The 70411-nt window shown below is 46.5% G+C and overlaps 4 protein-coding genes across 6 annotated transcripts; 2 read left to right on the top strand and 2 right to left on the bottom strand.

Moving 5' to 3' along the window:
* Positions 1 to 1566: 1566 nt before the first annotated feature.
* On the bottom strand, positions 1567 to 7938 carry rnf6 (ring finger protein (C3H2C3 type) 6). Of its 2 annotated transcripts, none has more exons than XM_084151909.1 (4): positions 7891 to 7938; positions 6745 to 6900; positions 5922 to 6074; positions 1567 to 5677 (listed from the first exon to the last, which is right to left on the bottom strand). In XM_084151909.1, the coding sequence occupies exons 2-4, from the start codon at positions 6890 to 6892 to the stop codon at positions 3777 to 3779; spliced, it is 2202 nt and encodes a 733-aa protein (XP_084008035.1). In that variant the 5' UTR covers positions 6893 to 6900; positions 7891 to 7938; the 3' UTR covers positions 1567 to 3776. The 2 variants fall into 2 exon arrangements, with proteins under 2 accessions (XP_084008035.1, XP_084008036.1); XM_084151910.1 differs by having other exon boundaries at positions 5952 to 6074; positions 7891 to 7932.
* Positions 7939 to 8580: 642 nt separating this feature from the next.
* Positions 8581 to 20156, top strand: cdk8 (cyclin dependent kinase 8). 2 transcript variants are annotated; one of them, XM_084151908.1, is made up of 13 exons: positions 8581 to 9012; positions 12182 to 12257; positions 12328 to 12438; positions 14151 to 14291; positions 15355 to 15412; positions 15563 to 15694; positions 16104 to 16247; positions 17056 to 17125; positions 17275 to 17347; positions 17486 to 17583; positions 18503 to 18590; positions 18760 to 18852; positions 19077 to 20156. In XM_084151908.1, the coding sequence occupies exons 1-13, from the start codon at positions 8885 to 8887 to the stop codon at positions 19200 to 19202; spliced, it is 1338 nt and encodes a 445-aa protein (XP_084008034.1). In that variant the 5' UTR covers positions 8581 to 8884; the 3' UTR covers positions 19203 to 20156. The 2 variants fall into 2 exon arrangements, with proteins under 2 accessions (XP_084008034.1, XP_084008033.1); XM_084151907.1 differs by having other exon boundaries at positions 18760 to 18912.
* Positions 20157 to 32572: 12416 nt separating this feature from the next.
* Positions 32573 to 58722, top strand: wasf3b (WASP family member 3b; the record flags this gene model as incomplete). The annotated part of the gene is made up of 8 exons (XM_084151805.1): positions 32573 to 32705; positions 39401 to 39535; positions 41299 to 41452; positions 41776 to 41893; positions 42001 to 42182; positions 42454 to 42711; positions 43265 to 43563; positions 58565 to 58722. The coding sequence occupies 8 exons, from the start codon at positions 32573 to 32575 to the stop codon at positions 58720 to 58722; spliced, it is 1437 nt and encodes a 478-aa protein (XP_084007931.1).
* Positions 58723 to 67214: 8492 nt separating this feature from the next.
* Positions 67215 to 69195, bottom strand: gpr12 (G protein-coupled receptor 12; the record flags this gene model as incomplete). Its single annotated transcript, XM_084151712.1, has 2 exons — positions 69086 to 69195; positions 67215 to 68244 (listed from the first exon to the last, which is right to left on the bottom strand). Exon 2 carries the CDS (start codon positions 68232 to 68234, stop codon positions 67215 to 67217), a length of 1020 nt encoding a protein of 339 aa, XP_084007838.1. The 5' UTR covers positions 68235 to 68244; positions 69086 to 69195.
* Between the last annotated feature and the right edge of the window lie 1216 nt (positions 69196 to 70411).

Below are 70411 nucleotides of genomic sequence, written 5' to 3'. Positions count from 1 at the left end.
CCATAGTGCCGCCGAACTAACCTACGTGCTCTGAAAAAAAAGATTCCTATCCTGACAGTATGCACCCTGTACCATTTACCCTTGTCCCAGAGAAAATAAATTAATACGTGGAAAAATACATAGCCATTTATGTATAAGCTAACCTACATAGACTATTACGCGCAAAGGATGGATGCGAGCACTGTTTATAGTGAGGCCATGACAACTCGGTCCCGCTCACCTGCAATAACCTACTCTCCATTACCTGCCTTTACTGTTATATCTGCAGCATCATTACGCACATCATACAAAGCATTGGAAATTGGTTCAGTTGAAGCGCAGCGCCCCCATCCCGAGTCGAACTGTCTGTGCCAATAGAAGAATAGCCCTGTTGTTTGCACTGACTGTCTATGGCAGGCGTAATACGCAGCGCCAGGCTGCAACGCCCCCCGTGCCGCAGTCCTGGGCTCAACAAGGCTTTTCCAACCCCATAGCCCCACTAATATAAGACGCATAGTAGGACAGATTGTGCATATTGTCAATAGAACCAATCCGTCCTCGCTGCAATGTTTATGTCGCTGCCAGTTCGATCCCTATAGCTACCCATGGAGCTGTACTAGCCTGTACTGTAGGCTACATACCTCCGCCCCTCTTGTTGTGCTTACCTCCCTCGCTGTGGATCTTCTTCGATCGCCGGTTGAAGTACATCCTGATCTTGTGCGGGTCTGTATTGGCCTGGAAGAGGGCGGCCGGGGCGCTGGCATGCCCGTGGCTCACGTACAAAGCGGAGGAATGCGGGCCTGGGACAAGGCTATGGTCGTTGGGAGATGAATCATGTTCGATCGATGGACTTGGGACGGTGATGGGTCGGCTCAGCAGCGACGAGGGCGCGCATAGGGGTGAGACGTGTTAGTGCGTGCGCGCGCCCTCGTCCTCAGCCAAGATCACAAAAAGCCTGATCCGTTGCATAAGTAGGATACTCGCGTGAATCTCGTTCCTTCATCCTCACTCACGTTGCTTCAATTGGACATTCATGTAGCTGAGCGTGTGCCTTAGGTTAGTAGTCTAATATCACGTCATGCGTAAAAATAGCCTAACACAGTCGTAGGCCTAGTCGGGCCATAGCCGCAGAAAGGCCAACACTGCAGAGGTAGGCTAAATAGCTAAGTACTAGGGAATATGACTATTAGCACTTTTGTGCTATGACCATTTTACATTTGCATCTTTGATCATAACCTCACTGTCCTAATTAGTGTTACATTCATCTAATTCCATAGGCCTAGGCCTGAGTGACTTCTAGCCTAGGGAGAGAGAGGCGTGTAAATCAAATTCAAGTAAAAACAAAGACTTGTCATGATATGATAGGAGGTACAGTTGTTCACACCACAGGGAGAGAACATAATTGGAGGTGTGGATCCTGTGGGAGGAACACAAAGTCCCCAGTGGGAAGCAAATAAACAGCGCACAAAATAACTCCAGACATAACAAAGCTGTATTTAATTCCCTTGTTAAGGAGCAGAAGAAACCCCTTGTGTTTATTTATATTACATAGTAACAGAATACATATTCATCTTAACTATTTTTTAAATCTCATCACATAACACATATCAATATCTCAAAGTTTGTTTATCTCATTAAATAGGAACAGAATAAATATTAATTTCTGAATTTCGGTGGCCACGGACCCTCCCACTCTGTCTTAGATAGATGGACATTCAGGCGACTGACTGATGCTTCTCCAGAACCATATTAACATTGTTTTATCACTTCCTTCAGCACTACCGGACACACGCACACACACTTCAGTATAGAAAGAGCATCGTTTCCTGTATCACATCCCTGTCTCATGAGTCTGCTTGGAACAAAGTCAGGATGAAAATGACAGAAAACCCCTGCCCTACATGACACCAATACCACTGGTCTCCAGTTCTCACCATGTGGTACTGTAGTTGTGAACACTGCCCCTGGTGGTAACAGAGTGATACTGCATGCAGGGAAAGCCAATTGAGATCTAGGCCAGGCTAATGGAGGAAGAACGCTTTAGTGTTCACTGATCTGAAAGGATTGGATAGATGCTACCATTTTGCTTTCACCTAGTCATTCCTTTCAGGTTTGTGAACATGGAACTATTACTTAAGTGATAGAAATCCAGGCTCTGTCGTAGCCGGCCGCGGCGACCGGGAGACCCATGGAGCGGCGCACAATTGGCCCAGCGTCATCCAGGGTAGGGGAGGGAATGGCCGGCAGGGATGTAGCTCAGTTGGTAGAGCATGGCGTTTGCAACGCCAGGGTTGTGGGTTCGATTCCCACGGGGGGCCAGTATGAAAAATAAAAATAAATAATGTATGCACTCACTAAACTGTAAGTCGCTCTGGATAAGAGCGTCTGCTAAATGACTAAATAAAAAAATTAAAATAAAAAATCAGGCCATGACAGCCAGGTTCTACCAGAGCAGGGGCTTTAAACACAGACATTAGAGCAGGGGTGTCAAACTCATTCCACAGAGGGCCGAGTGTCTGCAGGTTTTTGGTTTTTCCTTTCAATTAGACAGACCTAGACAACCAGTTGAGGGGAGTTCCTTACCAATTAATGACCTTAATTAATCAATGAAATACAAGGGTGGAGCGAAAACCCGCAGACACTCGGCTCTCCGTGGAATAAGTTTGACACGTGCATTAGAGGAGTGGGGGATGATGATCACATTTTTCATTGAGGAGTTCTCTAGGAGACTGGGGATAGGGGGAGAGCATACTTCGGAGCAGATACTCTCCATTTCCCAACAGACTAATTATTCATCAATGCCCAGGAGTAAACAAGTGAGGACAGCACTATAAAGTTTCCTTCCGTTCCTCCTTCATGTTATTGCATTATTGGCCTGTCTCCATAACAGACGAGTCCTACTACAAGTGCTTGCTGCTAAATTACCTCATACACTTTCCCAATTATTATTTGCTTTAGATGTTTCTTTCTGACTTGTGTTACTAATATTTTAGTGTCAAAGGCTGCAATTCATTTGAGGATGAACTATTGGACATCCACTGTGGATCTATGGGGTTAGATGGCTAGGTTTAAAGAGCTGGAACTGGTAGGCAGACAACAACATCCTAGGGACCACTGGCCAAGTCAAATTTAATTAAAAAGTCAAATAGAATCCACAATAGCCTTTGTCTAAACAAATACAAATGATAGAGTACACTTTAAAGGGGATGTTGGAGCTTTAAAATGGAGATTTCCAATATTAGCTCTTACTTAATAAATGTTTTCTGCTTAAAATGCAAGGAGGATGACTTTCTGTTCTCAACCCCAAAACACAGACGGCGGTGACATATTTACACATTGTCAACCAAATCAAATCTACAGAAGCGACTGACTGATTGCTGTAGTCCGTTTGTGCCATGGTGACACAGCGTATCAGGTGAAAGAGTTGATCAGCAGCGGCTAGCTATAGTAGCTCTTTAAGCGTAAGTGCTATCTGTAAATGTGGACCTCAGAAGCATCGTAACAGAAGCCGAAGAGAAACAAGACAAGAAAAAACAAATTAAAAAAATAAAACAAGGTGCTGAAAATAAGTCTACAAAAATAACGCTTTGTTAATTCTCTGCATTAGTCCCCCCCCCCTTTGGGTTCTACAATTTCTCAGCTTGAACACAATGAATATTTCAATGGTAAATGAAAACATTAAAGCGCTATGTACATGTACTGTCCGCTCCGCTCGGGCATGCTCAGTTCAGCCAGCAGGGGGCGAGGTGGAGCCGGTGGTGGTCTGGGGTCAGGGGGTTCAAGGGGTCAGGGCAGGGTCAGTCCTGGTGCACGGGGAGGATGGGCTGCCTGCAGATGGGGCAGGTGTTGTTTTCAGAGAGCCAGCGGTCGATGCAGTGAATGTGGAACTCGTGGGCGCAGGGCAGGCGGCGCAGCTTGTTCCCTTGGGCGTACTCGTTGATACAGACGCTGCAGGCGCGCCCCGCCTCCCCCTCCAGGCTGGCCTGGCCGTAGGTGCGCGTGGCCAGTATGTCGATCTGCTCTTTGGTCAGGCCGCGAGAGTGTTCCTCGTCCTCCTCGTCGTTGAGCAGGAAGAAGTGGGCCAGCCGCAGGATGGGCAGCGTGCCGTTCTCTACCAGGTTGTTTGTGTCCCTGCTCATCGGCCGACCATCGTCGGGGGTTGGGACTACACCGTCGCCACTCCCGCCTAACCTCCCCTGCCCTCCTTCTACCTCCTCGGCCCCTGCCGCCCCCTCTCTCTCCGTCTCTGCCCCTCCTGCCTGGCCTCCCGCCACAGTTCCACTCTCGTTACCGTGGCTACGGTAGGTCTGTGTGGTGTTGGTGTTAGCATTGGGTCCTGCAGGGTCCTGGTGACCGGGCGTGCCCTCGGTGGTCTCAGAGTCAGCCTCTGTCTCCATGAGGGAGCTGAGCTCTCCGAAGCCAGTCATGATTTGTCTGAGGATGGAGCGCAGGGCAGTGGAGCTGGGTTCCCCCAGGCCCGTCTCACTGATCCTCCTCAGAGGGATCCGGATGGTGCTGACGTAGGTCCGGATCCCGGCCCGCTCCGAGCGGGAGATGGTGCGCCGGAAGCCCCCACTGTCGCTCTCAAAGGTGACAGTGTTCTCGGCGGCGCGGGCGCGGGAACGGGTACGGCTGGCGATGCTGTCCCGGTCCCGGTTCTCTCCCGGTCGGATGCGCCGCACCTGCAGATCCAGCATGATGGTGGGGTGGCGCCGCACCCCTCCTGCACCCCCCGACCCGGCCATATGCGCCTCTCCCTCCTGCTCACCTGCCTCTGGGCCAGGCTCTGTTAGTACAGCCGGCTCTGACACGGCCTCACCGGTCTCCATGGAGACAGAAGCAGTTCCATGGCCGGGCTCGGCAGAGTGGCCATTATTAGAGACACCATTTTCACTCCCACCACTAGGGGACAAGGTAGCCGAGTTAGGGGTGGGGTTTCTCTGAAGAGGGGAGCGGCTACGTCTCCTAGACGACCGGGAGGAAGTCCCACCTCCTGCTGCAGGCCTGCGGATCCGGCCGCGGGATCGAGTCCTGCTGCTGCGCGGCTCACGCCCCACAGACGCCACCTGGGGGCCAGACTGGGGCGGTACACGGGGGCAGTCCTCCTCCTGCCCCTCCCCTGGGGAGGAAGACCCGCTTGGGGGTTGGAGCTGTGGAGGGCTTATTTGATCCTGAAGGGTAGGGGGGGTGATGGGGACTAGGGGTGGTGGAAGGTGGAGGGCTGCTGTACCCCTTAGAGCAGTAGGGGGGAACAGGGGTGTGGTGAGGGGTGCGGGAGTCAGAGGAGGTATGGTGGTACTACTGCGTGTACGGCGGATCTGAGCCCTCCTGCCCAGGGTAGCTCGAGGTGAGGGATAGGGGGAGGGCCGGGCAGGGGTGTAGGGTGAGGGGCGAGTGGAGGGGGTGTAGGGGGCAGTGCGTATGGAGGCTGAGGAGGCTGTGGATGGAGGGGGGACAGGGGACAGCTCTGAGGGGTCGGGGGCATCACTGTGCTCCCCTGGCTCTGGCTGCTCATGGTTGATGTTGATCTCCAAGCTGAAGCGGAACTCTCCGCTGTTGGGGTTGGTGCGGCTGACCGCGCGCCACGTCTGGTTGCCGCTCTGGCCGCTGCGCGTGGCGTTCCCGGTGCGTCGGAAGGTGTTCAGCCACTCCAGCAGTGAGTCGCCGTTAGACGCCTCTGCTCCCGGCTCAGCAGTAGCTATAGAGACAGCGGCTCGTTACTGAACTGAGTCAGTTGTAATTATCTAGTAATACTTCAGTACTTTGATCAATAATAAATAAACTGAACTGAGTGAGTATACAGCAGCAATTAGGCCAGGAACCTTTTGAGACCCATAACAATCTGTGAAGTTTAGGTTATACATAGCTTTAGCATTAATTTCCCACCGTAACCCCTATAAGCCCATAAAACCACTACCACCGCTATAGCTCTTTATCCCTACCTGCCCCTCCCTCGCTCTCCTCCCCCTCACCGCTGCTCCCCTCCTCCTCTCCGGCCTCAGTGTTCTGTGGGTGTGGTTCAGGGCGGGGCTGAGATGACACGCGCTCCTTTGCCCCGTCCAGGCGCTGCCGCAGCTCCTCCGCTGTCACTTCACCTGGGGAACAACATGTCCTTTGTTAGGTCAATATGGAGGGTGTATGATGGAGGGTTATATGCTTGATTGTCGAGGGTTCAGGTTCATTTCAGCCCTTAGTGGCCAACATGAAGCCATATATAAAATGTGATATTGTGTTATTACACATTAATGTGCGTGTGTGTGTGAGGGTAGGCCTTTATTAGGGTGCATTAGCGGGGCTCAGTCTATTGGGTTGGGTTGGGGAAGGGGTGCATGACAACTCGAGGGCTGCAGTCCTGCTGGTTTTTGTTTCTCCATGGCATTAATTAGTGCCACTGATTGGCTAAGGCAGGGATGGGCAACTCCAGTCCTCGGGGGCCGGAGTGGTCACACCTTTCCTCCATCTCCAGAAAACACAGCTGATTAAACTAATTGCATTATAAACTGAAGATCATGATTAGTTGATTATTGGAGTCAGGTAGGCTAGCTGGGGTTGGGGCAAAAGTATGAGACCAATCAGGACCCCCAAGGACTGGAGTTGCCCATCCCTGGGCTAGGGGGACCAGGCACGTGGTTGTCCTAGTACGAATTAGCCTGTGATTTAAAAACAATGAGGAAAACCAGCACACATCGCTGCCCTGGGGGATTGGCGCTATGCAACCCTGCGTTAGGGGTTCTAGTGAGGTCAGGTGTTCTAGGTTCCTCTCACCAGGTGTGCCCAGCAGGTTGCTGTCTCTCATGAGGCGGTACTCTTCCTCGCTCAGCTCGTTGATGAAGTGATAGTACGCCTCCTCCCGTCGAAGACGCTCTGCCTGACGCCGCAGCTCGTCTCGCCCGCCAGCAGGGTCCATCACCATGGAAACCGCTGGTGCACAGAGGGGGTTAGCTGGGGTGTCAGAACATGGAACACCTGGCTGGATCTTACCTGGGCACTGCTATAGTAATACATCCATCATTCAATCATAGGCAGCAGCTGAGTTGAGATCATGGATATTTTGATTCTATACAACTGTGACAAACATGGATTAGGACGAGACGACTTATTAAACCCGTTTGTGGCCCCACCTTTAGCCATGAATCATTTCAAAACAATGCCATCCATTTTGCTGTGGGATGAGACATTGCCAGTAATATTGTGACGTCGGAGCTCCAGTCTGCCCACACTAGTCGTGAATCAACTACATAGTAAATCGCCTACAAAAATCGAACCTTCTGAGTTCCGACAGCTAGCAGGCTAACCTTCTTAGATTCATCAGAAAACCTCCATACAACAGCATCAATGTCACAGCGATAGACATAAATGAATATTGAGTTTGCCGTAAAGGCAGCAACAATCATGCCATTTAGAGCAATATTGCAGACTCTACAAAACATACCATACAGCAGGCCATGTTGAAGAACGCAGGAGAAAGGACCAACAAAACTGACGCCGGTGTCATCCTACTAGCTACCAATCACCGACCCAGGAATGATCATAGCCACGTCGGAGGAGGGACATGACAAAGAATAGTCGGGCTCCATGCAAGTTGACTTTTGTAGAGAAGAGGACAAAGAATCGTCACCTAACGACTGCAACATAATTATATAAACGTCTACAACTAATAAAAATCTCCTTCACAACTATACGCCGGTTTCACATTGCCTTTCAAAGCGGCGAGCTGTCATTTTGAATGCGCAACGCATTTGTTAGTTGTGTCGACAGCTAGCTATCTGCTGGTGAAAGGTTTCGCCAATAAATAAGACATTTATTTTGACAAGCAACACACGAACAGAGTGCATACAATACTCAACCTAAACATAGTTTTTTAGCTCGAGTAAATGGAGATGACAACGAAATGTAGAGGTAGTTTTGTACCTGACACAGCAGCTGTAATATCGACGCGTTTGCTTCCCTCTCCGCTCTGATTACAATGTAGCCAAGATGGGACCAACTGTGCTACACTTCTCACCGTCCGATCAAACACCAGCAGCGTCAGATAAGTTCCTACCCAACGAAACCGCACGACAATAAAAGGTGCCGATTATAACAGCTAATTATTGTGTTTCACTCAATGTATTCATGTTTGTTTAACTGTGAAGAGGACTGTTTTCAATTTGCAACAGGTTATTTTTCACAAATGTATTTTACATAAAACCACGCAGTTGATCATTTTCTCCCAGCAGTCTAAAGGTAAATAGATATACCCCCCAAATAATTATTGGAAAATGGAATAGCAATTAAATGTTTCTTCCCGTTTTTCAATGTCTGTGCGCATATCTTGACTCATCTTTGTGCCTTTATTAGACGCCAGAATTATCTAATTTCGGACATCCAACATCAGATTATGATTAAGGAGTGGAGTAATTGTCATGAAATGTGGAGGGGAAACATTTGAACTGGCTTCAGAAATGCCAGCACCAAAATGTTGATCATAAAACGAGATGTTTGTGTGAATTGTACAATTTGTAGCCCCTTCACATTACAAAGAGTTAAAATACACGTGGTGTGCTATACACATAGCTCCCGTCCATTTCTGTGCATTCTGCAATAACGACATTTTACGACAGTGCCGTGCGTGGTTTTTCTGTTATCTCGAGTGTGATACCGGCTGGAGAAACGCAGTAGCAAGATAATACGAGAGAAAGGGGTAGCTAGTAATAGTGCCCATACCTGGCCCTTCGTCGCCGATAAGAAACCTGCATCTTCTCTGGTACATATAAACCTAGCCGTTAAATGTGGAAACAGGGCTAAGGAGAGAGCGACGCGAGGGAAGGCAACAACAAATTCTAACTGGGGGTGTGAAGTAAGTTGCCTCCCAAGCGGCGCTTTAAAAGGAAGCAGAAGATAATTGACCTAAACAACAGAGAGAATGGACTACGATTTCAAAGTGATGCTGACCGGTGAGCGAGAACGTGTCGAGGATCTGTTTGAATACGAGGGATGCAAAGTGGGAAGAGGCACCTACGGTCATGTATACAAAGCAAAGAGAAAAGATGGGTGAGTTGATAATCAGAGCCAGTATGAAGGCCCTCAGGTCCGCGAGTCTCCCAATAAAACAACTCGGTTTGTCTTGGTTGCTCCTGTTTAAGGCCCCCCCTCAGACAAACACCTATTTGTAACTCGTAGTGCGGTGAAATTTTTAAAGAACCAACTGAATAAACTCAGTACGTCATAACACCTGGAGAACAGGGTCTTGAGCTCCATGACAAAGCTGATTTGAGCACTGACATCAGTGGCCCAGCACTAACAGTCGTGCAATGTGTTCGCTAAAGCCATCAGCTAAGCTTGCCATTGTAGGATGTATTTCAAATCATAGTTTTAAAAGGGCGCCTGTGCTCGCGGATGAAACGGAACATAACGGGGGATGTTGTAACAACATCTTACGTTGGGTATTGCAGCCATTAAGCAAGTTTTGCTCTAAACAGAATAATGAGGATATTTTGGTATCAAATTATGCCGTGTAATTTTTTGCATTTCGAGATATTCTATTTTCGCAGTAATATGAACAAACTGCGTGAAGTAGGCCAGCCTCTGTGTGATAGCATATTACAGACGCAGCCAAGCAAGCCAGAGGCAGGTGCAGTCGCGCGCAGGGGATGTTTGGTTTGGCGGGTTGGAGGTGTCTGGATCTGGAACGGTCTGGCTACACACAACATGATAATAATGGATTTATATAAAGCAGTTTTTCCACTGGGTGCTTAAAGCACTTTACATTGTATTGAGGAAACTCACCTCCTCTACTAATAGAAGGAAAGTGTTTAAAATCTCAATTGGAGGGACATGAAATGTACACAGGTATTCTGCATGGATGAATGAAGAGGCCCCCTTCATATAGATGAGATGGACACAATAATAAAAGTGATCCTTCTATTGACCTCTTCACTCATGTCTTTTCTCCCTCGCGTGCAGTGTGGAATAGAACATGATGCTGTTATCTCATGACCAAGTAAAAGGGTTATTTCTGTTTTTATAGAGGTGATTTACTATGGTCTAATTATTTGAGGCTACAGAATGTTATGATTATGAAGGTCTCTCTCTGCCAATAAGAAGTGAGACAGTGGGTGTTATTTTCCCTACTGTAAAACAACTAGGCTACAGCCTTTTAACCATGGAGCTTATGCAATCACACCAATTCTCAGGCCACTATTTCAAAATGGAGTAAAAGCGCTGTAAAACTTTCAAATAATGTTATTCTATACATAGGCTATTAGACTAATGTATGTAGACCATGCCAATAACCAGTGTCATGCATTTCATAGGCTAAGTAGTCATGTCCAATAAATTATTCAAGATACTGGAATATACCGGTTTTGAGCAATCCCCAAATTAGTTTGTTTTGCTATTATGGTTTAATTACCTTGTGTTTTTAACTTTATTGCATAGGCCTAGTTTTATAAAAATAAGATTTTATTACAATGAACATTTTAGCCCAAACATGTTATAGTGTCAGGGGCTGAGACAAAATCCACTGCAGATGTATCCAAGCATTTAGACCATATCATAGCCATTTCAGCCAGGCAATGTTGTTTATTCCAGTTCTCCCATTGTTTTATAAGTGTATTAACCTCTTCTTGCTCCCTTCCTTAATAAATGATTACCAGTAAAAGTACTGGTTAGGTTTACACTGTACCATAATGGTATTTTATACAGTGGTCATGAAGGAAAAGAGCCCATTTCAGACTGCAGACACCCTGTCCTTCCCCATCTGTCCCAGTCCAGCCCCATCCTAGTCTGGTCTAGTCCAATCCATTCCTCCTGGCCCCATCCTAGTCTGGTCTAGTCCAATCCATTCCTCCTGGCCCCATCCTAGTCTGGTCTAGTCCAATCCATTCCTCCTGGCCCCATCCTAGTCTGGTCTAGTCCAATCCATTCCTCCTGGCCCCACCCTAGTCTGGTCTAGTCCAATCCATTCCTCCTGGCCCCATCCTAGTCTGGTCTAGTCCAATCCATTCCTCCTGGCCCCATCCTAGTCTGGTCTAGTCCAATCCATTCCTCCTGGCCCCATCCTAGTCTGGTCTAGTCCAATCCATTCCTCCTGGCCCCATCCTAGTCTGGTCTAGTCCAATCCATTCCTCCTGGCCCCATCCTAGTCTGGTCTAGTCCAATCCATTCCTCCTGGCCCCATCCTAGTCTGGTCTAGTCCAATCCATTCCTCCTGGCCCCATCCTAGTCTGGTCTAGTCCAATCCATTCCTCCTGGCCCCATCCTAGTCTGGTCTAGTCCAATCCATTCCTCCTGGCCCCATCCTAGTCTGGTCTAGTCCAATCCATTCCTCCTGGCCCCATCCTAGTCTGGTCTAGTCCAATCCATTCCTCCTGGCCCCATCCTAGTTTGGTGGTCTACTACATTCCTGGCCCCATCATAGTCTGGTGGTCTAGTCCATTCATCCTGGCCCCATCCTAGTCTGGTGGTCTACTCCATTCCTCCTGGCCCCATCCTAGTCTTGTGGTCTAGTCCATTCAACCTGGTCCCATCCTAGTCTGGTGGTCTAGTCCATTCCTGATCCCATCCTATTCTGGTGGTCTAGTCCGTTCCTGACCCCATGCTAGTCCAACCCCATCCAATCCAGTCCAACCTCATGAGGTGGAGTCCAGATCATCCATGTCTGGTTTAATCTAGTCCAGCCCAGATCCTTGACTGTGACTGGACTTTGTTATTGAACCTCAACCCTCAGGACACAAATCAGACCCACCAAGCAGCGGGTCCAAAACATGGCCAGACTCACTGGCGGCTGTAACCGTGTTTTAACCAGCCCTAAGTGTTCAAAGATGTTTGTGTTTATTGTAGGAGGCTGCTGTTTACGAGCCTCTCATATCCTAATTTGTTCTCCTTGAGTTGAACATGGCCCGAGGAGGCACAAAGAGCGGTTTATGAGATTATTTGGGCCGGGTGGAGGGGGGGAGTTTGTACTAGTGAGGGACTAACCCAGCGTTTGTGTGTCCCTCGCCAGCTGCCGTAGTCTGTTTCCCCTCTACTGTATTGGGTATGGGGGTGAGCTTGATTATATTACATCAATCTGGAGGTAATTTAAGCATCTTGCCCTCCTCTCACAGCCACTCCTGTACCACCAGCTGCCAGCTGGCCTCCTTCATGTCTCAGTGTAGCAAGGCCCCATGGTAACTGTAGTGAACTTGGGTTGATGCTGTATCTTTTTCTTTGTCTTCAGGAAGGATGATAAGGACTACGCCCTCAAGCAGATTGAAGGCACTGGCATCTCCATGTCCGCCTGCAGAGAGATTGCAGTAAGTGTGTTGTTTAGTTCAAGAGCAGACATCCCATAATGTGTGTGTGAATGAATGTTTCTTCTTCTAGCTACTGCGGGAGCTGAAGCATCCTAATGTGATCTCACTGCAGAAGGTGTTCCTGTCACACGCAGACCGCAAAGTCTGGCTGCTCTTTGACTACGCCGAGCATGACCTCTGGGTAATACACACACACAGGGTTGGGGAGTAACGGATTAAAAAGAAACAAAGTGTAATCAGTTACGTTACCAGCAAAACTATAGTAATCAGATTACAGATACTTTTGAAAAACTAGATGATTACTTCTAGGATAACTTTTAAAATGTTTGCCAAAAAAAACATTATGTTTCTGTTTTATCAATGACATTTAAATCAGCATTAAAAAAAGGCGCAAATTTAAGGTTGTTCTGCCTGAGCGAGTCTGACCACTATGATGATACACCAAATGCACTTGATGGATTGTGTTAAAAGAGCAGGAATAGGCTTTTGTAGGCTACAGTCCAAGCTGCGACTGCTGTCGACATCCAAAGATTATTCAACTTGAATATACGTTTGGAGGTAAGGACAACAGCGGTGTAGCCTACGGGTGATACAGATATCACTAGGGTTGATATCTACATAGCGCATTGATGTGAATCATACAGCTGCTCTCTCATTTAGCTATTTGCCCTTATAGATTGTGGATGGCTATTCACAAATGTATATGTGTATTTTAACCCAAGAATGGTTGAACTGAAGTAGTTTAAGCTGTCTATCAATCTGTTTTTGCGACCAGTGAACAGCCAGTGAAAATGTGCTCTTGCAACAGTTGCATAGTGCGGATCCAACCTATGGAATATAAGTTTGATGGAGTTCCTCCACTCTAAACTCCTCCTTGGTCTTGTGCTCCATACTGTCACAAACTAGTTTAATTTAAGAAGAATACAAGTGGGGCTTTTATTGCTCAATCTAATTTGTGTTGATAAAAAAAAAAAAAAAATCCATAGGCGTAACGGACACATGCTCAAACTCGCGCATTTTTGATAGACTTAAATCGCTGCAAATTATTGAAATATCAAAGTGTCACCAACAAAAAGCGTAAACAATAGGCCTATAGCAGATGCAGCATATGGCATACATCAGTAGTGTTCAAAGCATGCCATTCCATGAGAGCAGCATTTTTTTTACAACTGGAAGCAATGAGCCCAATCAGTCCTCCATGACAACAAAATCATAAACAACAGAGTAGGCTAATAAGTCATTCGTTTTTGGGTTATGCTCAGGTAAAACAATTTGGCTAATCTATACTTCCATAATTCTAAATCCTATTCTTGAAGATTGAGGGTTATTACATTATTTGGAATGACTGGAAATCTGACAGACTTAGTTTTTTAATGTAAAGATGAATCCTAATCATATTATCTGTAGTAGAAAGCAATGGGTTAGAAGAAGCCTACATAACAAACCCATAAAGTAAAATGCAACATCCATTTATGGCCAGCTATGTAAACTGTAACATTGATTTATCCTGCAATAGATGTCATTCAATTGGTAATATTCATTTTTGTCTTCTTCTAAAAGTAACTGAAAGTAATCAGATTACGTTGCTGAGTTCGGGTAATCCAAAAGTTAAGTTACTGATTACAATTTTGGACAGGTAACTAGTAACTGGAATGGATTACATTTAGAAAGTAACCTACCCTACACACACACCACGCAGACCCAATCATTTTCATGAACACTCACAGATTTATATCTGATGCATCCATCCACCCTCTAAACACACACACATACAAGTACACATTTCTTTTTACATTTACACACTTTTATAAACATTCAAATATTTTACCTCCACACTTCTTTAAATCCAGGGACGCAGACAGCACACACTAATGATGCCCCCTCTCTCCACAGCACATCATAAAGTTCCACAGGGCGTCCAAGGCTAACAAGAAGCCCCTGCAGCTGCCCAGGGGTATGGTCAAGTCCCTGCTCTACCAGATCCTGGACGGCATCCATTACCTACACGCTAACTGGGTCCTACACAGAGACCTGGTGAGGGAGGGGGGGAGAGGGTAGGGAGGGAAGGAGAGAGTGCATCCATTTCCTGCACGCCAACTTGGTCCTACACAGAGACCTGGCCCTTTTCTCAATTGGATTTGCTCAACTCCTCCGCCTTCTCTCGCCTCCTTTTGAAAAGGTAAAAGGTAATCGAGGAGAGGCGCTGAGGGGAGGGAACGTGAACGAAAATGTGCTTATATGAAATTAGATTCTCCTCTCTATTCGTGCGTCATCAGGCAAATTACGTTTACAGGGGTGGAATCCCAAAATATATGTAACGTGATAAAACAAATGTAGCTAGTTCTGCAAGACATTTTCTAGATAAAAGGATAAGTAGCATATCATTTTAAAATGTTTGCATGCTTTTCTCCTCAGAGTAAGCAACAAGGGGGTGTGGCAGATATCAAAAGTATTCTGTGAAGGACTCAGGTAGGATACACATGACCATCCTCGATGAAAGGAGGCTATCGAGGAGGGGAGGACACTCTTCCGTTTGCCTACTAACAAATTGACACTCCTCGACCATTTATCGGTTTCCGGGTCACGGAGGAGAGCGGACGGAGGACAGACTTTTGCCCAAATGAGAAAAGGCCTTTGTATGAGAAGGAGAGGAGGGGGGGAGAGAGAAAGAAGAGGGGGCAATGGGGGGAGAGTGGGCATCCATTACCTGCACGCCAACTGGGTCCTACACATAGACCTGGTGAGAGAGAGGGGGGGGGGGGGGTGAGGAAGGAAGAAGAGGGGAGGAGAGAGCAGTGGGGAGGACGGGGAGAGGAAAAGAGGGATGCAGGAAATGGTACAGTGGCTTAGCACTGTGTGGTTGGGTACCCTGGTGGAGGAAATGGAGGTGCCTGGCCTGCTTCTCTCCTGGAAGTAATGTTCATTGTTACGCCACCAGAGGGCAGCATTGACACTACCTGGACCATTCAAATGTGATTCAGCATTAAGGGGCCAAACTAATCTTAATTCCTCTCGGTTAATATGTATCAGTGTGGGTATTAGGATAATGGACGAAAATATTTGGGTGATATTAACTGTTAATATGTTTTTCCCCCAGAAACCTGCCAACATCCTAGTGATGGGGGAGGGGCCAGAGAGGGGTCGAGTAAAGATCGGTACGACAGAGTGTTTTTTCTCAGCATAAGGTTTTGTCAGTACATAGAATGGCTATAGTTAATTCACTGGTCATTACACATTATTTGAACATTATACTACATTATCATATTATTATGTTGCTTATTTATTTATTGTGTCTTGCTCTACAGCGGACATGGGCTTTGCCCGCCTCTTTAACTCACCACTGAAGCCTTTAGCAGATCTGGACCCTGTGGTGGTCACCTTCTGGTACAGGGCACCAGAGCTGCTGCTGGGGGCCAGGCACTACACCAAAGCCATCGGTGAGAACAGCCACAGGGTGTGTGTGTGTACTGTGTACCAAGAGCTGAAGTTCTGAGCTATCCTTCCACCATCCTAGGATAAATACTGTTGTGTGTGTGTGTGCATGTTTGTGCGAGCATGTTCAAGTGGGTGGCTGTGCATGGGCGTGGTTTAGAACACAGTGTGATATCCAGGGCTCTATGCTGACATTTTTTACAAGGAGCACATGCTCCTAAGTTGATAAATGTAGGAGCACATTAAGAAATGTAGGTGCACAATGACAAATATTAGAGGTATTGATAATTTGCCAGCAATTACTAAATATAAAAATTAGTGGCACTGGTGGCCCAAATATTTAGGAGCATATGCGACCAAAATGGTAGCACTGTTGAGCCCTGATATCTCTAATCCTCCCTGTGCATCTGTCAGACATCTGGGCGATTGGCTGCATCTTTGCCGAGCTGTTGACGTCTGAGCCCATCTTCCACTGTCGCCAAGAGGACATCAAGACCAGTAACCCCTACCACCACGACCAGCTGGACCGCATCTTCAACGTCATGGGCTTCCCCGCTGGTGAGAGAGCTGGGCTGGGGCTGGGGCTGGGGCTGTGGCTGGGACTGGCCTCCTATAGAACCACCACACATAGGCCACGAAACCACCATGTAGAGGCCAAGAATACTTCAAAACTGGCTCTGGATATAGAGGGTTGCCCGTGAGTGCTGGGTACTCTCATAACTTATCAGGACACGCCTATGTGCATTGAAATGGTTGCTCGTATGTGTTAAATTATTCACCTTGTTCCAACCGAATACCCATACGTGCGTTCTAAATAGTTGGCTTTTTGGGTATGCAAAAATATAACGTTTTATAGTATAGTAATGCTTTAAATGGCAGGATTTCATATTAATTTAGGCTTTTCATCAAGTAGAATTCGCTGCACACTATTGAGGAAGAGCATCGTCTTTTCATACTCGCATCTTTTTCACACTCTGATAATCAGAATAGGGGATGCGCTCTACCAAAATGAACGAATGGCTGGGAACAAGCACGATTGCGCATTAGATGACGACTTCTCAGCATGGATCAACCTAGTATGTTGATATTTGTTACTTGCTGCATACGTTTTTACTAAACAGTATGTTCTAAATAGTATGTAGACTTATTAGTACACAATATGTACTTTTAGTAAGTAGGAGGCAAGACAGATTTCGGACATGTGTAATTGAACCTGCCTGGCAAATAGTGATATATAATACTGAATGACGAGTGTACTTAAACCATGACTAGGCACAGTTCTATTCTGGCCTGGCTTGTATGAGCCCAAAGCAATCTATCTGTCCTGTACAAGCACTAACTGACAGTCTGATGATGTAATCCTCAGAGAAGGACTGGGAAGACATAAAGAAGATGCCAGAGCACTCCACTCTGATGAAAGACTTCAGAAGGAACACGTGAGTGGCTTTTTGTCTGCCTGCATGCTTCCTGCCAGCTCTGAACAAGATCATTTTTAGGATTTTAATATTGGATTCGTCTTCCCATCCACTAGAAATAACATGTTGTATCACAGGTATACAAACTGAAATAACATGTTGTATCACAGGTATACAAACTGCAGCCTTATAAAATACATGGAGAAGCACAAAGTCAAACCAGACAGCAAAGCATTCCATTTGGTGAGTTGAAATTAGTTTTCTCAGTCTAATGTTGCCTGAACGTTGTTGTTGTTACATAGCATTGTTCAGTCTGACGTTGTATGAAAGTTCAGTGTTTTACTCGTGGTGTGTCTAACGTTGTGTGAACGTTGTGTGTAGCTCCAGAAGCTGCTGACCATGGACCCGATCCGCAGGATCACATCTGAGCAGGCCATGCAGGACCCTTACTTCCTGGAGGAACCACTGCCTACCTCAGAGTGAGTCAGGACCCTAATACAACTTTAGAACACATTTATTACTACATGTATTACAACATTATAACACTTACTACATGTAGTACAACATTTATAACACATGTATAACTATGCTGGAAAAAAAATATAAACGCAACATGTAAAGTGTTGGTCCCATGTTTCATGAGCTGATCCCAGAACATTTTCATATGCACAAAAAGCTTAATTCTCTCAAATTTGGTGCACAAATGTGTTTAAATCTTTGTTAGTGAGCATTTCGCCTTTGCCAAGATAATCCATCCACCTGACAGGTGTGGCATATCAGGAAGCGGATTAAACAGCATGATCATTACACAGGTGCACCTTGTGCTGGGGACAATAAACGGCCACTCTAAAATGTGCAGTTTTGTCACACAGCACAATGCCACAGATGTCTCAAGTTTTGAGGGAGCGTGCAATTGGCGTTCTGACTGCAGGTATGTCCACCAGAGCTGTTGCCAGAGAATTGAATGTTCATTTCTCTACCATAAGCCGCCTCTAAAGTCCAACCGGCCTCATAACCGCAGACCATGTGTAACCACGCCAGCCCAGGACCTCCACATCCGGCTTCTTCACCTGCGGGGTCGTCTTGAGACCAGCCGCCCTGACAGTTGATGAAACTGAGGAGTATTTCTGTCAGCAATAAAGCCCTTTTGTGTGGAAAAACTATTTCTGGCAACGCCCCTGCCCAGTCATGTATATTTTTGTTCAGTATATATTAAAACGACTAACACATGTATTACTACATTACAACATAATACATGTATTACTATATTAAAACAACTAATGCATTATTACTGCATGTATTACAACAAAGCACATGACTACATATATCACATTATTACTACATGTCTAGAGTGATGTGGGGGTATAGCCTGTAAGATAAGTGGTGTGCTTGTGTCAGTGTGTTTGCAGGCTGCCAGATACCATACCCCAAGAGGGAGTTCCTGACAGAGGAGGAGCCAGAGGACAAGGCAGAGAAAGTCAGAAATGTGTGTGCCTCATATCTTTACATTTGGGTCAAAATATATAGGATTACATTTAAGTGTGTTTTTGCGTGCGTTTGTTTGTGTGTGTTTAGTCAACTATAGAGTAAAGGTTTAAAGGGGACATTTTGAGTGTATTTGATGAAGGCTTGGGTGTTGTTGTTTAATATTCCAGAAGAACCAGCAGCAGGGGAACAACCACACCAATGGGGCGGGGCACACCGGTAACCCTGACAACAGCCACGCCCAGGGCCCGCCCCTAAAGAAGGTGCGAGTGGTTCCGCCCGTCACTACCTCAAGTGGCCTCATTATGACCTCAGACTACCAGGTAGGGTAGTCTCACACACACACATGCACAATTGCACACATACATACCTACATACATACATACAAAGCAGTTACTATATAGCATAGCAATACCATATTGATAGCATGATTTTGCTGTAAATAAAGAGTCTGATTAGTTACCTCATCTCTGTATCTCTCGCTCAGCGCTCCAATCCGCATGCTGCCTACCAGAACCCCGGACCAAGCACATCACTGCCCCAAAGCAGCATCGGATACTCCTCTACCTCCCAGCAGCCCCCACAGTACTCACACCAGACCCACCGTTACTGACCCCGACCCAGCCCTCGCCAGGCCCACTAGGGGGAATGTACTGAGGGAGGTGGGTGTGTCCATGGCAATAGCCTCCCCTTCCCCACCGGTCCACCCTCACTGCAGCAGTCCGTTAGCCCAGTATGAAATACAATGAGCCCATCCTGAAAATAACACGGCAGAACATGACTTCAACCATGAGCAACACATAGACTAAACCGCAAAACTAGAGGAAGATAAAGATGGAGGAGAACATATGCTGTTAGTTTCCTTTGTTCCTCTCATGGTCGCTGTGTCTGACCATTCAAAAGTTAACCTTCAGAACTGGTACTGAACAAAAGCCACAACAAGACAAGCAAACAGAAGATGGCTTCATTTTAAGTAAAGGCCACCCAGGGTCTTACCCTCCTCTCCTCACCTCACCACCTCCAACAAAGCTCTCCCCCTTTCCAGCCGGATCCCCTCTTCCCGTTGAAGCTTCGATGAGACTAAAGCTGCTATGTGACTGCCAGCATCGACAGAGTACATTTCCCTCTGTCCTCATGTCTGTCTACGTCTGTCTGTCCGCCCTTCCGAGGGCGTCTTCGCTGGGGACTGAACTGAGCTGCTGACAGGAGCATGCTGGGAGATTGTGGGCCCCATCCACAGCTCTTGTTGAGGGCGTTATTGAGACAAAAACAAACAAAAAACAACAAAATAATAAGAAAAAAAACTTGATATTAGTAGTTTATAATTGAATGAGTTTTCCTTGGTTTTGTTTTCACTGACTGTATAAAAAACAAAGTGGCGAAGCAGCTTCCATTGGGCTGAGAGAGAGCAGCCGTTTTTATCGCTGTGGGCAAAACCTTAGAACTTCATAATGACAAAACCAACCAATCGTGTGGAGGACAGCATATGGAACATGCATTGTACTGTATTGTATTTAAATATTTTACATGAAGCAAGTATCCTGACAATAAAAAGTGAAAACGTTAACATTGGAGTTGGGGGTTTCTGTCTGTCTGTGTTAAGTGCTTTTTCCCTTTTCCAGGTTATGTTCTCTTCCAGGAATAGAACAGTGTCTTCAATAATGGAACAATCCCAGTCCATCCTCCTTTTTCTGTCCAAGTTCTTTTCTCGTTTACTGCCCTCTCTCCATCTGTCTTTCTCTCTTTTTCTCTGTCTCACACACACAGACACAGAAGATGAGGTTGCCCTCTCCCAAAATAGTCTGCTCCCTTTGCCCAGTGTAAAGCTTGTGTGCGTCCCTAAAATATGCAGTCATCCCAGTCAGTTACTAAAACTGCTAGAATGGAACCAGTCCAGCTCTATCATTAAACCAGCCACCTCCAAGTTGCATTTGCTCCCAAAAACACCTTTAGAAACACCCTAACCCCTTGTTATTAGGCCATTTCAAACTGTAGGCTAGGCCAAATCCTCCATCCCCAAAATACACTGCTCAAAAAAATAAAGGGAACACTAAAATAACACATCCTAGTTCTGAATGAATGAAATAATCTTATTAAATACTTTTTTCTTTACATAGTTGAATGTGCTGACAACAAAATCACACAAAAATTATAAGTCAAAATGAGGCTCAGTAGTGTGTGTGGCCTCCACGTGCCTGTATGACCTCCCTACAATGCCTGGACATGCTCCTGATGAGGTGGCGGATGGTCTCCTGAGGGATCTCCTCCCAGACCTGGACTAAAGCATCCGCCAACTCCTGGACAGTCTGTGGTGCAACGTGGCGTTGGTGGATGGAGCGAGACATGATGTCCCAGATGTGCTCAATTGGATTCAGGTCTGGGGAACGGGCGGGCCAGTCCATAGCATCAATGCCTTCCTCTTGCAGGAACTGCTGACACACTCCAGCCACATGAGGTCTAGTATTGTCTTGCATTAGGAGGAACCCAGGGCCAACCACATCAGCATATGGTCTCACAAGGGGTCTGAGGATCTCATCTCGGTACCTAATGGCAGTCAGGCTACCTCTGGCGAGCACATGGCGGCCCCCCAAAGAAATGCCACCCCACACCTTGACTGACCCACCGCCAAACCGGTCATGCTGGAGGATGTTGCAGGCAGCAGAATGTTCTCCACGGCGTCTCCAGACTCTGTCACGTCTGTCACATGTGCTCAGTGTGAACCTGCTTTCATCTGTGAAGAGCATAGGACGCCAGTGGCGAATTTGCCAATCTTGGTGTTCTCTGGCAAATGCCAAACGTCCTGCACGGTGTTGGGCTGTAAGCACAACCCCCACCTGTGGACGTCAGGCCCTCATACCACCCTCATGGAGTCTGTTTCTGACCGTTTGAGCAGACACATGCACATTTGTGGCATGCTGGAGGTCATTTTGCAGGGCTCTGGCAGTGCTCCTCCTGCTCCTCCTTGCACAAAAGCGGAGGTAGCAGTCCTGCTGCTGGGTTGTTGCCCTCCTACGGCCTCCTCCACTACTCCTGATGTACTGGCATGTCTCCTGGTAGCGCCTCCATGCTCTGGACACTACGCTGACAGACACAGCAAACCTTCTTGCCACAGCTCGCATTGATGTGCCATCCTGGATGAGCTGCACTACCTGAGCCACTTGTGTGGGTTGTAGACTCCGTCTCATGCTACCACTAGAGTGAAAGCACCGCCAGCATTCAAAAGTGACCAAAACATCAGCCAGGAAGCATAGGAACTGAGAAGTGGTCTGTGGTCACCACCTGCAAAACCAGTCCTTTATTGGGGGTGTCTTGCTAATTGCCTATAATTTCCACCTATTGTCTATTCCATTTGCACAACAGCATGTGAAATTTGTCAATCAGTGTTGCTTCCTAAGTGGACAGTTTGATTTCACAGAAGTGTGATTGACTTGGAGTTACATTGTGTTGTTTAAGTGTTCCCTTTATTTTTTTGACAGTGTATGTTTATTTCAAGCGTTTAATGTTAACCCTGTATGGGGACTGGATTGCATAAAATGTTAAGCCCTGGGTAGCCTCTCCTATCCACCCTGAGCAGAGACCCTGTCCTATCCATGCCCGACGAGGTATCAAACGGGGAACCTCGATGTCACTCATGCGTTTCAAGGGCTACGATTTGACAATGGGAACACCCACCACTCATTAAATCCCAGTTGCTGAATGCTGATAGGCTGGGGCTGCGGGTGGGTCCCGCCCCCGCGGTGGATCGTTTGGAGTGGCCAGACCGCCAGCGACACAGGATGGCAGCGCGATCAGCAGGAGTATCTAACTGGACATGCGGACGGACTTAAATCTATTACATTTCTGACTGCTGGTGAGGGTTTTTACTATGCTTTTATATCTCATGATGAGAATCGGAATGTTACTCAACAAACTGTCTATATTTGGCCCTAATTGAATATTTTTATATATGTAGAATTGCGTTAATGCAAATGGCCAAACTACAAAGTCGACCACTGACTGGACGTAGCCGCCGGCCATCACTAGTGGACCCCAATAGAAGATAATGATAAAGCACAAGGGGGTTACGTGTTCTCTGTGTCCAAGGCCCGATTCTTTCAATTAAACTCTAGCGTACTGCACACTCCATTTGGCAACCGCTTTGCTCGGAACCGGTTGATTATTGTTAACTGAAACGTACAAACTGCATTTGATTTAGAAAGAGTCCGGCTATAAAATATTGTCGCAATCTGTGGCGGCTGGAAAATAGAATCGGTAAACGGATAACGGTCAGCCCATCAGTAACGGGAAGCGACGGTGCGGAACTTGGATTGATCGCGCTTGCAATTAGTTATGCATGCATGTCATGTGTAGGCTATGTTGTGTGTGTGTGTGTGTGCACTGACTGCACCCAGCACACAGACGGCTGCTTTTGTTGCTCTCCCACACACTACTGAGAGCAAGATAGATGAACTAGCCTACAATGTGAATTAGACTACATTATTCTGTGAATTTAGGGCAGTGACACGTCAGTTAAAAGGGTCACTTGCTATAATTAACAACAGACAGTTCTATTCATAAAGATATAGGCTGTTAGGGAGAATAGCCATATTGCATATTGTAGAGAAAATGAAGATCCAGTAATGTCAGAGTAGGAGATTTTACTTCATTTTTTCTTGCAATATTTATGACCTCACCACAAGCTCTCCAGCCTCCTTCAAAGCAAGAGGCTGTACCTGACTCATAAATTGATCATGTTTCCCTGCTCCAACCCTAATGGAATTTCGGCATCCATAGTAAAATGTGTGTGTGTGTGTGTGGAGGGTCTTAAGGGAGACAGGAAGCACAACCTCCTGGTGGCAGCAGTCAGCATGTCTCTCTAGTGAAGTTCAAAGGCCCTCAGCTCTCTGAGCTCTGGAGTTGGCTAATGTACTGCTAATGGTACATCTGAGAGGCTACCTGTGGTTTTAAATCTGCCGTTCTGCCCTTCAGCAAGGCAGTTAACCCTCAACAACAAATGCTCTCTGGGCGCCGTGGACGTTGATTAAGGCAGCCCCCCACACCTCTCTGATTCAGAGGGGTTGGGTTAAATGCAGAAGACACATTTCAGTTGAACGCATTGTTGTACAACTGACTAGGAATCCCCTTTCCTCCTTTCCTTCCTTCGCTCTCTCCCCCCTTCTCTATTTACAATTTTTCCATGTCTCTCTCTTCCACCTCTCTTACCTTTTCTTCCCCCTCTCTCACTCTTTCTCTCCTCTCTTCCTTTCTGAGTGGAGTGCCCTCTTTTCAGGGGACGTTAAAGGAGGTCTGGGGGAGGGGAGAGGGGAGGCATGCATGGGAGCACTCTGCTGTTGCCGTGTGAACGGAGCTCCATTGTTCCAGGAACCTTTCAGAGTGGCTTCCCCGAGGTCCCTACTCGCCCCTCCCCCACCCCTCACTCACTCTCTAGACACACACACACAGACACACATTTCCCTTTTCTTGTACACACACACATAGCATATACACACTTTCTTTACCCCCTCACACACACGTTCCTTCCCTCTCTCCCCCTTCCCTTTATTTGCCCGCTCCCCAACCTCTAATGATCTCGCCTTGTTGTTGTGACCATTCTCACACCAGACAAAAACAAACTCATGGCTCTGTAGAACTTCTTCATTTGAGGGTTACAAAGCAGATCAGACAAACCCGTTTCACAGACTAGTGTTTTTATATGATAATGTAGGCCTGGTTCATCATCTGGTTGAATACGCAAACCATGGTGCTAATTGGCTGTTTTCAGTGTGCTTTGTGGCAGCATGATGTAATTTATTCTTTGTTGTCCCATATTGGTATGTGGCTAGAGGCAGGGCTTGGAGGGGGGTATTGGACCGATGCCAGCTGAGGGACTCTGCCCATAGCCTTGTGGGAAGGTTGTTTTTTGGTTGTCAGAAATGTCTGTTTTGTCTGTCAACACCATCAACACCCCTGAGCTATTACTATGCTGTCTATTCATCAGTGACATACATAGCATAGCCTACTAGATCTGAATCAAAGAGAATGGCTGAGGGGTCAGCTTTGCTTTTGGGTGTGTGGCATTATGCATTTTGTTTGCGTGCGCACAAATCAAATCAAATTGTATTTATCACATACAACTAATGTAGACTTTACAGTTAAATGCTTGCTTATTAACCTTTTCCAACAAAGCAGAGTTTAGAAATAATAATAAAAAATAATATAGTAACTAACACAAGGAATACAATAAAATACACAGGGATGGAGTGATATACAGGGAGTACCAGTACCTGATCAATGTGCAGCGGCACGAGGTATTTAAGGTAGATATGTACACGAAGGCAGGGAAAGTGACTAGGCATCCGGATAGATAATAATAAGAGTAAAATAAAGAACAGAGTAGCAGCAGCATTTGATGAGTGTAAAAGTCTGTGTTTGTGTGTGTGTGTGTGAGTATGTAGTGAATGTGCAAGGGTTTTGTGTGGGAGTGACAGTGTAGTGTGTGGGAGTGAGTGTGTATATGGTGTGTATATAAAGTCTAGTGGTGGTCCTCTGTAGCTCAGCTGGTAGAGCACGGCGCTTGTAACGCCAAGGTAGTGGGTTCGATCCCCGGGACCGCCCATACACAAAAATGTATGCACGCATGACTGTAAGTCGCTTTGGATAAAAGCGTCTGCTAAATGGCATATTATTATTATTATTAGTGAGTGTGCATAATGGGGTCAGTGCAAGATACAGTCAGTTCAGATAGTTTGGGTACCATTAATTGATTATTTAGCCTTGAGGGTAGAATCTGTCTCGGAGCCTGTTGTTCCGAGAGCGATGCTCCGGTACCGTTTGCCGGACGGTAGCAGAGTGAACAGTCTATGACTTGGGTGGCTGGAATCTTTGGCAATTTTTCGGGCCTTACTCTGACACCGCCTGAAATTTCGGTCCTGGATGGCAGGGAGCTCGGCCCCAGGGATGTACTGGGCTGTCAGCACCACCGTCTGTAGCGATTTCTTGTATGCATCCGTGTCCCGTTCATTGTAAGCGGTATCGCGAGCCTTTAGCTAGATACGTTCTTATAATCACTATGGGGACGACATCGTCTATGCACTTATTGATGAAGCCTGTGACTGTTGTGGTAAACTCCTCAATGTTATCTGATGAATTCCAGAAGATATCCCAGTCTGTACTAGCAAAACAGTCTTGTAGTCTCGTGTCTCCTTCGTCCCACCACATCCATATTGGGTGCATCACTAGTACTTCCTGTTTGAGTTTTTGTTTGTAAACAGGAAGCAGGTGTCACGATCGTCATAATGATTGGACCAAGGCGCAGCGTGATATGCGTACATCTCTTTAATAGTGTACTAGCAACACGATACAAAATACAAAACAACAAAACGAAACGTGAAGTCCTCGGTCATGAACACAAACCAACACGGAACAAGATCCCACAAAACACAAGTGCACAACAGGCTGCCTAAGTATGGTTCCCAATCAGAGACAACAAGCAACAGCTGATTCTCGTTGCCTCTGATTGAGAACTACCCCGGCCAACATAGAACCACATAACCTAGAACAGAACATAGAAAACGAAACATAGACACTACACAAAGAAACTAACACCCTGGCTCAACATACAAGAGTCCCCAGAGCCAGGGCGTGACAGCAGGAGAATGGAGTCATGGTCAGATTTGCCGAAGGGAGGATGAGGGAGGGCCTCGTATGCGTTTCTGTGGGTAGAATAAAAGTGGTCTTTCGGCGGGTTTAAAAAAAGATTGTTTCTTAATTATTAAAAATATTAATAACATTCCACCGATGTGGCCACTAGGTAATTTGACTGGAGGAAAGGGCTACAGTCTCCGCCCACCAGAAACAATTCCTCTGGGTGAGCGGTTTCTTGTTTGTTTATGGCCCCATACAGTTCGTTGAGTGCCAGAGTGGTGTTGGCTTGGGGAGTAATGTAGACAGCCATGATAATTATGGATTATAACTCTCTTGGTAGATAAAAGGGTCTGCAGCTTACCATCAGGTATTCTATATTAGGTGAGCAAAAGCTTGAGATTTCCTTCACACTTGAAGCAGCACACCAGTTGTTATTTATGAAAATACCCACTCCGTCTCCTATCGATTTCCCCGAAGCCGCTGTCCGATCCCGCCGCTGCATGGAGAATTCACTGAGTACAACCTGCATAGATTCATCATCCAGCCACGTTTCAGTAACGTCTCAATCACACAGACAGCGTCATTGCATTTTGGTACACCAGAAGTACATTCATTTCCAATGGAACGCTACGTTTGACTTGCAGCATTATGTTGCAGAGGCAGTTGCAGTGCGTTCTGTGGGGTGGATTTATCGAACGTATGCGTCAAACTGTATGCGTTGACGGATTGACAGAAATGGTAGCTGAAGGTGAATGTTGAACTTTTGTTGCACACATATCCAGATGATTGCTGCGTACCATTTTGCGCAATGACGCTGTTGGTGTGATCGAGGTGTAAGACATATAATATTGCATCTTTTCAAGTCTATGATATGAGACTCTCGAATGAAGCTCATCCATCTTATTCTCAAGTGACTGGATATTTGCCATGTTTTTGTGTGTGTGCGTCTGCTTCAGGCCTCTCAGCAGTTATTTAAACTATAGCTGTATTGTTCTTCTGGTCCTCTGGGAGGACAGGAAGTAGAGATGTGACACTGGGAGGACAGGAAGTACATATGTGACACTGGGAGGAACCGGAAGTAGAGATGTGACACTGGGAGGAACAGGAAGTAGAGATGTGACACCGAGAGGAACAGGAAGTAGAGATGTGACACTGGGTGGAACCGGAAGTAAAGATGCGGAGACCGCTAAAACAGGAAGCAGGAAGAGGCCCAGATAAGATGACCACTCAGATGCTTTCTGTGTTCCCTCTTTCATCTGCTGTAAAATCTGCCCATAGAACCAGATCTAGGATCAGCTTAGCCCCCTCAGATCCTGACTAGGGAAGATGTAGACCTGACGTTAGATCAGTGTCAGGGAATGGTCAAATTAATCCTTTGTGTCTAGCGAATGTGTCCAATTGCATTGGAGAGTGTGTGTGGGTGTTGGTCTGAAGCGTGACTGTGCACAGCACAGGAGAGTGAGTGAGTGTGTGTGTGTGTGTGTATACAAAACATTAAGAACACCTGCTCTTTCCATGACACAGACTGACCAGGTGAATTCAGGTGTCACTTGTTTAATCCACTTCGATCAGTGTAGATGAAGGGGAGGAGACAGGTTAAAGAAGGATTTTTTATCATTGAGACATGGATTGTGTATGTGTGCCATTCAGAGGGTGAATGGGCAAGACAAAAGCTTTAAGTGCCCTTGAACGGGGTATGGTTGTATGTGCCAGGCGCACTGGTTTGTGTCAAGAACTGCAACGCTGCTGGGTTTTTCACGCTCAACAGTTTCCCGTGTGTATCACGAATGGTTCACCACTCAAAGGACATCCAGCCAACTTGACACAACTGTGGGAAGCATTGGAGTCAATATGGGCCAGCATCCCTGTGGAAGGCTTTTGACACCTTGTAGAGTGCTTCATTTGTAAATTGGGAGGTGCCGGAACAAAATAAGAGCCGAGAGGGGGCTGACCTGGGGGGCTCTGAAGTACCGGAACGCATGAGGGGTAAAAAAAACACCTTTATAATAAAGCATTGCATGCATGTCAACGCTTTTGCGTGTACCGGAACGCATTAAAAAACCCAACCTTTATAATAAAGCATTAGCATGCATATCAACGCTTTTGCGTGTACCGGAACGCATGAAAAAAACAAAACCTTTATAATAAAGCATTGCATGCATGTCAACGCTTTTGCGTGTACCGGGACAAATGTTGCCTTTTTTAAACGCATTTCATGCAATTCTACATAATTTTTGATTACTGGAGACTTTAGCAAAATCTTTTTAAATACCTCACAAATTGAGAATGTGAGATCAATAAAAATGACCTTGTCTTGAATCCCATCTATAGCCTAGGCCTAGGTGTGTGGAGACACATATTGTACAATATGAGGAGGAAAAATAAAAGCTTTCCACTTTCACTGACTCACCCAATGATGCGCAGCTCAATCACCAGCAATGGCCGATGCGCTCGTGCCAAAAGCCTCTCTCTCTCTTGTTTTACTTAGTAAAACAATGCTGTTCGCGCAGTAGGCCTATTTGAAAGTTGATCACATATTTGGTAGCCTACTGTCACGATCGTCAGGGAGAGACCAATGCGCAGCGTGATGAATGAACATGTTTACTTTATTAAATTAAAGCACGAACAAAACAACAAACGACTCGTAACGTCCACGGTGACAATGACCGAACACGGAACAAAAACCCACAAACACAAAGTGAAAAACAGACAGTTAAATATGGCTCCCAATCAGAGACAACCAGCCAACAGCTGACACTCGTTGCCTCTGATTGGGAGTCACTAAGGCAAACATAGAAAACAACAAACCAGAACCCCCAACATAGAAATAAACCACATAGAATGAACACACCCTGGCTCAACATATAGAGTCCCAGAGCCAGGGTGTGACAGTACCCCCCCCTAAAGGCACGGACTGCGACCGCGCCTCAACCAGAGAAAAATAGGGGAGGGCTGGGTGGGCACTCCTCCTCGGCGGCGGTTCTGGCTCCGGGCTTGCCCACCACCCTCCAATAAACCCCCCATAGCGCCCCTGGTCCGGTCTGGCCCCGCTGGCTGGAGCTGACCTGGACGTAGCAGGAGCGGCTAGCTTCAGCTCCGTTGGGGAGCAATAAAGCGGTACCTGATTTGGCACCGATGACCCAGGCACGGGTTGTGCCGGACTGACGACGCGCACCCCAGGCTTGGTGCGTGAGGCAGGAAAGGACCGGACCTGGCTGTCGATGCGCACCCCTGGCTTGGTGCGTGGAGCAGCAACGGGCCGGACCGGGCTGACGATACGCACCCCTGGCTTGGTGCGTGGAGCCGGAACGGGCCTCACCGGACTGATGACTCGCACCCCTGGCTTGGTGCGTGGAGCAGCAACGGGCCGGACCGGGCTGACGATACGCACCCCTGGCTTGGTGCGTGGAGCCGGAACGGGCCTCACCGGACTGATGACTCGCACCCCTGGCTTGGTGCGTGGAGCCGGAACGGGCCTCACCGGACTGACGACTCGCACCCCTGGCTTGGTGCGTGGAGGAGGAACGGGCCTTACCAGGCTGACGACGCACACCATAGGCTTGGTGCGTGGAGCAGGGACAGGCTGGACTGGGCTGACGAAGCGCACCACTGACTTGGTGCGGGGAGCAGGAACGGGCCGAGCCGGGCTGACAAAGCGCACCACTGACTTGGTGCGGGGAGCAGGAACGGGCCGAGCCGGGCTGACGAAGCGCACCACTGACTTGGTGCGGGGAGCAGGAACAGACCGGACCGTACTGGGGACACACACCACTGGCCCTACACCGGGATCTGGAACGGGCCGGACCGGACTGGTAACACACCCCAGTACCTCTCGCCGTGCCTCTCCACCTTCCATCCCCTCTTCGACCAGTGGCCCCCGTAACCTGGCGGCCTCCTCTGCCAACCCGCTGGACCGCTCTATCGCGGCCTCCTGCTGCCCCGACGTCATGAGCCCCCCCCTAAAAAATTTCTGGGGGTCTCTCCTCCCTGTGGGCCAGGCCTCTATCGTTCTCGCCCAACTCTCGCTCTTCTGCCCCCAATTCCAGCCATTCTGCTCTTCATTAGGCTTGACCCAGTCGAGACTCTTCCTCCACTGTTCCCAAGTCCATCCACTCTGCTCTTTACAAGGCTGGACCCAGTCGAGGTTGCCACGGAGATCTGCAAGCGATTCCCCTGGCGATGGCTCCTGGACACGCTGCTTGGTCCAGTTTTGGTGGGTTTTTCTGTCACGATCGTCAGGGAGAGACCAATGCGCAGCGTGATGAATGAACATGTTTACTTTATTAAATTAAAGCACGAACAAAACGACTCGTAACGTCCACGGTGACAATGACCGAACACGGAACAAAAACCCACAAACACAAAGTGAAAAACAGACAGTTAAATATGGCTCCCAATCAGAGACAACCAGCCAACAGCTGACACTCGTTGCCTCTGATTGGGAGTCACTAAGGCAAACATAGAAAACAACAAACCAGAACCCCCAACATAGAAATAAACCACATAGAATGAACACACCCTGGCTCAACATATAGAGTCCCAGAGCCAGGGTGTGACACCTACAGACAGATTAGATTTCTCTTTTCAGCAGAATCCATTTGCTTTCAAACCTGTGTTTTCCTGCGATGTTTGGCTATTTGAAATATTGCAAAAGGCCTGTTTTGACTGCATGCTGTTCACTGTGGTTAAACTATAGACCTACTCCTGGTGTAGTATTCTAAATTAGTTCATTTCTTTCTCAACAGACAGCAGTAATTCTATAACTTTGGCAAATGTATATAAATTGATCAGGATTTCAATTTACCAGTGGTGCTGCGGCACCTCCAGCACCCTTACCGCGGCTACACTCAGGAAAAAAGGGTTCCAAAAGGGTTCTGCGGCTGTCCCTATAGGAGAACCCTTTTTGGTTCAGGGTAGAACCCTCTTTGGTTCCAGGTAGAACTATTTTGGGTTCCATGTAAAACCCTCTGTGGAAAGGGAACCATAAACACGGGCCGGCCCAACACGAATACATTCTTAGAATTGTATTTTATTTTATTTATTTGACCTTTATTTAACTAGGCTAGTCAGTTAAGAACAAATTCTTATTTACAATGACGGCCTACACCGGCCAAACCCGGAAAACGCTGGGCCAATATCAGCCACGTTTTCACATTACATTTTTTAGAGGGCAGGAGAATTACAGAGAAGGCAACTTGAATTAACTCTGATTGATTTGATTATAGTCTACATTTTACATTGCAAACAGTGACGATTATTTTTCATGTCAAGAGAGGTACTGATACTGGCAAATGGGTTTCGGAATAAAACAGTCCAAAATTGAGAGGTGCCAGATCCTGTTCAAATTAAGCACTGTAGCTGAGCAGTGGTAAGGCTAGAAAGCATAGCTGAGCAGTGGTAAGGCTAGAAAGCATAGCTGAGCAGTGGTAAGGCTAGAAAGCATAGCTGAGCAGTGGTAAGGCTAGAAAGCATAGCTGAGCAGTGGTAACGCTGGAAAGCATAGCTGAGCAGTGGTAACGCTGGAAAGCATAGCTGAGCAGTGGTAAGGCTGGAAAGCATAGCTGAGCAGTGGTAAGGCTAGAAAGCATAGCTGAGCAGTGGTAAGGCTAGAAAGCATAGCTGAGCAGTGGTAAGGCTAGAAAGCATAGCTGAGCAGTGGTAAGGCTAGAAAGCATAGCTGAGCAGTGGTAAGGCTAGAAAGCATAGCTGAGCAGTGGTAAGGCTAGAAAGCATAGCTGAGCAGTGGTAAGGCTAGAAAGCATAGCTGAGCAGTGGTAAGGCTAGAAAGCATAGCTGAGCAGTGGTAAGGCTAGAAAGCATAGCTGAGCAGTGGTAAGGCTAGAAAGCATAGCTGAGCAGTGGTAAGGCTGGAAAGCATAGCTGAGCAGTGGTAAGGCTAGAAAGCATAGCTGAGCAGTGGTAAGGCTAGAAAGCATAGCTGAGCAGTGGTAAGGCTGGAAAGCATAGCTGAGCAGTGGTAAGGCTAGAAAGCATAGCTGGACTGTAGCTTATTTTCCCAATACCTTAATCTCTCTGCTGTCTTCTACTACTGCATGGCCCACTTGGTCTGGTCTGGACGGGTCACAGTTGTATGCCCAGCCTCACTAACCCTGTTTCGAAGAATAGTATTGTGTGTTTGTTAGTGTGTGCTAATACGTCTGGCCCAGTGACTAGCTGTGTGTGTATATATCTATGTCTCCTTGCATTGTGTGTATGCTTATAATACTTACAATAGTTATAACTTACAAAATGTAGAAAACGTGTCTGTAAATACATCCATTATGTAAGTACAGTGTGTGTCATATATCATATGTATTGTGGGTTTCCTGTGCTTCCTGTGTAACAGTGTGAGGAGTCACCATGCCTCTGGTGAAGAGGAATATCGACCCGCGCCACCTGTGCCGGGGGGAGTTGCCAGAGGGCATCGGCAGTGAGCTGGAGTGTGTGATGAACAACACCCTCTCCTCCATCATCCGCCAGCTCAGCAGCCTGAGTAAGATACACACACACACAACACACAGAACACACAGAGCAGAGAGCACTAACCACACACTACATAAAACTTGTAAAGCATGTTATTCATAGGTGTCTATGTGGGGAAGAGGGCAATGACATACAGTGAGGGAAAAAAGTATTTCATCCCCTGCTGATTTTGTACGTTTGACCACTGACAAAGAAATTATCAGTCTATAATTTTAATGGTAGGTTTATTTGAACAGTGAGAAACGTTTACTGTTATATCCTGTCATAAAAAGTATCTTATCACTATCTATCTCATAGTCACCATGCTGCAGTGCTGTTTGACATTGTGAGAAGACCTGATGATGTAGTGATGTCTAAGCAGTGATTGATTTGTCAGTGAAACAGGATCAGGGCTAGAGGTCTCAAGGTCAAGAATAGACTCACACCGTCATCCGACACCCACAGGAGGAGGGAGGGGGGAGGGGGGATGGGGGAGGAGGGAGGGGGGAGGGGGGAGGGGGGAGGAGGGAGGGGGGGGGAGGGGGGAGTACAGTATGCTATCCTGTTGAAATAATTCTCAAAATTCTATTCATCCGGACGTGTGTGTACATTTGTGTTTGTGTGTACCAGTAGCGGTGCGTGGGTAGAATCAATGGGGAAGCTAAGTCAGGGGAAAAAAAGCCATATTACAACCTATGTTTTGTAATAATTGCATTGTTTGCTCTATAACCTGTTAGGTCATATGCCTTCACACCGTGATATATAGGCCTAAAGGCCGAGACAATAAGAAAAAACACAGTGGCAGAATAAATTCAACCACGTCTTTGTTTCATCACAAAACCGGAGAGCAACCTCTGTCCGGTGAAGTCCACAAAGCATATTACATGTAACAAACAGTTACATGACCTACAGCATGGTCAAGAAAGTTAATGTTTCTGATATTTTCGGACTACTAAACAACTATTGATTTAGAACCACTGAGAGTTACTGCAAGTCTCAAAGTTAAACAGGAGCTGCCTCCACTATTCCAGCACCATTTCAACTTCAACATTTCAACATCATCAAATCACCTATGCTTAGTCTAATACAGTGACAACTAAAAGATACAAAAAAGTATTTAGTCCAATCAACGTAAGCTAAATGTGTAATATATGTGGCTGTTCATGGTTCTGATTTGTGTGTGTGTGTGCGTTCGTGCAAGTAGAAAAAACATGTTGACACCCTACTTGTAGAGAAAAGCCAATGCCATCCTCCTCTCTTTCATGTTGACGAAACGGCCTATGACTCTGTCATACAGTTATTGCTTTTATTTTTTGTTGTCCTAGGCTACCTGGCTAAAATGCTTGCTCGCTAGCCTAACTTCCTTTCATGGGCAACGTTAGCTAGTTAACATTAGCCTTCTACATCTAGCTACAGATTGAACTTCCATCCTCTTAGTCCAGGGCACAATGTATTTTATGGTTGGATCAGAATCCCCGTTATAATCATTGCCAGTATGGAGAATTAAGTAAAACCACAAGTCCAAATCCCTATCTTCATCCATGGCTAATTTAGGAAAGGGCCAATTTTAGCTAGCTAGCCACCGGAGGACAACAATACAACGAGATGCAACAATTCAAGTTGTTTCTGTCTATTACTTATTTCTCTGTGATAGGAGTGAAGCCAAATCCAAATTGGCTTCCCTTGACACTTTTTTTTGGTCCGCTAGGACCATTCACAGTTGAACTCGCTCAGTTTAGCTCAACGCTGATTGGCTATTATCTTATATTTATTTTATCAAGGAAGGCCAAATGCTCGCTGTCTTCCCTTGCATTCAATGCTACTGGCAGCAACAATGTCATACTCTTTATGGCCAGACGGAATCAGATATGTAGATGGCCGACACATACAGAGACAGAAGAGCGCTGTTTCGCTCGCTTGGATGCTTTCTCCGGTGAGATACATTCAGCCTTAGCCTTGCGAATTGAAGGAAGATTATGAAAACACAGAGATGAAAGATGCTTTTTTTGGTCCATTTTCTTGTCAATTTTTGGGGGAAGCCTGGCTTCCCATGAATACACACCACTGGTGTGTGCTGTAGTATAACAGCATTAAACAGAGTGACTATGACTTAAGGGGTTATAGCCTGAATAACCCTGCTGCCCCCATGACACATGCCAAAGCAAGTGAAATAGATAATAAACAAAAGAGAAATACTCACTCACTCTTTCTCTGTCATTGGAGTTTAGCATTTATTGGGATGACTCTTGTACTGGAGGCAACTAATCACATTTTAACCCTAAGCTTAACCTTAACCACACTGCTAACCCTAATGCCTAACCCTAACCTTAAATTAACACCAAAAAGCTATTTTTTTAAATGACTTTTTACAATTTAGCCAATTGAGCCAAAATCGCTCAGTTCTGCCTCCAGGACAAGACTCATCCCAATAAACATCAACCTGTTTGGTCATTTTTTACTTTACCTTTATTTAACAAGGCAAGTCAGTTAAGAACAAATTCTTATTTACAATGACGGCCTACACCGGCCAATGCCGGACGACGCTGGGCCAATTGAGCGCCGCCCTATGGGACTCCCAATCACGGCCGGTTGTGATACAGCATGGAATCGGGCCCCGTGTAGCTCAGTTGGTAGAGCATGGCGCTTGCAACGCCAGGGTTGTGGGTTCGTTTCCCACGGGGGGCCAGTATGAACAAATAAAAATAAATAATGTAGGCACTCACTAACTGTAAGTCGCTCTGGATAAGAGCGTCTGCTAAATGACTAAAATGTCAAATGTAAATCGAACCAGGGTGTCTGTAGTGACGTTTCAAGCACTGAGATGCAGTGCCTTAGACCACTGCGCCACTCGGGAGCCCACATTGTGATTGTTCCTGTGGTGGGAGTGGGCCTTTCAGCAGCAGCTGTGTGAGTTAAATATAAACAGAGAGAGGAAGGCTAAGCTAGAGCCTTATCTCTGCCCAAAATCTGTCCAGGTTAAACAGATCATTAATTATGAAGCAAGCGAGGAGTTTCTGTATGGGGGGCAATGAGAGAGGGTCAAATTGATAACCATAAATTGCTATTTTGATACATGAGGCTTATTTGATCTAATAGAAGTTTGGTAATGATTAGGTTGTTACCAGTGTACTGATATAAGTGTGATGCACGTGACATCCCGGCAACTTTGAGAAAGAACACTTTATATTGGAGTTGTCCCTGTTGAAATGGTATATGTATAATCATGAGGCTAGCGTAGCATCTCACACTCCATTGAACATTTACATTTACATTTACATCATTTAGCAGACGCTCGTATCTAGAGCGACTTACAAATTGGTGCATTCAACTTATGATAGCCACTTCTTTTTTTTTTATGGAAGGAGGTAGAAGGATTATTTTATACTATTCCAGGTATTCCTTAAAGAGGTAGGGTTTAAAGTGTCTCCGGAAGATGGTCAGTGACTCCGCTGTCGTGGGGGAGCTTGTTCCACCATTGGGGTGCCAGAGCAGCAAAGAGCTTTGACTGGGCTGAGCGGGAACTGTGCTTCCGTAGAGGTAGGGGAGCTAGCAGGCCAGAGGTGGATGAACGTAGTGCCCTCGTTTAGGTGTAGGGTCTGATCAGAGCCTGAAGGTAAGGAGGTGCCGTTCCTCTCACAGCTCCGTAGGCAAGCACCATGGTCTTGTAGTAGATGCGAGCCTCAACTGGAAGCCAGTGGAGTGTGCGGAGGAGCGGGGTGACATGAGAGAACTTGGGAAGGTCGAACACCAGACGGGCTGCGGCGTTCTGGATAAGTTGTAGGGGTTTAATGACACAGGCAGGGAGCCCAGCCAACAGCGAGTTGCAGTTATCCAGACGGGAGATGACAAGTGCCTGGATTAGGACCTGTGCCGCTTTCTGTGTAAAGTAGGGTCGTACTCTGCGAATGTTGTAGAGCATGAACCTGCAGGATCGGGTCACCACTTTGATGTTAGCGGAGAACGACAGGGTGTTGTCCAGGGTCACGCCAAGGTTCTTTGCACTCTGGGAGGACACAATGGAGTTGTCAACCGTGATGGCGAGATCATGGAGCGGGCAGTCCTTCCCCGGGAGGAAGAGCAGCTCCGTCTTGCCGAGGTTCAGCTTGAGGTGGTGATCCAACATCCACACTGATATGTCTGCCAGACATGCAGAGATGCGATTCGCCACCTGGTTATCAGAAGGGGGAAAGGAGAAAATTAATTGTGTGTCGTCTGCGTAGCAATGATAGGAGAGACCATGTGAGGATTTGACAGAGCCAAATGACTTGGTGTATAGAGCGAATAGGAGAGGGCCTAGAACTGATCCCTGGGGGACACCAGTGGTGAGAGCATGTGGTGCAGAGACAGATTCTCGCCACGCCACCTGGTAGGAGCGACCTGTCAGGTAGGACGCAATCCAAGAGTGAGCAGTGCCGGAGATGCCCAACTCGGAGAGGGTGGAGAGGAGGATCTGATGGTTCACAGTATCAAAGGCAGCGGAATGGTCTAGAAGGATAAGAGCAGAGGAGAGAGAGTTAGCTTTAGCAGTGCGGAGAGCCTCCGTGACACAGAGAAGAGCAGTCTCAGTTGAATGACCAGTCTTGAAACCTGACTGGTTTGGATCAAGAAGGTAATTCTGAGAGAGATAGCAGGAAAGTTGGCTAGAGATGGCACGCTCAAGAGTTTTGGAGAGAAAAGAAAGATGGGATACTGGTCTGTAGTCGTTGACATCGGAGGGATCGAGTGTAGGTTTTTTGAGGAGGGGTGCAACTCTCGCTCTCTTGAAGACGGAAGGGACATGGCCAGCGGTCAAGGATGAGTTGATGAGCGAGGTGAGGTAAGGGAGAAGGTCTCCGGAAATGGTCTGGAGAAAAGAGGAGGGGATAGGGTCAAGCGGGCAGGTTGTTGGGCGGCCGGCCGTCACAAGTCGCAATATTTCATCTGGAGAGAGAGGGGAGAAAGAAGTCAAAGCATAGGGTAGGGCAGTGTGAGCAGGACCAGCGGTGTCATTTGACTTAATAAATGAGGATCGGATGTCGTCAACCTTCTTTTCAAAATGGTTGATGAAGTCATCCACAGAGAGGGAGGAGGGAGGGGGAGGAGGAGGAGGATTCAGCAGGGAGGAGAAGGTGGCAAAGAGCTTCCTATGGTTAGAGGCAGAGGCTTGAAATTTAGAGTGGTAGAAAGTGACTTTAGCTGCGGAAACAGAGGAAGAGAATGTAGAGAGGAGGGAGTGAAAATATGACAGGTCCGCAGGGAGTCTAGTTTTCCTCCATTTCCTCTCGGCTGCCTGGAGCCCTCTTCTGTGAGCTCGCAATGAGTCGTCAAGCCACGGAGCAGGAGGGGAGGACCGAGCCGGCCGGGAGGATAGGGGATATAGAGAGTCAAAAGATGCAGAAAGGGAGGAGAGGAGGGTTGAGGAGGCAGAATCAGGAGATCGGAGGGAGAAGGATTTAGCAGAGGGAAGAGATGATAGGATGGAAGAGGAGAGAGTAGCGGGAGAGAGAGAGCGAAGGTTGCGACGGCACATTACCATCTGAGTAGGGGCAGAGTGAGTAGTGTTGGAGGAGAGCGAGAGAGAAAAGGATACAAAGTAGTGGTCGGAGACTTGGAGGGGAGTTGCAGTGAGATTAGTAGAAGAACAGCATCTAGTAAAGATGAGGTCAAGCGTATTGCCTGCCTTGTGAGTAGGGGGGGACGGTGAGAGGGTGAGGTCAAAAGAGGAAAGGAGTGGAAAGAAGGAGGCAGAGAGAAATGAGACAAAGGCAGACGTAGGGAGGTTAAAGTCACCCAGAACTGTGAGGGGTGAGCCATCCTCAGGAAAGGAACTTGTCAAGCTCATTGATGAACTCTCCAAGGGAACCTGGAGGGCGATAAATGACAAGGATGTTAAGCTTGAATGGGCTAGTGACTGTGACAGCATGGAATTCAAATGAGGAGATAGACAGATGGGTCAGGGGAAAAAGAGAGAATGTCCACTTGGGAGAGATGAGGATTCCTGTGCCACCGCCGCGCTGACCAGATGCTCTCAGGGTATGCGAGAACAAATGGTTAGACGAGGAAAGAGCATTAGGAGTAGCAGTGTTTTCTGTGGTAATCCATGTTTCCGTCAGCGCCAAGAAGTCGAGGGACTGGAGGGTAGCATAGGCTGAGATGAACTCTGCCTTGTGTGTGTGTGTTTGTGACAATGTCAGAACTATGAAGAGAGGTCAGATTTAAACATTCTGAACCTCTCTTCCTTTCTTCCTCTACATATTTTTCCAGTGGTCATCCTGTGTGTGTGTGTGTGTGTGCGTGCCTCTGACACACACAACTTAGTGTTGTTAAAGCGTATTGACGCCTGACCTAAACAGACGTGTTCTTGCAAAGACTGATTGTTGTGGATTTTTCTTCTAGGACCTCACATGACAACAGTGATGCCCTGGTCTATTTCTTAGTTCAGTTTGTTACCAGGAGAATGGTAGAAATGTGTCTTTGATAGTCCCATTCATCAAGTCCATCTCAATTGATTGCGTCTACCAGTCTGACTTTAATGTAATTGCTGTCTTTAGCGATGGCTGTATCTCCCGTTGTCTGGTTGATGCTTGGTCCTGTTCAAATCTGCCTTCTGTCGTCATAAACAGAACAGTTACTCTATAGTTTCCTCAAAGTGCAGTGCACAGTGTGCTGCACACTGTATGCATCATTTAGTACACCAGAATGTTATGCTAACCACACACGATCCGTCTGTCTACCCTTGTACTGCAGGTAAACATGCAGAGGACATATTTGGGGAGTTGTTCAACGAGGCCAACACGTTCTACCTGAGAGCCAACTCCCTGCAGGACCGCATCGACCGTCTGGCTGTCAAAGTCACCCAGCTGGACTCCACTGTGGAGGAAGGTAAGACAGGGGTTAGAGGTCACAGGAAACAGGAAGTGGTGTCATTACTGGTTGCCACGGTAATGTGAGGTCCTTTGCATTAGGGAGTTACGTCAGGTGTGGAAAAATTGCTGAAACTGAGGATATACAGTGCATTCGGAAATTATTCAGACCCCTTGACCTTTTCCACATTTTGTTACGTTGCAGCCTTATTCTAAAATTGATTAAATTGTTTTCTTTCCTCACGAATCTACACACAATACCCCATAATGACAAAGCAAAAATAGTTTATTTGAAATGTTTGCAAACTTATAAAAACAAACAAACTGAAATATAACATTTACATAAGTATTCAGGCCCTTTACTCAGTACTTTGTTGAAGCACCTATGGCAGCGATTACAGCCTCAAGTCTTCTTGGAGTTTGACGCTACAAGCTTGGCACACCTGTATTTGGGGAGTTTCTCCCATTCTTCTCTGCAGATCCTCTCAAGCTCTGTCAGGTTGGATGGGGAGCGTCGCTGCACAGCTATTTTCAGGTCTCTCCAGAGATGTTCAAGTCCGGGCTCTGGCTAGGCTACTCAAGGGTCGTTGTCCTGTTGGAAGATGAACATCAAGAATCTCTCTGTACTTTGCTCCGTTCATCTTTCCCTCAATACTGACTAGTCTCCCAGTCCCTGCCGCTGAAAAACATACCCACAGCATGATGCTGCCACCACCATGTTTCACCATAGGGATGGTGCCAGGTTTCCTCCTTTGCATTCAGGCCAAAGAGTTCAATCTTGGTTTCATCAGACCAGAGAATCTTGTTTCTCATGGGCTGAGAGTCCTTTAGGTGCCTTTTGGCAAACTCCAAGCGAGCTGTCATGTGCCTTTTACTGAGAATTGGCTTCTGTCTGGCCACGCTACCATAAAGGCCTGATTGGTGGAGTGTTGCAGAGATGGTTGTCCTTCTGGAAGGTTCTCCCATCTCCACAGAGGAACTCTGGAGCTCTGTCAGAGTGACCATCGGGTTCTTGGTCACCTCCCTGACCAAGGCCCTTCTCCCCCGATTGCTCAGTTTGGCCGGGCGGCCAGCTCTAGGAAGAGTCTTGGTGGTTCCAAACTTCTTTCATTTAAGAATGATTGAGGCCACTGTGTTCTTGGGGACCTTCAATGCTGCAGAAATGTTTTGGTACCCTTCCCCAGATCTGTGCCTTGACACAATACTGGAGCTCTACGGACAATTCCTTAAACCTCATGGCTTGGTTTTTGCTCTGACATGCACTGTCAACTGTGGGACTTACCAAATAATATCCAATAAATTGAATTTACCACAGGTGGACTCCAATCAAATTGTAGAAACATCTCAAGGATGATCAATGGAAACAGGATGCACCTGAGCTCAATTTCGAGTCTCATAGCAAATGGTCTGAATACTTATGTAAATAAGGTATTTCTGTTTTTTATTTTTAATACATTTGCTAAAATTCTGTTTTCACTTTGTCATTATGGGGTATCGTGTGTAAATTCATGAGGATTTGTATTTATTTAATCAATTTTAGAATAAGGCTGTAACGTAACAAAATGTGGAAAAAGGGAAGGGGTCTGAATACTTTCCGAATGCACTGTATAAATCCTTCTCTCACACCCTGTCTGTCCCCCTCTCTTTTCTCCCATATCTCCCTCACCTTCTCTTTCTCTTGGTCCTCTCTCTGTTTGTCCTCCCTCCCTCCCTCTCTTGTTTGTTCTCGCTCTCTCTATACCCTTATTTTTCTCCCTGTTTGTCCTCTCTCTCTGTCCTCAGTCTCTCTGCAGGACATCAACATGAAGAAGGCGTTTAAGAGCAGTACTGCCCAGGACCAGCAGGTGGTATCCACAAGGAGCGTTCCCATCCCTGTCAAGGAGATGTACAACCTGAGTGACAAACCTCCACCCCTCAACATCCTCTCCAAATATAGGTGGGGTATCTCCCCCTCCCTTTCTATGATCTGTCTAACGTCTCCTACCCAGGGCAGTCTAAACTCAGAGTCAAATACCTCAGCAGATCTGTCTAACGTCTCCTACCCAGGGCAGTCTAAACCCAGAGTCAAATACCTCAGCAGATCTGTCTAACGTCTCCTACCCAGGGCAGTCTAAACCCAGAGTCAAATACCTCACCAGATCTGTCTAACTTCTCTACTACCCAGGGCAGTCTAAAATCTTGTTTTGTAGTCTCATAATGGAATGTTGTGGACTTCATTTCTCATAAACCCTGACCCGTGTTTGCCCTTTGACCCTGTAGGGATGACCACAAGGAGGGGCTGAAGTTCTACACTGACCCCTCCTACTTCTTCGACCTGTGGAGAGAAACGATGCTGCAGGACACGGAGGACAAGAGGAAAGAGAAGAGGAAGAACAAAGTAATCTCTAAAATTCCCTATCTTTCTTTCTTTGTATCTCTTCCTCCTTCTCTTTCTCTCCACCTTTCTCTTCCTCCCTTTCTCCACTAATATGTCTCTCCTCTCAGGAGCAGAAGCGTTGTGTGGACGGGACGTTGCAGAGGGAGGTGAAGAAGGTGCGTAAGGCTCGGAACCGTCGTCAGGAGTGGAATATGTTAGCCCTAGATAAGGAGCTGAGGCCTGACCACCGCCACACACACTCCCTCCACCAAGGGGCCACCTCCGAGGGATCACTGTCCCCTGAGATGAGGTCAGTCCAAACACACACACAAACTTACATTATGATGAGATGAGGTCAATGAAAAGTTTACACATTAATACATTTGCATTTATAAGATAACATATGAAATGTAAAAAAGTATGGAATAATTACTTTTCTGTATAATACTTTTCTGTATAGATTCTATGATAGTTTAGTCTCCCTCTGCTGTTCAGGGAGAAATTACGGTACTCTTACTCCCCCTGCTGGCCATTCTGTAACGTTTTCTCTTTCCATCTCCCTCCCTTTCGATCTCTCCTAGGGGTCTTGGGCCTGACCACCACCAACGCCACTACCCTAACTCAACCAACCATGCTAGTCACGCCTACACATACTCCGGCCCACCCCCGAGTCTCCTGGCTGCTCAGCTGGCTGCCCAGGGACATGCCACTCTGGACAAGGACTATAGGGGAGCAACCGTGGCCTACAGGGGAGGCACCCTGGGTCGCCCCCACAATGCTCCACCCCCTCCCCCACCCACTGAGAACTTGAACGGATCTCTGCCACCTGTGGACTACAGGTCAGCAAGTGCACAGACACACACATACATAAACCATGGCAGACAGACAGATGCGTAAATGGACACTCAAATAAACATTCAAATGTGCACACAGACACACACACAAACCCACGTGTACTCTTTTGTTGTCACTCTAGGGTTTGGGTGAGTCTTGTGTCAGGGGAAATCTGATCTGATGACGAACAACAGGCTTTATTCTCTCTGGGACTAAGCCTTAGGCTTTGAGTCTATACTGTCACCCATACAAACCGAGTACTGTACTGGTGCACTCAACTGCCTTGGTCTTGGCATGACTCCCCTATAAACTCTGTGCAAATAATGCCATCATGTTTTTTCATTCTTCTTCACTTGTCAGAGGATGTTAGTATGACATCGCTATAAGTTAGATGTTTTTGTGGAGGGGCAGGTAAATGTGATGCTTTCTATTTCTGAAATGGTTATGATGATTATTACAGTATAATGCCATGCCCACCGTCTCACTCTCTCTCTCTCTCTCTCTCTCTCTCTCTCTCTCCCTCTCTGCCTCTCTACCTTCTCTCCCTCTCTCTTTCAGTATGATGGAGGGATATGGAAACGGCCCTCCTCCCACTCCTCTCATGCCATCGGCACAATCTGCCTTTGCCATGCCCCCCGGAGGCCCACTTCCTCCTCCAGGACCAATGGTATCAGCCGGTGGCTATGACCCGGCCCCACCAGCACTCGCTGGGTCCCTGGTGGCTCCACCTCCCCCGATGCCTCCGCCCCCTCCTCCAGGCTCTTCCTACTCTACCACTCTCAAGATGTCCTCCATGCCCCACAACGCCCAGCCTGTTAATGATGCTCGTAGTGATCTGCTTGCTGCCATACGCATGGGTAAGAGTGTGTATCTCTATCTAACCCACCTGTCTCTGTGGCAGGGGTATTGTGTGTGTCTGTGTGCCTGTGTGTCTGTCTACCTGTCTGTGTGTGTGTGTGTGTCTGACTAACTTGACTGTGGGCAAATACGTTTTGCATCGCCTGGTGCCCCGGGTGGGTGGAGATTTCATTTTAGGACCAATGGAATGAGACAACTGTGCCCACCCGGGGCCCCGGGCCATGCGCAACAAACTTGCCTTTTCTGTCTGTCTGACTGACTGGCTGACTGTGTCTAACCTGTCTCTCCCTCCCTGTATCTAGTTGAATTGTGTCTGTGACTAACTGTCTCTTCCTGGCTGTAGGTATCCAGTTGAAGTGTGTCTGTGACTAACTGTCTCTTCCTGGCTGTAGGTATCCAGTTGAAGTGTGTCTGTGACTAACTGTCTCTTCCTGGCTGTAGGTATCCAGTTGAAGTGTGTCTGTGACTAACTGTCTCTTCCTGGCTGTAGGTATCCAGTTGAAGTGTGTCTGTGACTAACTGTCTCTTCCTGGCTGTAGGTACCAGTTGAAGTGTGTCTGTGACTAACTGTCTCTTCCTGGCTGTAGGTATCCAGTTGAAATGTGTCTGTGCCTAACTGTCTCTTTCTGGCTGTAGGTATCCAGTTGAAGTGTGTCTGTGACTAACTGTCTCTCTTCCTGGCTGTAGGTATCCAGTTGAAGTGTGTCTGTGTCTAACTGTCTCTTCCTGGCTGTAGGTATCCAGTTAAAGTGTGTCTGTAACTAACTGTCTCTTCCTGGCTGTAGGTATCCAGTTGAAGTGTGTCTGTGTCTAACTGTCTCTTCCTGGCTGTAGGTATCCAGTTGAAGTGTGTCTGTGTCTAACTGTCTCTTCCTGGCTGTAGGTATCCAGTTGAAGTGTGTCTGTGTCTAACTGTCTCTTCCTGGCTGTAGGTATCCAGTTGAAGTGTGTCTGTGTCTAACTGTCTCTTCCTGACTGTAGGTATCCAGTTGAAGTGTGTCTGTGACTAACTGTCTCTTCCTGGCTGTAGGTATCCAGTTGAAGTGTGTCTGTGCCTAACTGTCTCTCTTTCTGGCTGTAGGTATCCAGTTGAAGTGTGTCTGTGCCTAACTGTCTCTTCCTGGCTGTAGGTATCCAGTTGAAGTGTGTCTGTGACTAACTGTCTCTTCCTGGCTGTAGGTATCCAGTTGAAGTGTGTCTGTGACTAACTGTCTCTCTTCCTGGCTGTAGGTATCCAGTTGAAGTGTGTCTGTGCCTAACTGTCTCTCTTCCTGGCTGTAGGTATCCAGTTGAAGTGTGTCTGTAACTAACTGTCTCTTCCTGGCTGTAGGTATCAAGTTGAAGTTTGTCTGTGCCTAACAGACTCTTCCTGGCTGTAGGTATCCAGTTGAAGTGTGTCTGTGTCTAACTGTCTCTTCCTGGCTGTAGGTATCCAGTTGAAGTGTGTCTGTGTCTAACTGTCTCTTCCTGGCTGTAGGTATCAAGTTGAAGTTTGTCTGTGCCTAACAGACTCTTCCTGGCTGTAGGTATCCAGTTGAAGTGTGTCTTTGTCTAACTGTCTCTTCCTGGCTATAGGTATCCAGTTGAAGTGTGTCTGTGTCTAACTGTCTCTTCCTGGCTGTAGGTATCCAGTTGAAGTGTGTCTGTGTCTAACTGTCTCTTCCTGGCTGTAGGTAACCAGTTGAAGTGTGTCTGTGTCTAACTGTCTCTTCCTGGCTGTAGGTATCCAGTTGAAGTGTGTCTGTGCCTAACTGTCTCTCTTTCTGGCTGTAGGTATCCAGTTGAAGTGTGTCTGTGCCTAACTGTCTCTTCCTGGCTGTAGGTATCCAGTTGAAGTGTGTCTGTGACTAACTGTCTCTTCCTGGCTGTAGGTATCCAGTTGAAGTGTGTCTGTGACTAACTGTCTCTTCCTGGCTGTAGGTATCCAGTTGAAGTGTGTCTGTGTCTAACTGTCTCTTCCTGGCTGTAGGTATCCAGTTGAAGTGTGTCTGTGCCTAACTGTCTCTCTTTCTGGCTGTAGGTATCCAGTTGAAGTGTGTCTGTGCCTAACTGTCTCTTCCTGGCTGTAGGTATCCAGTTGAAGTGTGTCTGTGACTAACTGTCTCTTCCTGGCTGTAGGTATCCAGTTGAAGTGTGTCTGTGACTAACTGTCTCTTCCTGGCTGTAGGTATCCAGTTGAAGTGTGTCTGTGACTAACTGTCACTTCCTGGCTGTAGGTATCCAGTTGAAATGTGTCTGTGCCTAACTGTCTCTTTCTGGCTGTAGGTATCTAGTTGAAGTGTGTCTGTGACTAACTGTCTCTCTTCCTGGCTGTAGGTATCCAGTTGAAGTGTGTCTGTGTCTAACTGTCTCTTCCTGGCTGTAGGTATCCAGTTGAAGTGTGTCTGTAACTAACTGTCTCTTCCTGGCTGTAGGTATCCAGTTGAAGTGTGTCTGTGTCTAACTGTCTCTTCCTGGCTGTAGGTATCCAGTTGAAGTGTGTCTGTGTCTAACTGTCTCTTCCTGGCTGTAGGTATCCAGTTGAAGTGTGTCTGTGTCTAACTGTCTCTTCCTGGCTGTAGGTATCCAGTTGAAGTGTGTCTGTGTCTAACTGTCTCTTCCTGGCTGTAGGTATCCAGTTGAAGTATGTCTGTGACTAACTGTCTCTTCCTGGCTGTAGGTATCCAGTTGAAGTGTGTCTGTGCCTAACTGTCTCTCTTTCTGGCTGTAGGTATCCAGTTGAAGTGTGTCTGTGACTAACTGTCTCTTCCTGGCTGTAGGTATCCAGTTGAAGTGTGTCTGTGACTAACTGTCTCTTCCTGGCTGTAGGTACCAGTTGAAGTGTGTCTGTGACTAACTGTCTCTTCCTGGCTGTAGGTATCCAGTTGAAATGTGTCTGTGACTAACTGTCTCTTCCTGGCTGTAGGTATCCAGTTGAAGTGTGTCTGTGACTAACTGTCTCTTCCTGGCTGTAGGTACCAGTTGAAGTGTGTCTGTGACTAACTGTCTCTTCCTGGCTGTAGGTATCCAGTTGAAATGTGTCTGTGCCTAACTGTCTCTTTCTGGCTGTAGGTATCTAGTTGAAGTGTGTCTGTGACTAACTGTCTCTCTTCCTGGCTGTAGGTATCCAGTTGAAGTGTGTCTGTGTCTAACTGTCTCTTCCTGGCTGTAGGTATCCAGTTGAAGTGTGTCTGTGTCTAACTGTCTCTTCCTGGCTGTAGGTATCCAGTTGAAGTGTGTCTGTGTCTAACTGTCTCTTCCTGGCTGTAGGTATCCAGTTGAAGTGTGTCTGTGTCTAACTGTCTCTTCCTGGCTGTAGGTATCCAGTTGAAGTGTGTCTGTGTCTAACTGTCTCTTCCTGGCTGTAGGTATCCAGTTGAAGTGTGTCTGTGACTAACTGTCTCTTCCTGGCTGTAGGTATCCAGTTGAAGTGTGTCTGTGCCTAACTGTCTCTCTTTCTGGCTGTAGGTATCCAGTTGAAGTGTGTCTGTGCCTAACTGTCTCTTCCTGGCTGTAGGTATCCAGTTGAAGTGTGTCTGTGCCTAACTGTCTCTTCCTGGCTGTAGGTATCCAGTTGAAGTGTGTCTGTGACTAACTGTCTCTTCCTGGCTGTAGGTATCCAGTTGAAGTGTGTCTGTGTCTAACTGTCTCTTCCTGGCTGTAGGTATCCAGTTGAAATGTGTCTGTGCCTAACTGTCTCTCTTTCTGGCTGTAGGTATCCAGTTGAAGTGTGTCTGTGCCTAACTGTCTCTTCCTGGCTGTAGGTATCCAGTTGAAGTGTGTCTGTGACTAACTGTCTCTTCCTGGCTGTATGTATCCAGTTGAAGTGTGTCTGTGACTAACTGTCTCTTCCTGGCTGTAGGTATCCAGTTGAAGTGTGTCTGTGACTAACTGTCTCTTCCTGGCTGTAGGTATCCAGTTGAAGTGTGTCTGTGACTAACTGTCTCTTCCTGGCTGTAGGTACCAGTTGAAGTGTGTCTGTGACTAACTGTCTCTTCCTGGCTGTAGGTATCCAGTTGAAATGTGTCTGTGCCTAACTGTCTCTTTCTGGCTGTAGGTATCTAGTTGAAGTGTGTCTGTGACTAACTGTCTCTCTTCCTGGCTGTAGGTATCCAGTTGAAGTTTGTCTGTGTCTAACTGTCTCTTCCTGGCTGTAGGTATCCAGTTGAAGTGTGTCTGTGCCTAACTGTCTCTTCCTGGCTGTAGGTATCCAGTTGAAGTGTGTATGTAACTAACTGTCTCTTCCTGGCTGTAGGTATCCAGTTGAAGTGTGTCTGTGTCTAACTGTCTCTTCCTGGCTGTAGGTATCCAGTTGAAGTGTGTCTGTGTCTAACTGTCTCTTCCTGGCTGTAGGTATCCAGTTGAAGTGTGTCTGTGTCTAACTGTCTCTTCCTGGCTGTAGGTATCCAGTTGAAGTGTGTCTGTGTCTAACTGTCTCTTCCTGGCTGTAGGTATCCAGTTGAAGTGTGTCTGTGACTAACTGTCTCTTCCTGGCTGTAGGTATCCAGTTGAAGTGTGTCTGTGCCTAACTGTCTCTCTTTCTGGCTGTAGGTATCCAGTTGAAGTGTGTCTGTGACTAACTGTCTCTTCCTGGCTGTAGGTATCCAGTTGAAGTGTGTCTGTGACTAACTGTCTCTTCCTGGCTGTAGGTATCCAGTTGAAGTGTGTCTGTGACTAACTGTCTCTCTTCCTGGCTGTAGGTATCCAGTTGAAGTGTGTCTGTAACTAACTGTCTCTTCCTGGCTGTAGGTATCAAGTTGAAGTTTGTCTGTGCCTAACAGACTCTTCCTGGCTGTAGGTATCCAGTTGAAGTGTGTCTGTGTCTAACTGTCTCTTCCTGGCTGTAGGTATCCAGTTGAAATGTGTCTGTGCCTAACTGTCTCTCTTTCTGGCTGTAGGTATCCAGTTGAAGTGTGTCTGTGCCTAACTGTCTCTTCCTGGCTGTAGGTATCCAGTTGAAGTGTGTCTGTGACTAACTGTCTCTTCCTGGCTGTATGTATCCAGTTGAAGTGTGTCTGTGACTAACTGTCTCTTCCTGGCTGTAGGTATCCAGTTGAAGTGTGTCTGTGACTAACTGTCTCTTCCTGGCTGTAGGTATCCAGTTGAAGTGTGTCTGTGACTAACTGTCTCTTCCTGGCTGTAGGTACCAGTTGAAGTGTGTCTGTGACTAACTGTCTCTTCCTGGCTGTAGGTATCCAGTTGAAATGTGTCTGTGCCTAACTGTCTCTTTCTGGCTGTAGGTATCTAGTTGAAGTGTGTCTGTGACTAACTGTCTCTCTTCCTGGCTGTAGGTATCCAGTTGAAGTGTGTCTGTGTCTAACTGTCTCTTCCTGGCTATAGGTATCCAGTTGAAGTGTGTATGTAACTAACTGTCTCTTCCTGGCTGTAGGTATCCAGTTGAAGTGTGTCTGTGTCTAACTGTCTCTTCCTGGCTGTAGGTATCCAGTTGAAGTGTGTCTGTGTCTAACTGTCTCTTCCTGGCTGTAGGTATCCAGTTGAAGTGTGTCTGTGTCTAACTGTCTCTTCCTGGCTGTAGGTATCCAGTTGAAGTGTGTCTGTGTCTAACTGTCTCTTCCTGGCTGTAGGTATCCAGTTGAAGTGTGTCTGTGACTAACTGTCTCTTCCTGGCTGTAGGTATCCAGTTGAAGTGTGTCTGTGCCTAACTGTCTCTCTTTCTGGCTGTAGGTATCCAGTTGAAGTGTGTCTGTGACTAACTGTCTCTTCCTGGCTGTAGGTATCCAGTTGAAGTGTGTCTGTGACTAACTGTCTCTTCCTGGCTGTAGGTATCCAGTTGAAGTGTGTCTGTGACTAACTGTCTCTTCCTGGCTGTAGGTATCCAGTTGAAGTGTGTCTGTGTCTAACTGTCTCTTCCTGGCTGTAGGTATCAAGTTGAAGTTTGTCTGTGCCTAACAGACTCTTCCTGGCTGTAGGTATCCAGTTGAAGTGTGTCTTTGTCTAACTGTCTCTTCCTGGCTGTAGGTATCCAGTTGAAGTGTGTCTGTGTCTAACTGTCTCTTCCTGGCTGTAGGTATCAAGTTGAAGTTTGTCTGTGCCTAACAGACTCTTCCTGGCTGTAGGTATCCAGTTGAAGTGTGTCTTTGTCTAACTGTCTCTTCCTGGCTGTAGGTATCCAGTTGAAGTGTGTCTGTGTCTAACTGTCTCTTCCTGGCTGTAGGTATCCAGTTGAAGTGTGTCTGTGTCTAACTGTCTCTTCCTTGCTGTAGGTATCCAGTTGAAGTGTGTCTGTGTCTAACTGTCTCTTCCTGGCTGTAGGTATCCAGTTGAAGTGTGTCTGTGACTAACTGTCTCTCTTCCTGGCTGTAGGTATCCAGTTGAAGTGTGTCTGTGTCTAACTGTCTCTTCCTGGCTGTAGATATCCAGTTGAAGTGTGTCTGTGACTAACTGTCTCTTCCTGGCTGTAGGTATCCAGTTGAAGTGTGTCTGTGTCTAACTGTCTCTTCCTGGCTGTAGGTATCCAGTTGAAGTGTGTCTGTGTCTAACTGTCTCTTCCTGGCTGTAGGTATCCAGTTGAAGTGTGTCTGTGTCTAACTGTCTCTTCCTGGCTGTAGGTATCCAGTTGAAGTGTGTCTGTGTCTAACTGTCTCTTCCTGGCTGTAGGTATCCAGTTGAAGTGTGTCTGTGACTAACTGTCTCTTCCTGGCTGTAGGTATCCAGTTGAAGTGTGTCTGTGCCTAACTGTCTCTCTTTCTGGCTGTAGGTATCCAGTTGAAGTGTGTCTGTGACTAACTGTCTCTTCCTGGCTGTAGGTATCCAGTTGAAGTGTGTCTGTGACTAACTGTCTCTTCCTGGCTGTAGGTATCCAGTTGAAGTGTGTCTGTGACTAACTGTCTCTCTTCCTGGCTGTAGGTATCCAGTTGAAGTGTGTCTGTAACTAACTGTCTCTTCCTGGCTGTAGGTATCAAGTTGAAGTTTGTCTGTGCCTAACAGACTCTTCCTGGCTGTAGGTATCCAGTTGAAGTGTGTCTGTGTCTAACTGTCTCTTCCTGGCTGTAGGTATCCAGTTGAAGTGTGTCTGTGTCTAACTGTCTCTTCCTGGCTGTAGGTATCAAGTTGAAGTTTGTCTGTGCCTAACAGACTCTTCCTGGCTGTAGGTATCCAGTTGAAGTGTGTCTTTGTCTAACTGTCTCTTCCTGGCTGTAGGTATCCAGTTGAAGTGTGTCTGTGTCTAACTGTCTCTTCCTGGCTGTAGGTATCCAGTTGAAGTGTGTCTGTGTCTAACTGTCTCTTCCTGGCTGTAGGTATCCAGTTGAAGTGTGTCTGTGTCTAACTGTCTCTTCCTGGCTGTAGGTATCCAGTTGAAGTGTGTCTGTGACTAACTGTCTCTTCCTGGCTGTAGGTATCCAGTTGAAGTGTGTCTGTGTCTAACTGTCTCTTCCTGGCTGTAGGTATCCAGTTGAAGTGTGTCTGTGCCTAACTGTCTCTTCCTGGCTGTAGGTATCCAATTGAAGTGTGTCTGTGTCTAACTGTCTCTTCCTGGCTGTAGGTATCCAGTTGAAGTGTGTCTGTGCCTAACTGTCTCTTCCTGTCTGTAGGTATCCAGTTGAAGTGTGTCTGTGACTAACTGTCTCTTCCTGGCTGTAGGTATCCAGTTGAAGTGTGTCTGTGACTAACTGTCTCTCTTCCTGGCTGTAGGTATCCAGTTGAAGTGTGTCTGTGACTAACTGTCTCTCTTCCTGGCTGTAGGTATCCAGTTGAAGTGTGTCTGTGTCTAACTGTCTCTTCCTGGCTGTAGATATCCAGTTGAAGTGTGTCTGTGACTAACTGTCTCTTCCTGGCTGTAGGTATCCAGTTGAAGTGTGTCTGTGCCTAACTGTCTCTTCCTGGCTGTAGGTATCCAGTTGAAGTGTGTCTGTGACTAACTGTCTCTTCCTGGCTGTAGGTATCCAGTTGAAGTGTGTTTGTAACTAACTGTCTCTTCCTGGCTGTAGGTATCCAGTTGAAGTGTGTCTGTGTCTAACTGTCTCTTCCTGGCTGTAGGTATCCAGTTGAAGTGTGTCTGTGTCTAACTGTCTCTTCCTGGCTGTAGGTATCCAGTTGAAGTGTGTCTGTGACTAACTGTCTCTTCCTGGCTGTAGGTATCCAGTTGAAGTGTGTCTGTGCCTAACTGTCTCTTCCTGGCTGTAGGTATCCAGTTGAAGTGTGTCTGTACCTAACTGTCTCTTCCTGGCTGTAGGTATCCAGTTGAAGTGTGTCTGTGTCTAACTGTCTCTTCCTGGCTGTAGGTATCCAGTTGATGTGTGTCTGTGCCTAACTGTCTCTTCCTGGCTGTAGGTATCCAGTTGAAGTGTGTCTGTGTATAACTGTCTCTTCCTGGCTGTAGGTATCCAGTTGAAGTGTGTCTGTGACTAACTGTCTCTTCCTGGCTGTAGGTATCCAGTTGAAGGGTGTCTAACTGTCTCTTCCTGGCTGTAGGTATCCAGTTGAAGGGTGTCTAACTGTCTCTTCCTGGCTGTAGGTATCCAGTTGAAGTGTGTCTGTGTCTAACTGTCTCTTCCTGGCTGTAGGTATCCAGTTGAAGTGTGTCTGTGTCTAACTGTCTCTTCCTGGCTGTAGGTATCCAGTTGAAGGGTGTCTAACTGTCTCTTCCTGGCTGTAGGTATCCAGTTGAAGGGTGTCTAACTGTCTCTTCCTGGCTGTAGGTATCCAGTTGAAGGGTGTCTAACTGTCTCTTCCTGGCTGTAGGTATCCAGTTGAAGTGTGTCTAACTGTCTCTTCCAGGCTGTAGGTATCCAGTTGAAGGGTGTCTAACTGTCTCTTCCTGGCTGTAGGTATCCAGTTGAAGTGTGTCTGTGTCTAACTGTCTCTTCCTGGCTGTAGGTATCCAGTTGAAGTGTGTCTAACTGTCTCTTCCAGGCTGTAGGTATCCAGTTGAAGTGTGTCTGTGACTAACTGTCTCTTCCTGGCTGTAGGTATCCAGTTGAAGTGTGTCTGTGACTAACTGTCTCTTCCTGGCTGTAGGTATCCAGTTGAAGTGTGACTAACTGTCTCTTCCTGGCTGTAGGTATCCAGTTGAAGTGTGTCTGTGACTAACTGTCTCTTCCTGGCTGTAGGTATCCAGTTGAAGTGTGTCTAACTGTCTCTTCCTGGCTGTAGGTATCCAGTTGAAGTGTGTCTGTGACTAACTGTCTCTTCCTGGCTGTAGGTATCCAGTTGAAGTGTGACTAACTGTCTCTTCCTGGCTGTAGGTGTCCAGTTGAAGGGTGTCTAACTGTCTCTTCCTGGCTGTAGGTATCCAGTTGAAGTGTGACTAACTGTCTCTTCCTGGCTGTAGGTATCCAGTTGAAGTGTGACTAACTGTCTCTTCCTGGCTGTAGGTATCCAGTTGAAGTGTGTCTAACTGTCTCTTCCTGGCTGTAGGTATCCAGTTGAAGTGTGTCTGTGTCTAACTGTCTCTTCCTGGCTGTAGGTATCCAGTTGAAGTGTGTCTAACTGTCTCTTCCAGGCTGTAGGTATCCAGTTGAAGTGTGTCTGTGACTAACTGTCTCTTCCTGGCTGTAGGTATCCAGTTGAAGTGTGTCTGTGACTAACTGTCTCTTCCTGGCTGTAGGTATCCAGTTGAAGTGTGACTAACTGTCTCTTCCTGGCTGTAGGTATCCAGTTGAAGTGTGTCTGTGACTAACTGTCTCTTCCTGGCTGTAGGTATCCAGTTGAAGTGTGTCTAACTGTCTCTTCCTGGCTGTAGGTATCCAGTTGAAGTGTGTCTGTGACTAACTGTCTCTTCCTGGCTGTAGGTATCCAGTTGAAGTGTGACTAACTGTCTCTTCCTGGCTGTAGGTGTCCAGTTGAAGGGTGTCTAACTGTCTCTTCCTGGCTGTAGGTATCCAGTTGAAGTGTGACTAACTGTCTCTTCCTGGCTGTAGGTATCCAGTTGAAGTGTGACTAACTGTCTCTTCCTGGCTGTAGGTATCCAGTTGAAGGGTGTCTAACTGTCTCTTCCTGGCTGTAGGTATCCAGTTGAAGTGTGACTAACTGTCTCTTCCTGGCTGTAGGTATCCAGTTGAAGTGTGTCTGTGACTAACTGTCTCTTCCTGGCTGTAGGTATCCAGTTGAAGTGTGTCTGTGACTAACTGTCTCTTCCTGGCTGTAGGTATCCAGTTGAAGTGTGTCTGTGACTAACTGTCTCTCTTCCTGGCTGTAGGTATCCAGTTGAAGTGTGTCTGTAACTAACTGTCTCTTCCTGGCTGTAGGTATCAAGTTGAAGTTTGTCTGTGCCTAACAGACTCTTCCTGGCTGTAGGTATCCAGTTGAAGTGTGTCTGTGTCTAACTGTCTCTTCCTGGCTGTAGGTATCCAGTTGAAATGTGTCTGTGCCTAACTGTCTCTCTTTCTGGCTGTAGGTATCCAGTTGAAGTGTGTCTGTGCCTAACTGTCTCTTCCTGGCTGTAGGTATCCAGTTGAAGTGTGTCTGTGACTAACTGTCTCTTCCTGGCTGTATGTATCCAGTTGAAGTGTGTCTGTGACTAACTGTCTCTTCCTGGCTGTAGGTATCCAGTTGAAGTGTGTCTGTGACTAACTGTCTCTTCCTGGCTGTAGGTATCCAGTTGAAGTGTGTCTGTGACTAACTGTCTCTTCCTGGCTGTAGGTACCAGTTGAAGTGTGTCTGTGACTAACTGTCTCTTCCTGGCTGTAGGTATCCAGTTGAAATGTGTCTGTGCCTAACTGTCTCTTTCTGGCTGTAGGTATCTAGTTGAAGTGTGTCTGTGACTAACTGTCTCTCTTCCTGGCTGTAGGTATCCAGTTGAAGTGTGTCTGTGTCTAACTGTCTCTTCCTGGCTATAGGTATCCAGTTGAAGTGTGTATGTAACTAACTGTCTCTTCCTGGCTGTAGGTATCCAGTTGAAGTGTGTCTGTGTCTAACTGTCTCTTCCTGGCTGTAGGTATCCAGTTGAAGTGTGTCTGTGTCTAACTGTCTCTTCCTGGCTGTAGGTATCCAGTTGAAGTGTGTCTGTGTCTAACTGTCTCTTCCTGGCTGTAGGTATCCAGTTGAAGTGTGTCTGTGTCTAACTGTCTCTTCCTGGCTGTAGGTATCCAGTTGAAGTGTGTCTGTGACTAACTGTCTCTTCCTGGCTGTAGGTATCCAGTTGAAGTGTGTCTGTGCCTAACTGTCTCTCTTTCTGGCTGTAGGTATCCAGTTGAAGTGTGTCTGTGACTAACTGTCTCTTCCTGGCTGTAGGTATCCAGTTGAAGTGTGTCTGTGACTAACTGTCTCTTCCTGGCTGTAGGTATCCAGTTGAAGTGTGTCTGTGACTAACTGTCTCTTCCTGGCTGTAGGTATCCAGTTGAAGTGTGTCTGTGTCTAACTGTCTCTTCCTGGCTGTAGGTATCAAGTTGAAGTTTGTCTGTGCCTAACAGACTCTTCCTGGCTGTAGGTATCCAGTTGAAGTGTGTCTTTGTCTAACTGTCTCTTCCTGGCTGTAGGTATCCAGTTGAAGTGTGTCTGTGTCTAACTGTCTCTTCCTGGCTGTAGGTATCAAGTTGAAGTTTGTCTGTGCCTAACAGACTCTTCCTGGCTGTAGGTATCCAGTTGAAGTGTGTCTTTGTCTAACTGTCTCTTCCTGGCTGTAGGTATCCAGTTGAAGTGTGTCTGTGTCTAACTGTCTCTTCCTGGCTGTAGGTATCCAGTTGAAGTGTGTCTGTGTCTAACTGTCTCTTCCTTGCTGTAGGTATCCAGTTGAAGTGTGTCTGTGTCTAACTGTCTCTTCCTGGCTGTAGGTATCCAGTTGAAGTGTGTCTGTGACTAACTGTCTCTCTTCCTGGCTGTAGGTATCCAGTTGAAGTGTGTCTGTGTCTAACTGTCTCTTCCTGGCTGTAGATATCCAGTTGAAGTGTGTCTGTGACTAACTGTCTCTTCCTGGCTGTAGGTATCCAGTTGAAGTGTGTCTGTGTCTAACTGTCTCTTCCTGGCTGTAGGTATCCAGTTGAAGTGTGTCTGTGTCTAACTGTCTCTTCCTGGCTGTAGGTATCCAGTTGAAGTGTGTCTGTGTCTAACTGTCTCTTCCTGGCTGTAGGTATCCAGTTGAAGTGTGTCTGTGTCTAACTGTCTCTTCCTGGCTGTAGGTATCCAGTTGAAGTGTGTCTGTGACTAACTGTCTCTTCCTGGCTGTAGGTATCCAGTTGAAGTGTGTCTGTGCCTAACTGTCTCTCTTTCTGGCTGTAGGTATCCAGTTGAAGTGTGTCTGTGACTAACTGTCTCTTCCTGGCTGTAGGTATCCAGTTGAAGTGTGTCTGTGACTAACTGTCTCTTCCTGGCTGTAGGTATCCAGTTGAAGTGTGTCTGTGACTAACTGTCTCTCTTCCTGGCTGTAGGTATCCAGTTGAAGTGTGTCTGTAACTAACTGTCTCTTCCTGGCTGTAGGTATCAAGTTGAAGTTTGTCTGTGCCTAACAGACTCTTCCTGGCTGTAGGTATCCAGTTGAAGTGTGTCTGTGTCTAACTGTCTCTTCCTGGCTGTAGGTATCCAGTTGAAGTGTGTCTGTGTCTAACTGTCTCTTCCTGGCTGTAGGTATCAAGTTGAAGTTTGTCTGTGCCTAACAGACTCTTCCTGGCTGTAGGTATCCAGTTGAAGTGTGTCTTTGTCTAACTGTCTCTTCCTGGCTGTAGGTATCCAGTTGAAGTGTGTCTGTGTCTAACTGTCTCTTCCTGGCTGTAGGTATCCAGTTGAAGTGTGTCTGTGTCTAACTGTCTCTTCCTGGCTGTAGGTATCCAGTTGAAGTGTGTCTGTGTCTAACTGTCTCTTCCTGGCTGTAGGTATCCAGTTGAAGTGTGTCTGTGACTAACTGTCTCTTCCTGGCTGTAGGTATCCAGTTGAAGTGTGTCTGTGTCTAACTGTCTCTTCCTGGCTGTAGGTATCCAGTTGAAGTGTGTCTGTGCCTAACTGTCTCTTCCTGGCTGTAGGTATCCAATTGAAGTGTGTCTGTGTCTAACTGTCTCTTCCTGGCTGTAGGTATCCAGTTGAAGTGTGTCTGTGCCTAACTGTCTCTTCCTGTCTGTAGGTATCCAGTTGAAGTGTGTCTGTGACTAACTGTCTCTTCCTGGCTGTAGGTATCCAGTTGAAGTGTGTCTGTGACTAACTGTCTCTCTTCCTGGCTGTAGGTATCCAGTTGAAGTGTGTCTGTGACTAACTGTCTCTCTTCCTGGCTGTAGGTATCCAGTTGAAGTGTGTCTGTGTCTAACTGTCTCTTCCTGGCTGTAGATATCCAGTTGAAGTGTGTCTGTGACTAACTGTCTCTTCCTGGCTGTAGGTATCCAGTTGAAGTGTGTCTGTGCCTAACTGTCTCTTCCTGGCTGTAGGTATCCAGTTGAAGTGTGTCTGTGACTAACTGTCTCTTCCTGGCTGTAGGTATCCAGTTGAAGTGTGTTTGTAACTAACTGTCTCTTCCTGGCTGTAGGTATCCAGTTGAAGTGTGTCTGTGTCTAACTGTCTCTTCCTGGCTGTAGGTATCCAGTTGAAGTGTGTCTGTGTCTAACTGTCTCTTCCTGGCTGTAGGTATCCAGTTGAAGTGTGTCTGTGACTAACTGTCTCTTCCTGGCTGTAGGTATCCAGTTGAAGTGTGTCTGTGCCTAACTGTCTCTTCCTGGCTGTAGGTATCCAGTTGAAGTGTGTCTGTACCTAACTGTCTCTTCCTGGCTGTAGGTATCCAGTTGAAGTGTGTCTGTGTCTAACTGTCTCTTCCTGGCTGTAGGTATCCAGTTGATGTGTGTCTGTGCCTAACTGTCTCTTCCTGGCTGTAGGTATCCAGTTGAAGTGTGTCTGTGTCTAACTGTCTCTTCCTGGCTGTAGGTATCCAGTTGAAGTGTGTCTGTGACTAACTGTCTCTTCCTGGCTGTAGGTATCCAGTTGAAGGGTGTCTAACTGTCTCTTCCTGGCTGTAGGTATCCAGTTGAAGGGTGTCTAACTGTCTCTTCCTGGCTGTAGGTATCCAGTTGAAGTGTGTCTGTGTCTAACTGTCTCTTCCTGGCTGTAGGTATCCAGTTGAAGTGTGTCTGTGTCTAACTGTCTCTTCCTGGCTGTAGGTATCCAGTTGAAGGGTGTCTAACTGTCTCTTCCTGGCTGTAGGTATCCAGTTGAAGGGTGTCTAACTGTCTCTTCCTGGCTGTAGGTATCCAGTTGAAGGGTGTCTAACTGTCTCTTCCTGGCTGTAGGTATCCAGTTGAAGTGTGTCTAACTGTCTCTTCCAGGCTGTAGGTATCCAGTTGAAGGGTGTCTAACTGTCTCTTCCTGGCTGTAGGTATCCAGTTGAAGTGTGTCTAACTGTCTCTTCCTGGCTGTAGGTATCCAGTTGAAGTGTGTCTGTGTCTAACTGTCTCTTCCTGGCTGTAGGTATCCAGTTGAAGTGTGTCTAACTGTCTCTTCCAGGCTGTAGGTATCCAGTTGAAGTGTGTCTGTGACTAACTGTCTCTTCCTGGCTGTAGGTATCCAGTTGAAGTGTGTCTGTGACTAACTGTCTCTTCCTGGCTGTAGGTATCCAGTTGAAGTGTGACTAACTGTCTCTTCCTGGCTGTAGGTATCCAGTTGAAGTGTGTCTGTGACTAACTGTCTCTTCCTGGCTGTAGGTATCCAGTTGAAGTGTGTCTAACTGTCTCTTCCTGGCTGTAGGTATCCAGTTGAAGTGTGTCTGTGACTAACTGTCTCTTCCTGGCTGTAGGTATCCAGTTGAAGTGTGACTAACTGTCTCTTCCTGGCTGTAGGTATCCAGTTGAAGGGTGTCTAACTGTCTCTTCCTGGCTGTAGGTATCCAGTTGAAGTGTGACTAACTGTCTCTTCCTGGCTGTAGGTATCCAGTTGAAGTGTGACTAACTGTCTCTTCCTGGCTGTAGGTATCCAGTTGAAGGGTGTCTAACTGTCTCTTCCTGGCTGTAGGTATCCAGTTGAAGTGTGACTAACTGTCTCTTCCTGGCTGTAGGTATCCAGTTGAAGTGTGTCTGTGACTAACTGTCTCTTCCTGGCTGTAGGTATCCAGTTGAAGTGTGTCTGTGACTAACTGTCTCTTCCTGGCTGTAGGTATCCAGTTGAAGAAGGGTCAGGAGCAGCAGGATCAGCAGGCTAAGAGGGAGCCTGTAGGGAACGACGTGGCCACCATCCTGTCCAGACGCATCGCCGTTGAGTACTCTGACTCCGAGGATGACTCAGAGCTGGAGGAGAACGACTGGTCCGACTAACACACACACACACACACACACACACACACACTCACTCACTCAAAAGCTGAAAAGCATATACACATGTGCACGTTCACATCCACAAACTAAGAACCACTAAAAGGTATGTGTACCAACACATAAACGTAAACAAACACTCACATACACAGACTCATACACTCCCACGTGTAGTAGGTATATTTATACAGTATATAAGCTGGGTGACCCTTGGTCACACGTAGCACTGCTGGGAGATCAGACTCCTGCATCAGCCGCTGAAGGATTCAGAACTGGAACACTAGGGGTGTATTCAAGATCCATACTGTCATGTTCAGCTGCTATACAGACACTAACTGCAACCGAACGTTCAATTCAATACTATTACCGTTAACATTTAAGAACGCTCATGCAACCCTCAGGGCATCTTGAATACACCCCAGGAGACCACAGTGTCTCTGTATAATATGTTAACCATAATAACACTAGTGAAGCCCTGTATGTGGCACCCCAGGAATGGGGACTCATCTCATGTATAGTAACTATCTTAAGGGCGTCACTTGGAGAAATGGCAACCTCCCCTTCTACTTCTCTTTTCTAATGTTTTTACTGAAACACTTATTAATAGTTCATCTGGGATGAGACAAGTTTTTAATGTGTAGATTATAGCAACTGGAGGAAGAGAAGTCAGTGTGGTCAGTGTGGACTGCGGTGGTCATGGTAGCGTTCAGAAGGAACAAATAGGAGAAAACATTTTTCAAAGCGTTTCCCAACTGTGTTCCTTCTGAACAATACAGGTGTGTGAGGGAGTGACCTGAGAGTGAGGCTGTATTCCATCAACCACACTAACACACCACTTGGAAGGAAACAATGTAGACCACATATATATAGAGAGGTAGGCCGATGCGGTTGAACGTTCAAAGAGCGCCACTTTCTCCTCGCTAAGTGATAGTTAACGCTTCCGCGTTGTGCTGTTTATTGCTGATAGTTTTCTAAACTTATGAAGATGTCCAGTGAAAGCAGATGTGAAATTTGTTAACACTATAACACAGTAAAGAATTGGATACACATTATCCCGAATGCCAATTCAATACAAATGTCTGTTAAATGTACTGCTCTGTTTTGCTTGATTACAGCGGGTCTTTTCATAGGGTACTGTCGGAGGACCTCTTGTATTGTTCCATCACCAACATTTCAATAATAAAGTTCTATATGGGCGCTAACATGATGGCCGTTCTAAAACCTGGCCTAACTCTCTATATATATGACTCTGATGTAGAGTATTGACTGTGCATCCTCCAAAGTGGTACTAAAGTATGGATATTGGAACCTAACTGGAGTGTGTGTCGCAAGAGTGTCTGATTGGAGATCAGAGAGGTCTGAGTGAAAGGGGAAGGATGAAAGGAAGTTTAATGAATAACATCTGAGTGATGTCTAGCAGAGAAAAGGAAGATGAAGAATAGAATGGATTGGGTTTAGGGTTGTCATGGTAATTTTTTTGTAAAATCTATAACCTTTGAACTCTATGACCCTGAGAATAAATACAAATATGAAAATGGATATCCACAATGTTGTGTCTGCATCTCTTTTACTGATGCACCGTTGTCATGGAGACAACATGGTCATGAGTTTGACATAGCAGTTTCCATGGTAACAGTACAGTTTAGAAGGGAGTCACCATGGGAACAGAGCCAGTGGATGCAGAGTGAACAAAACAAACCAACACAGGCTTGTGTTTTTAATGCACAGCACATTCTTTTAATACAAAATTAACAAGATCTCTCAATTCAGTAAACTAACCAAAGCAACAAAAAGTTACAACTAACACCTTGAAAAAATACACACCACGTTCACACGTCTTACAATATCTCAGTTAGTGCATGTTGATTATCATTTGTAGTTTTCATTTAGCAGATACTTAATTTGTTGTGCCATTTTTTTGTCCAAAAACATAAAGTGCATTTCACATTTAAAACAACGCAGATGCTGTTACTGTAGCATCCCATCGCCCCCCCCCTTCTCAAAGCCATTGAGGATTTAAAAGGCTTGTATTTAGCTCTGGATCGGGGTACCAAACCACATAATTCACCCACAACTCTTGAAACCCCACCAGCCACACTAGAAACTACTCCAACCACATCAAAGTTAATTCCTCTGTACAATCAAAATGACACTTTTCTGTGCGATTACACGGCACAATACTTTAACATTAAGTAAATATGCTATCCAAACAGTAAAGTACCATATCCACACACCAGTGGTTCCTTTGTCTACTCAAGAATGTGAAGCCCTTGTTTGCACCTATCCAACTATGAAAGCTCACCTTGAGCCTTGAATGATAGACATTACTGTACATGAGAGAACATTGACAAAATAAGGTAGGCACGGTTTAATTTCTGTCCCTAGCCCTTAGCTCATTGGTCCAGCACATCCTCAAGGTTTGGATAAGTAGTACTTTGACAGCTCCACCTAGCCCTCCAACAGGCTAAGGAAAGTGTACGCCATGCTGCTTTCACCTATCCAGACTTTGCAGATCTGCCTAAAGAAGGGGGAGGGATTGGGGGAAGGGGCTAGGGATTGAAATGTAAACAGGCTTTAGAATTACAGTAATAGGGGGTCAAATGTAATGTCACTCAAAAATGGTGCACCTGAGTCCCCCTTGGACCCTGGAGTAGGTAGCACCATACATGATGTCATAACACCCCTATAATGATATGCATGCTCTATTTACAGAATCTAATTGGTCAACAGGCTGCCTTATTAAATAAACAATAATGTATTTACCAATACATTCAGAAGAGGCTCTACAGCGCATTAAAATACAAGATACTTTAGATATATCAGAATTCAGGTGTGACAACGCTGGAAGAAAATATAGAAACTTTCACTAAATATAACAAAATAGATTATTCTTCAAAGGTAAAGGACATTGTCTTCTTGGCCTTGTTGGTCTGTGAAGAGCCACCAGAACCTGTAATAGGAGATCTTATTCCATCAGTCACGTGACGTCATTGCCTTAACCCCTCAGGGTCAGCCGCTGCACACCTCCACTATTCATTTCAACACATCAGGAACTACCCTCTGTCATTCCTGTGGTGGAATTTGTGTGATGAGGCCACTTTTCTCAGAATGATGGGAAGACTGGTCAAAGGATCACACAGAAAGTAAATCCTCAGATCTACTGTCCCCATGGAGACAGATATACAGTAGGTCTGTGCTGCTGATCACAAACACACACACACACACATCGTACACACATGCACACACTCAGAGGCCATGCAACTCATATGCACAGAAAGATTTTCCTTATTCACAGACACTTAGGTTTACGACACTCAAAAACACGTAATATGTTCACAAAGGCAGATGCAACTGAAAACCGGTGAGATATTTTCTCACAGAGTCTGGTTTCATTCAATGTAAGATATTGAAGACGACCGTAGCCAGAGAATACAACAGTAGATTCAGATCAAAGGAGGCAGTGTACATTGTAATGAGTAATGACAGAATACTGGGCGGTGGCAGTCAGTATCCTGTCCCATTCACATTTTCAAAAACAAAACACACAAGTCAAGATCTAATTTCCCATTTGGAGAAATCCCATACGGCACAAGTATTGGGGAAGTTGAGAGTCCTTGTTTGGGCCTGGTTGTATAAGGACTCTGCTAGGCATCGTAGATAAGGGCTGTTGTTCATTGTCATTGTATATCATCATGCTGGAGGTGGTCATGCTGCTGGGAAGAGGCTGTTATTGCCAATGATGTTTATAAACCCTGGATTGCTGACGCTATGTATTAGCCATTGAGAGGCTTTGAAGCCACCGGTCGGCCATATTGGCACTCCCCAGTTGGAGCAGCATAGGAAAGAATGGAATTCTACAATGTTTCAAGGACAAAATTACATGTATTTAAGTATTTGTTTTGTTGTAGAGGGGACAGTAACATTAGTAATAAAACACATTATTTTAAGGAATTTCTTAAAATATAATTTTTCAGTTTTATGTTTAGCTCACATAATATAATTTTACAGTACGCATGAAGGTGTCTGTAATATAATAAACCTATCAAAAACGAATGTAGACATTAATAAATGCATTTCTATAGCTTCCAAAATATTTCTTACACTGGGGGGGAGGGGGGAAGTACCAAGATGGCTGCGCGGTGGCTTCAATACAGCGCCCACTGTCTGTCATCCAGGGTTTCTACACATTATTGGTTATTGCTGACAGACTATTGCTATCGGTCCATGAAGTAATTTACACTTCGTTATTGCTGCTGGCTGATGTGACGGGGCAGAATGAGGATCTGGGGCAGATTGACCCTCATGAACAAGCAATGTGTGAAGGGTGATGGTGTAACAGAGTTAAGAACTACCATAAAATCAATCCACAGCTAGCTTGAAATGTCGCTGATGGTACTATCAAATTAGATATTTTTCGATAGTTCAAACGGTTGGTACGTTGTCAAGGAGCGCGGTCATGTGTGTTAGCAAATCAAAGGTCCTGGGTTCGAGCCTCCGTGCGAGCCGAATCAGGAGGAAGTGGTACTCTCTAGGCAATCAGCGTGACATCCGCTCACCTGGGTATGATCAAGGGAAGGGATACCTAGTCAGTTGCACAACTGAATGCATTCAACCGAAATGTGTCTTCCATATTAAACCCAAATCCTCTTAAGTCAGGGGGTGGTGTTGACAGGCTTTTATCAACCACCACATCCATAGCTGGAAGAACAAGATGTGCCACTGCTCTCCTCCTTTCTCGTTATCCAAAGATCAAATAAAAATAACACTAATTGTACCATGGTCTGTCACTTAGATTATTGATCATCTGGGTATGTTCAGTCATAGATGTGTTATTTACATTTTACATTTTAGTCATTTAGCAGACGCTCTTATCCAGAGCGACTTACAGTTAGTGAGTGCATACATTTTTTTTTCTTTTTTTTTCATACTCCCGTGGGAATTGAACCCACAACCCTGCCATGCTCTACCATCTGAGCTACATCCCTGCCGGCCACTCCCTCCCCTACCCTGGACGACGCTGGGCCAATTGTGCACCGCCCCATGGGTCTCCCGGTCGAACCAGGATCTCTAGTGGCACAGCTAGCACTGCGATCCACTGTGCCACTCGGGAGACAAGAGGAATGGTGAAAGAGAGGGGTGGGTTTAGGTGTCCATACTATATTTAAATTATGGAATTCCCATGATCATACACTTTTCTGATTGGCTCAGCATTCATCGATGATTGTAGCTCAGGTTTTCTTTTTTGCAACAGTATGAGGTTTAGAGTAGCAATTACAAGACTATTATAGGTGACTGCTGATGACTTGACCTATTTGTCATGACAAAGGAAAACATTATTAACCGGCCTACCTTATATTTTAGAGTGCTTTCTAATAAAATAAAAACATATACTAGGTTAATGTATAAACTAAAAACATAAACGGTACAGAGTTTTCTGCATGCGATTGTATTGCCAATTTATTAGGCTATGCATAAATCCGTGTGACTGACTGGTTTTATTATGGCAGGTGGGGAGTGGGAAGTGCTATGAGTGGTAGAGATGGTTTAGCCTATAGGCCTAGTCCTGGCTATGGCTTGCAACCTGGTCTCAGAGCATTGCGTTTATTCTGTATGTAAATCCGCGAAACTCCATTTAGTATGATATGTTACGTTTCATATGGCATGTATTACTTTGTGGATGTCCATCCCCATTTCGTATGGTGTTACGCATTACAATTTGTACAATATGTTACGAATTTATGAAAAGTACAATATATGATATGTTCCGAATTCTAGCTAGGTGGTTAACGTTAGCTAGCTTGCTAACGTTAGCTAGGCTAGGGGTTAGGGTTAAGGTTAGGGTTAAGTTTGGGAGGTGATGGCTAAAGGGTTAGGGTTAACTATAAAGGGTTAAGGTTAGGGTTAGGTGAAGTTGAGCTAACATGCTAAGTAGTTGCAAAGTAGCTAAAAAGTAGTAAGTAGTTGAAAAGTTGCTAATTAGCTAAAATACAAAAGTTGTCCGTGATGAGATTCAAACTCGCAGTCTTTGGGTTAAGCCTCTGTCTTATGTAACCATACCAAACATAACATATAATACAAAACGGAGTATCTCAGATTTACATACAGAATAATACCAAAATGCTCTGAGACCAGGTTGCAGTATCAGGGGAAAATATATACATTAAAGTTGGTGATCAGGCGTTTTCATAACCTAATGGATAGGCTAAAAGATCAAATGAATAGAAAAATACTGTAGCTAACAGCGATTGTGGGAAGCAAACCCGAGTCTCTGGTGTGAAAGGTAAACACCCACTTTGCCAGAATTGTAACATAGCTCATATAGGGACGAACGCTACACTGCCCCCTCTGAACGGGATGGAACCTCCCCGTGCTTTGACTAACCTCAGTCCCTTCATGCATATCGGACTGTGTAGTCCGATGGCCCCACGGCCGCCATCCCACTTCTGACACAAATGTAGCAAACAGACGTAGCTGGAAGCAAACCCGGGTCTCTGGCGTAAGAAGCAAACACCCTACACATCGTGCCAATAGGGTTAACACACTTGGTGGAAATTGTAACTTGGCTTATATAGCGAGGATCCCCATAATACATTTAGTTTAAACAGCTCCCAGCCGGTCTAACTGCTTGATCTGCAGAGAGAACATTTCACTCTCCTCTACTTTCAAGAGAAGTCAGCCTACCTACTTAACGTGCGGAAAATACATAATGAATTAGTTATGAGTATTTAACTTTTTATGTATGAAGAAGCAATGAGATAAAACGGAGATAACAAAAAAACTATCAAACCCAAAGGCCTTATCATAATCTAAGGGCATTTGGCACATGCAAGGGGTAGGTCAATCAGGGTATCTACTGGAGGCTGTTGTCACCTCAGAATCTAAAGCAAACAGAACATCATAATACATTCTCACACGCTTAAGGGCGGGAGCTTTAAAGCGAAATGGGGAGAGAGAAAGATGGATGGAAGGGAAGATAAGCGCCCGCTCTCCTCCTCCTCGGCTTGGTTTCTTGACTCGGTGTCTGCGGAGGACGCAGGGCGCGCGGATCACAGAGAGCCGGGGCTATTTTTAGCCTCTCGCGGTTGTTTAGCTTTCGATGCACGTTCAGAGTGCAGCAGCGAGATGAGACGCTCTAGCCGCAGCCCGGCTTCATTGTAGGAAACGTCTGCATCTTGATCATCGCCCCCTCTTGCTCATCACTCCCTCCACTCCTCTCGCTCTCCCTCTCTGTCCATGGGACACATACATTGTCTTTTTGCACACACACGAGCTCCTTAATTTGTGGGACAAGTTTAAATGTCTAGAATAATCTCTCAATCCTTTTATGGAGGAAAGAAAACGCACATCAGGAAAAGCGGCTAAAACTATGTAGGCTACATCATCCTATGTAATCTTCATCTGCTGCCTGATGCCGCCGCATGCCACCGTCTTTTCCTAACCATCTGCAGAACAAGGCGTGGAACGTAAACCCCCGGTGAAAGTGTGGAGGGGGGATGGTACACCTATGGTGGCAGCAGTCAGATTATGTGATGTTGTTTTATATTTAATCGGGGAAGACATGGCGATAGAGAAGGTCGGACGGTAGTGCAGTAGGCCCATAGTACACCTTGCACCTCTCCCTCAAATCCCGGAGGACCTGAGCCCTAGGACCATGCCTCAGGACTAACTGGCCTGATGACCCCTTGCTGTCCAGTCCACCTTGTCGTGCTGCTGCTCCAGTTTTCACTCTTCTGCCTGCTGCTATGGAACCCTGACCTGTTCACCCGACGTGCTACCTGGTCCCAGACCTGCTGTTTTCAACTCTCTATCTACCCCACCTGCTATTTCAATCTCTAAATGCCCGGTTATGAAAAGCCAAGTGACATTTACTCCTGATGTACTGACCTGTTTCAACCTCCACAACCACTGTGATTATTATTTGACCCTGCTGGTCATCTATGAACGTTTGAACATCTTGGAGAAAAATCTGGCCTTAATGGCCATGTACTGTTGTAATCTCCACCTGGCACAGCCAGAAGGGGACTGGCCACCCCTCAGAACCTGGTTCCTCTCTAGGTTTCTTCCTAGGTTTCTGCCTTTCTAGGGAGTTTTTCCTAGCCACCTTGCTTCTACATCTGCATTGCTTGCTGTTTTGGGTTTTAGGCTGGGTTTCTGTACAGCACTTTGTGACATCTACTGATGTAAAAAGGGCTTTATAAATAAAATTTGATTGATTGATTGATTGCATGGAGCAAAAACACCAAATCCTCCACCACTCACTTCCACAGCCATCCATCCGCCTATCCCATCACAGGCAATGGGCTAAAGCCCTATACTCAAAGATATATACTGTACTCTACTTATCCCTCCACCTCCATCCATCACTGGATACAGCCCAGCCATGGAGACACAGAGCCATGGAGTAGACCCAGCTTGAGCCCAGACCGCCTGCCTGCCTCCCTACCTTCCTCTTCCCAGGGCACCTCTCTCCTTCCCTTCCAGGGCCTGGGTCTGGGTCAGACGTGGCTGGGGGTCCGGGCACAGTGGGCCACCCTGGCCGGTATACAGCCACAACACACCAGCCACAGAGCCTGCTGGATCTCCTGGTTCCTGAAGGCGTAGATCACTGGGTTGATGACTGAGTTGTAGGTGGCGGGCACCAGGGTGGCGTAGGTGTAGAGCGGTGGGTACGTGTAGTCGGCGACGAGGGAGTAGACGGTGAAGGGCATCCAGCAGGCAGCGAACGTCCCCAGGATGATGGCCAACGTGGACACGCCCTTCCTGGTGGTGACGTAGTGGGGTGAGGTGGACAGGAAGTGATGCTGCAGGGAGATCTGGTGGGCGTGACGCATGACGATCTTACAGATCTGGACGTACAGCTGCAGCATGAGGCCAAACAGCAGCAGGAAGGAGACGGACAGCACCACCACGTTGTTCTTAGTCAGCGGGCGCACCACGCTGCACGTCGACTCCTCCGCCAGGCAGTTCACACCCATGACGGGAAGTAGGCCCAGACAGAAGGACAGGCCCCAGAGGAGGACCAGCATGGTGTAGGTGAAGGCGGCGGTGCGCTCTGAGTTGTAGGTCAGGGCGTAGTAGAGCGACAGGTAGCGGTCTATGGTGATGGCCAGCAGGCTGAAGACAGAGGCTGAGAAGGAGGCCACCACCAGACCCACAGTCAGCAGCTGGGCCGAGTCAGACCTCAGCAGGTAGGCCAAGGTGAAGTGGAGCACCAGGCCCAGACCAGCCAGGAGGTCAGCCAGGGCCAGGCTGCCGATCAGCAGGAACATGGGGGCTCGGAGAGACGGGTTCTGCCAGATCACCAGCACCACCAGGGCGTTCTCACAGGCGATGAGGGTCCCTGAGGAGCACAGCAAGATGTCCCAGGGGTTGACCAGGAGAGGGGGCACCGGGGGGAAGGAGTCCAGAGATGAGTAGGTGGCGTTGTCCGTGAATCCGTCTCCACTGCTGGACCAGGCTGTGGGGTCAGGGGTCAGCCAGCTGGGGGTGACCGACGCCTCATAGTTGTCACTCATTGTGCCCCCAGTCTGGAAACACACACACACACATACTAGCGTTATAAGAGGTCACACACACACACACGCACACGTTGACGCATACACCAAACACACACACACGTCAAAATTCACACACACACTAGCAGTGGCACTTCAGACACACACACACACACTTGAGAAGCCACACAGAGATGAGAGCTCACACATAAGATACATTCATAGAGGACTATAGTAGCCTAAACAATATTTCTCTACCCACACATGCACATTTCATACCTTATTTTTAATACAGTAACAAGAGATCACTCATAGCCTGATTATAATCTAAAATGTATTGTACCCTATCTGATATGAATTGAAAGAACAATACACACTTGCCTATACTTGCTATAGTTGTTGTGGTGGCAGATTATGTAGGCTACTCATCAATAGGCTCCATATAATGTCTTTCCAAATAGGCCTACTATAATAATCGATCATACATTGATATTAGGCCTAATTATGAAAACCACACAATGTAGGAATAGGAACCATAAAAGACATGCACCTTGCACTATGGACACATTCGATTGTACATGTATCGCACACCACCATAAGAGGCAATGGTCGCGACAGCCTCTTCTCAGCCACAACCCGTGGATGCTTGCAATAACGCAAAACAGACAATTTCAGCATCCTAGTCCTTTGTGGTGCTGCTCTCTTACCTTCTCACGAGTCTCAACATTAGGCCTAATAATATTTAATCTCCTTTGGTTTTCCCAAAAGCCTAGGTTGCATTGCATTAACAATTTTCCTCAAATAGACCGTCCATTCATTCATTCATTCATTCATTCATTCATCCATGTATCCACCACTATTCACATGCTTACCTTGACTCCGCGGTGCGGCGCCCGTCTAGATAAAAGTGCGTCCTTGCTGTATTTCCATTATAGGCTATTGATAACGATGGCGGCAGGTGCAGCGCCCCGATCAGATGGAGATGCAGCACTGTAACACCGGGGGGTGGGTGGGTCTTTACTGAAGCAGAGGGAGAGCAGGGAAAGTGGAGCAGAGGCTTTACAGGAGCGTTGCTGTGGACTGCGGCTGTGCAGCGAGCCGGGGTGGGGAAAAGGGGGAGCGCTGCTCTCTAACGGGCCAGATTCCGAGACGCGTCCTGTTTGTTCAATACCCCTTACCGGAGGACGAGACAGCAACAGCTCAATACCAGGAAGACCTATTCGTCTGTCAGCGCCCACTGCTCAAGGACAGAGACAGACAGTAGTGTTGTGGGCATCATTGTGTGTATGTGTCTATCTTTTTATTTTTAAGGAGCTGTCCAGTGTTTCCAGATTTCTATGAAATATGACCTATAATTAATGACAATAAGAGTGAAATAGTATTCCTTTCAAAAATTGTAATTATGTTAAAAAGCAGCTTTTCTGTGTTGGAATGGTGTGGGCATACCCCAACAACAGAATTAATGGTGTGGGCATATACCAGTCATAAAAAAAAAAAATGCAAGTAGACAGAAAGATGACATCATCCTCTATGAGGAAATAGCAAGCATTTTTTAAATGGTCTGTTTGAGATACAATTTTGAGGTGGGTTTTTGAAAGTATTTTTTCTCAAATGTATGCTTTGGTCACAAATACCAGTAGGCCATAGGACGAGTCAACAACCTTATTTGGGTATAAATGATCAGAATATTACTTTTAAAAGTTAGATTTTTACTGGACAGTTACTTTATGAGTTATGATTTGTTACCAAGGTGTGGTATCTGTTTGACCAATTTTACTTCAGATTCCGACGTTTGTCCACATTTCTCCTAGACCCATGTGTTTTGCTATTCTGGGCATGTCTATTCTAACCATAATTACATTTACATTTTAGTCATTTAGCAGACGCTATTATCCAGAGCGACTTACAGGTAGTGAGTGCATACATTATTATTATTTTTATATTTTTTCATACTCGTCCCCCGTGGGAATCGAACCCACAACCCTGGCGTTGCAAACGCCATGCTCTACCAACTGAGCTACATCCCTGCCGGCCATTCCCTCCCATACCCTGGACGACGCTGGGCCAATGGTGCGCTGCCTCCTTCCGATTCTCCTCCCTCTCTCTCTCCTCCATCTTCTCTGTCCCTATCCCTCATCACTATCAGTCCCTCTGTACTGTGCTTTCAATCATTCATTAACAAAAGGAAATTAATTTGC

This window comes from Coregonus lavaretus (genome assembly GCF_964263955.1).
Source record: "Coregonus lavaretus genome assembly, chromosome: 34".
Classification (NCBI taxonomy): Eukaryota; Metazoa; Chordata; class Actinopteri; order Salmoniformes; family Salmonidae; genus Coregonus; species Coregonus lavaretus.
This window is presented reverse-complemented; position numbering and strand designations above follow the sequence as displayed.

Coding starts and splice junctions, on each gene's coding strand:
- rnf6 (XM_084151909.1), bottom strand. CDS start 6,892: ATGGTGATGGACCCTGCTGGCGGGCGAGACGAGCTGCGGCGTCAGGCA. Junction 6,075..6,744: donor CAACCTGCTGGGCACACCTG/GTGAGAGGAACC, acceptor GTTGTTCCCCAG/GTGAAGTGACAGCGGAGGAG. Junction 5,678..5,921: donor GGAGAGCGAGGGAGGGGCAG/GTAGGGATAAAG, acceptor CTGTCTCTATAG/CTACTGCTGAGCCGGGAGCA.
- cdk8 (XM_084151907.1), top strand. CDS start 8,885: ATGGACTACGATTTCAAAGTGATGCTGACCGGTGAGCGAGAACGTGTC. Junction 12,258..12,327: donor CCGCCTGCAGAGAGATTGCA/GTAAGTGTGTTG, acceptor TTCTTCTTCTAG/CTACTGCGGGAGCTGAAGCA. Junction 18,913..19,076: donor TTATGACCTCAGACTACCAG/GTAGGGTAGTCT, acceptor TCTCTCGCTCAG/CGCTCCAATCCGCATGCTGC.